The 72,089-nt window shown below is 39.0% G+C and overlaps 2 protein-coding genes across 5 annotated transcripts; both read left to right on the top strand.

Moving 5' to 3' along the window:
• Window positions 1–19,817: 19,817 nt before the first annotated feature.
• On the top strand, window positions 19,818–36,125 carry LOC104249557 (probable UDP-3-O-acyl-N-acetylglucosamine deacetylase 1, mitochondrial). Its single transcript, XM_070155696.1, has 5 exons — window positions 19,818–19,917; window positions 20,007–20,315; window positions 21,852–22,058; window positions 22,535–22,636; window positions 35,813–36,125. The coding sequence occupies exons 1-5, from the start codon at window positions 19,873–19,875 to the stop codon at window positions 35,957–35,959; spliced, it is 810 nt and encodes a 269-aa protein (XP_070011797.1). The 5' UTR covers window positions 19,818–19,872; the 3' UTR covers window positions 35,960–36,125.
• A 7,035-nt stretch (window positions 36,126–43,160) lies between these two features.
• On the top strand, window positions 43,161–67,982 carry LOC104225381 (probable UDP-3-O-acyl-N-acetylglucosamine deacetylase 1, mitochondrial). Of its 4 annotated transcripts, XM_070155693.1 has the most exons (9): window positions 43,163–43,260; window positions 43,350–43,661; window positions 45,206–45,412; window positions 45,889–45,990; window positions 60,418–60,482; window positions 60,778–60,922; window positions 61,895–63,521; window positions 66,787–66,854; window positions 67,741–67,982. In XM_070155693.1, the coding sequence occupies exons 1-7, from the start codon at window positions 43,216–43,218 to the stop codon at window positions 61,946–61,948; spliced, it is 930 nt and encodes a 309-aa protein (XP_070011794.1). In that variant the 5' UTR covers window positions 43,163–43,215; the 3' UTR covers window positions 61,949–63,521; window positions 66,787–66,854; window positions 67,741–67,982. The 4 variants fall into 4 exon arrangements, with proteins under 4 accessions (XP_070011795.1, XP_070011794.1, XP_070011793.1 ...); XM_070155692.1 differs by lacking the exon at window positions 66,787–66,854; XM_070155695.1 differs by lacking the exon at window positions 66,787–66,854 and having other exon boundaries at window positions 43,213–43,260; window positions 45,193–45,412.
• Window positions 67,983–72,089: the final 4,107 nt, after the last annotated feature.

Below are 72,089 nucleotides of genomic sequence, written 5' to 3'. Positions count from 1 at the left end.
GAGTCTGAAAGGAGATGCATTATCTTGGTACATCAACCAAGATCCCAAGAAGTGGTCAAGTTGGATAGGCATGGCATCTGACTTTATGGACAGATTCAGGTCTAATACAAAGAACGCACCAGACGTGTTCTATATCTAGAATTTTAAGAAGAAGCCCACGGAGACATTTCACGAGTATGCTACTAGCTGGAGGTCTGAAGCTGCTAAGGATAGACCTGCCTTAGAAGAGGAGCAAATGAACAAATTCTTTGTCCGAGCTTAGGACCCGTAGTACTATGAATGGCTGATAATGATTGAGAACCACAAGTACTCTGACATTATCAAATTAGGCGAAAGAATTGAAGAAGGTATTAAAAGTGGTATGGTTACAAATTTTGAAGCCTTGCAAGCTACGAATAAGGCTTTACAATCCGGTGGTGTATCCAAGAAAAGGGACGTAGGGGCCGTGATGGTTGCACAAAGGACCAAGTCTCCCCTTAAATACCAAGCTTACCCAACACCTCCACTCACATACAAGCCAACCCTAAATTACCAAGCACCCTCATACCAAGCTCCGCTACTAACTTATCAGTCATCTCCACCTCCTACATATCAACTTACTTCACCCAGATACTCCCAACCCGCTCATGTATACCAAACTTATAATGCTCAACCATCCCACAATCAATCACCCCCTGCACGCCAAAATTTCCCTAGACCCCAACCTTATTTTGATCGCAGACCTCCAAAACAATATACAGCCATTGCTGAACCCATCGACCAGCTGTATGAGAGGATCAAAGCTGCTGGTTATGTCACCTTCATCCCTGCTGCAACCCCTGAGAATCCTTCTCAGTGGGTTAACCCAAACAAGTCCTGTGCATACCACTCCAGCGTGAAAGGGCACACCATCGATGAATGTCGTTCCTTGAAAGACAAGATACAGTCTTTGATTGATAACAAAATCATGGTGGCAAAGGAACCCGCTCCAAACATCTGCAACAACCCTCTGCCAAACTATAAAGGTGGGGGTATCTACATGATTGAAGTAGAAGATGACTGGGATCCCGAGGGATCAATCGGGTAGATCGCAAAAGGTGATGACCTAAAGAAACCAACAATTACTCTCAATCCAATCATAGTCCAGATCCAACCGTCTAAGGACACTAAGGTGAATATGTCTATACCTCTTGAGTTTGAAGCAGCGCCATCCACAAAGACATCGGTACCAATTGAGGTTGAATTCGTGTCTCCGGCAAATGCACCAGCACCATTTGAGGTTGCAGTCTTGCCACCCAAGGCATATGTTCCATTCGAAGTAAGGATAGTCGCACCAGTCCTAGTGGCGATGTCAACCATGCCACCATTCTATACAAATGTTGTACCTTAGGACTATACAGCCGAGGCGAGAAGGAAAGGCAAGATCAAGATTGAAGAAACTGTCGCAGCACAAGGTATGACAAAAACTGGTAGAGTCTATACCCGTGAACATCTGGCTGAATCAAGCAAGCAGGCCTCCAACCGGCCGCCACTCATTTAGACATGTTTGGACGACCTTTGGAGGAAAATACAAGCCAAGGAATATTCGGTCATCGACCAGTTAAACAAGATGCCAGCACAAATATCCATTATCTCCTTGCTGCAAAATTCTGAGACGCACAAGAATTCTTTGTTAAAGGTGCTAAATGAAGCGTACGTACCAAGTAACATCACTAGCAGGGAAGTGGCTAATATGGTAGGACAAGTGCTGGAAAGCCATAAGATCACCTTTCATGAGGACGAACTGCCACCTGAAGGGCTGGGGCACAACAAAGCACTGCACATCATCGTGTAACGCGAAGATTATTTCATCACCAGAATCCTGATCGATGGAGGTTCCAGTCTTAACATTTGTTCGCTGATAACACTCAAGAAGTTGGGTAAAGGGATGCATGAGATAAAGGATGGAGCAATCAATGTGAAAGCCTTCGATGGTTCTTAGAGGTCCACCATTGGGGCGATTAGTCTATGCCTGCAAATGGGACCAACCTGGTTTGAAGTCAATTTCTAGGTGATAGATGTACCAACGTCTTACAACTTGCTGCTGGGACGGCCATGGATTCATGCTGCTGGGGCCATAGCATCAACGCTGCATCAGGCAGTAAAGTTCGAATGGAATCAACAAGAAGTGATCATTCACGACAACTGTAGCAACCCTATATACAGTCGCCAGAACATTCCGGCGATCGAGGGAAGAAGGAAGTTGGGTGGAGAAACTTACCACCACAATGAGCGGGTTAATGCTATCGACAAAGACAAATGGTGGGATAGCAAAATCGAGAGTATGCTGAGTTGGAATGGGTACAAGCCTGACAAAGGGCTCGGCAAGAACCTCCAAGGAATCTCTAAACTTATAAAACTCAAGAAACATGGAACTACCTTCGGCTTGGGATATGAATACACCTGGGAAGAATTCAATAACTGGTCTCCACCATGGCACGGTACTTACTAACCACTAGAGCAGCCAATACCGCATCTAGAGCAGACTTTCCAACAAGCTGACATTATTTATGGGTCAGATGAAGAAGAAGCACTTGCAGCAGTGAAGAACTTGTTTCTAGAGGACAGTGATATGGACTGTTGCGTTATTCTCGAGGAGGGAGAGGAAGGCCCTTCCATACAGGCTGTGAGCAGAGGGGCACATCTCAAGAATTGGACCATCAGGATAACCAAAGCCCGACGACCTTGGGGTAGCAAGGCTAAAACAAGCATTATTCACTATTTTATTTACTAAATGATTTTCTTTTCACATTTTTCAATTCCCGCAATAAGATCTTTGATGTTCAAACCAGTTATTCAATTCATCAAAAGCATTTCTGATTTTTCTTATGAATTAATATTTATTGCTATCATTTTCTCTCTTTGTTTTACCAATACAACATTACTATTACTTGTCTTGATGAACCAATAACTGTGACATGCAATGAGACAACGCAACAAACAGACATAGATTCAGAGAAAGATGACATAACTGACGAGATTGTCAAAAAAGTTGAGAACTTTGAGAACAGACCTAAGTCCAACCTGGATGAGACCGAAATTGTCAACCTGGGAGATGCAGAAAACATCAAGGAAACGCGAATCAGCATTCACCTATCGCCATTAGAGAAGGGAGAATACACAGAATTTCTAAAGGAGTATGAGGACATATTCGCCTGGTCATATGATGACATGACTAGTCTGAGTACGTCTATTGTGGCTCACAAACTGCCAACCGATCCAATGTGTCCACCGGTAAAGCAAAAGCTCAGAAAGTTCAAGCGTGATATGAGTTTGAAAATCAAGGAAGAAGTCACCAAACAGATCAACGCTAAGGTTCTCAGGGTAGTAGAATGCCCGACATGGTTAGCCAACATTATGCCAGTGCCAAAGAAGGATGGGAAGGTCAGAGTCTGTGTCAACTACCGGGATCTCAACCGGGCCAGTCCAAAAAATGACTTCCCTTTGCCAAATACACATCCTGATTGACAATTTCGCCAAGCATGAGCTACAGTCATTCATAGATTGCTTCACTGGATATCATCAAATATGGATGGATGAGGAAGATGCTAAGCAGACGACTTTCATTACACCGTGGGGAGTGTACTGTTACAAGATGATGCCATTCGGCCTGAAGAATGCAAGGGCCACCTACATGAGGGCCATGACTACCATTTTCCATTATATGATACACAAGGAGATAGAGGTATATGTGGATGATGTTATTATCAAATCCAAGAAGGCCACTGACCACATAGAATATCTGAGGAAGTTCTTCAATAGACTGCGGAGATACAACCTGAAACTAAACCCCGCAAAATGCGCATTTGGGGTTCCTGCTGGGAAATTGCTTGGGTTTATTGTGAGCCGTCGAGGAATAGAACTGGATCCATCGAAAGTCAAAGCCATTCAAGAACTACCACCGCCAAAGAACAAGAAGGATGTGATGAGTTTCTTAGGAAGGCTTAACTACATCAACTGATTCATAGCACAGTCTACAGTTATCTGTGAGCCAAACTTTAAGATGTTTAAGAAGGACGCCACCACCAAATGGACCAATGACTGCCAAAAGGCCTTCGACAGAATCAAAGAGTATCTGTCAATGCCACCGGTCTTAGTCCCGCCCGAGCCAGGTAGACCCTTATTACTCTACCTTGCAGTGTTGGATGGAGCTTTCGGCTGTGTTTTGGGGCAGCATGATGAAACAAGGAGGAAGGATCAAGCCATTTATTATCTCAATAAGAAGTTCACCCCGTACGAGTCCTGGTATTCTCTATTGGAACGCACCTATTATGCTTTGACTTGGGTAGCTCAGAGACTGAGACATTACTTCTACACCTATACTACATATCTCATATTGAGGATGTATCCCTTGAAGTACATCTTTCAGAAGCCCATGCCCACCGGCAAGCTAGCCAAGTGGCAAATCCTGTTGAGTGAGTTCGGCATAGTTTACGTAACTCAGAAAGTGGTCAAGGGACAAGCAATGGCAGACCACCTTGCTAAAAACCCCGTGGATGGAGGATACGAACCCCTAAAAATGTATTTTCCTAATGAAGAGGTATCATTCATAGGAGAAGACATTGCGGAATCCTATGACGGTTGGAGAATGTTCTTCGATGGAGCAGCAAACTTCAAAGGAGTTGGCATAGGAGCAGTTCTAATATCAGAAACCGGTCAGCATTATCTGATGTTTGCCAAACTCAGGTTCCCCTGCACCAATAATATGGCCGAGTATGAAGCCTGCATTCTAAGACTCAAAATGGCCATTGACATGAACGTTCAAGAGCTGCTAGTGATTGGAGATTCAGACTTACTTATATATCAGGTACGAGGAGAATGGACAACCAAGAACTCCAAGATACTCCTGTATCTGCATCACGTATAGGAATTGAGAAAGAGGTTCACGAAGGCGGAATTCTAGCATGTTCCTAGAATCCAGAATGAGTTTGCTGATGTATTGGCTACCCTATCATCCATGATACAGCATCCCGACAAGAATTTCATTGATCCTATTTCGGTGAAAATCCATAATTAGCCAGCTTATTGTGCCCATGTTGAAGAGGAAGCAGACGGAAAGGCTTGGTTTCATGATATCAAGGAATATTTGGCAAAAGGAAAGTACCCGGAGCTTGCTAATCCTACTCAGAAATGCACACTTCGGAGATTGTCCAACAACTTCTTTCACAGCGGAGGAATCCTGTATAGGAGGACTCCCGATTTAGGATTATTAAGATGTGTTGACGCAAAGGAAGCATCCAGGCTACTAGAGGAAATTCATGCTGGGACTTGTTGTCCACATATAAATGGTTTTGTCTTAGCAAAGAAGATAATTTGGGCTGGTTACTTTTGGATGACTATGGAAATAGACTGCATCCATTATGTCCGGAAATGCCACCGCTGTCAGATACATGCAGACATGATAAAGGTACCTCCAAGCGAGTTCAACACAACAAGCTCACTGTGGTCGTTCGCCGCCTGGGGATGGATGTTATTGGACCAATTGAGCCTGCTGCTTCCAACGGACACAGGTTTATCCTAGTAGCCATAGACTATTTCACCAAATGGGTCGAAGCAACATCTTACAAAGTAGTGACTAAGAAAGTCGTGGCAGACTTTGTCCGCAATCGCACTGTTTGCCGATTCGGGATTCCAGAGTCAATCATTACTGATAATGGCTCCAACCTCAACATCGACTTGATGAAAGCTATGTGCAAAACTTTCAAGATCAAACACAAGAATTCCACAGCATACAGACCTCATATGAGTGGAGCTGTAGAAGCCGCCAATAAGAATATCAAGAAGATATTGAGGAAGATGATAGAGAAGCACAGATAGTGGCACGCGAAGTTATTATTTGCTCTACTATGGTATCGTACCACAGTCCGCACATCAACCGGGGCAACCCCCTATATGCTACTATTTTATGGTACAGAGGCTATCGTTCCCGCTGAGGTAGAAATTCCTTCTCTAAGGATCATACAAGAAGCTAAGCTCGACGACGCGGAGTAGGTGAAAAGTCGTTATGAGCAACTAGCCCTTATAGGTGGAAAGAGAATGAATGCAGTCTGTCATGGTCAACTTTATCAGAACAGAATGTCCAGAGCCTTCAACAAAAGAGTCAAGCCAAGACAGTTCACACCGGGGCAGCTGGTGTTAAAGAAAATTTTCCCGCATCAAGATGAATCCAAAGGGAAGTTCTCTCCCAACTGGAAGGGCCCATACATGGTTCACTGGGTTTTGACAGGAGGAGCTCTCATACTTGCAGAAATGGATGGAGAAGTCTGGCCAAAGCCGATCAATTCAGATGCAGTCAAGCGTTATTATGTGTAATCTTTATGCTTTCCTTATATAATGTAAATTGAACTATGCCTGACCTGATTCCCGTTTAAGAGGGGATACGTAGGCAGCCCTATGGGTTCGGTTATAATGCAATAAAAATTTCATTCCCCCCCCCCTCCGCAATTGGAAATTGGGGTAGAATTTTGAGGAGGACCCTCAAAATTCCGAAGTAATTTCAGCCGATCGCTGCACGAGCAATAGTCAGAAACGTCAACCTATCAAACTGGGGCAAAATTTTGAGGAGGACCCTCAAAATTCTGTAACAGGAGAGATTGCAATGTCTTGAACTACGTCACAGTCATCGGTTCATCTAAAAGCTATTTTTAGTTATATATTTATGTCATACTTTTACAAAATCACGCATGTTTATTGAGACTGCTTTATTTAGAAATGCTACCCCAATGATACAATCGGTATTACCAGATCAAAGTCGAACGAGTCAAGCAAAGTCAGCAGGGATACGAGCTAACCTTCCCCTTACAAAACTCACGATTTTTCTTTAAATGCAGGCACTAGGATTGCGAAATCGTTACACGTACTATACGCCCATGGGATAAACATTGTTCAAGAATACGACTCTCCGAACCATTGCACTTGCCAACATTTGCTATCAGCGCACACCAGTGATGTCCAATATGTCACGATGCTCCCAGTAATCACAACGCCGCAATCTGCTATGAGCTAAGAAAACTCTACTGTCATTTGTTATTTTATTTCTTGCATAAGGCTACTATTCTGCCTTCCGAGACTAAACGTTGTCTCTATCTACATCTGTATTGCATAAGGCTACCATTCTGCCTTCCGAGACTAAACATTGTCTCCATCTGCATCTGCATTGCATAAGACTATTATTCTGCCTTCTGAGACTAAACATTGTCTCCATCTGCATTTGCATTGTATAAGGCTACCATTCTGCCTTCTGGGACTAAACATTGTCTCCATCTGCACCTACATTGCATAAGGCTACCATTCTGCCTTCTGAGACTAAACGTTGTCTCCATCTACATTTGCATTGCATAAGGCTACCATTCTGCCTTCTGAGACTAAACGTTGTCTCCATCTGCATCCGCATTGCATAAGGCTACCATTCTGCCTTCCGAGACTAAACGATGTCTCCATCTACATTCTTGCATAAGGATACCATGTTTGGCCAAATCGGACCCTAATTCCCAGCCCAATTTTATAATTAAAAAACCCGACCCACACCCTATTAACCCATACCCAAACCCAGAACCCACCTACCCCATTTAATCTCGACCGTTGATCTCCCAAATCAACGGTCCATGTTATCCCTTTCCCTTTTAATCAAATGACCCCCCCCCCCAAACCCTACCCCTATTCTCTCATTTGCACCGCCTCTGAATCCCTCCTCTCCCAAATTCTCTCTCAACTGACCCTAACCCTAATCACTATTATCGGCGAGAACCTCCTTCCTATGGTGTTTTCGTGCCTTCTCCGACCACCTCTGGTCTCATATACTTCATGGCTCTTCGACTTTATGAGTCCTTGAGAAGATCTCAAGTAAATCCAACCTGTTCCGGTTTGAAACTCGTTCACTGGCCTGTCCTCGGCCATTTTCGTTTGTAAGAAAGGATTTCCTCTTGTTTTTCGTTTGAATCCATGAGTTTTTAACTGATTTTCTTCGTCTCTACTATTTTCTGTAAACCCTATGTTCGCTACTGTTCGATTCTTCTTAGATCTTTATAGATTTGAGGTGATTCGAGTATTATTAAGCATTTTCCTTTAAAAATCTCCCATTTTAACTAACTATTTTGATTTTAGTCACTCTTTTCTAAACTAGGGTTTCTGAAAATCCTTTTCTTCAAAACGCTTTCTGGTTTTAAGTGTTTAGCCTCTATGTCTATGTGTTTTGATTGATTTTGTTGAGTTCTTCCTTAACCCTAACTAGCCTATGCTAAAACCCCCAATTTTTGACACTTAGTTTGGATTCTGCACTTGTCCGTGTTATTTGATGCATGCCAATGTTCTATGCTTTGATTTACATGATTACTTCTTCGTTTAATTAGAATATCTTGTGATTTTACCCTAGTATGCCTCTATTAGGGTTTCAAATTCGATTTTTTCCGTTTACACTTGGCTTAGTTGCTTATTCATGGAAAACCTACATTATTTTCCCTAAATTAGTATTATTTTGAATCCTTATTCACTGATTTGCTATGGTAATACCTATATACTGATTTTCGGTTATTTTCCTATTTCTACGACCTCTGATTATTTCTTGCCTTGTTTACGATTAACTATGGTACTTGCTAATTCTTATTGATTGTTCCCTTAATTGATTTTTTGTTCATTTACCCTTAATTGCCAACCACGTACTTATGTATTTAATTTTCTTTCCTTTATTATATGCCCTACTCTTTATCATTAACTGGTCACCCCTTTACTAGAAGAGAACCTTGCTGATTTTGTGTATGATTGATTATGTAATTTTTCCTAATTACTGAATGATTGATTTTTTACCTTATTTTACTCTACTCTCAACTACTATATATACTCCCCTCTATTCTCACTTCCAGACGAACAATCAGTTCAAAAAACAGACACACATAAAATTCTCTCTTCTCTCTCTGCTACTTGTGCTAACTGCTTGTCTAGCCGGTTGAAAGCCAAGGCTAGACCGTGGAACTCTACTTGCTTTACTTTCTGCATTTTGCTTCCTTAACTGGTATGTTCCTAGTTCAATTCTGAAACTCAACTCTATGTGCTTCATGTTTCTTAATCTATGTCTCGTTCTGCACTAATTTAATGGCTTACGTATTTAATTACTCTTCTTGTTTACTACGTTATACAACATGCTTAAGTTTTGCCCTCTCTTGTTCAAGTGTGTACTCAGCATGTCTGGGTATCACTTGTCTTGTTTGATACTCGGCCAGCAAATCTACTTGAGTTCTTGTTTATTTCCCTCAACTAGTATGCCATGTTAGTATCATAGACTCATAATGTACTTGATTAACACTAAACGGCATGACTAATCATGTGTAATAGACCTTTATCCTCAGCATTACTACTCCCATACCCTGTCTCTATGTCTTATTGCCTATTACTATTCTAATTTCGAGCATGATTCCTTGTTAACACTTTGAAGTAGTAGTTTTGTGTTCTGGAGGCCAATCAGTTGCTACTTGTTCTTTGTACCTGCTGGTCTATATACCTCTATTCTCATCCATGTTTACGTGTTTCTGATTTGGGCTCTCTATGTCCCCAACCCTTTACTTCCCTGCTTGTAAATGTTGAAGTGATACTATTCTTTGAACTTGTTCTGTGTGTGTTGGCTTGTTCCAAGTTGTTGTTGCTCCTATTCCCTTCTCCTTTCAAAAACTATTTTTCCCTAAGCAACCCTTCTGTTGTTTCGCAAACTTATTTCAAACATACTGTTTCAAAATTGTTTTTCCAATTCAACCTTTTCAAAACTATGCTAAGCACTCTCACCTTACTCTTAGACCACCAAGTTTTGCCCCTTTTGTGTGAGCCTTGCCTTGGGATCCTTGAGCTACTTCTGAACTTGGACACACAAAAGTTGGCCTTTCCACACTACACTTACTCTGTCTTGGCTATGAAATCTGGGTGTGAGCACTGTTCGGAATCCCTTGAGGTCCTTAAGGAACTCTGACACACCCGGATATGAGAAGGGCTATGAAACAATCTTAGCACTTGAGGTGATTTATTACATAACTCAGGGAGGAAATCCTAATCAGGATCTCTATAGTGTAATCTCTTATATTTCATTTCTACTTATGTAATTCATTTCAATGTTGGTCTGTAATAATCTGTTGTAAACAAGTATTGGGGCTGGCTAGTGAAAAGGGGAGGGTAGTTATGTATGTTATCAACATCAATGGGTAGAAACAATGTCTTAGGTTTACATTTCCTATATGTGCATTATCAACCCATTCAAAGCATGTCATGCATTAGATACCATGTTCTTAGGTTTACTGTGTCAGCATCTCATTTGGCATCACTTTATCACTTAGAAATCATGCTTTAGGCTAAATAACAACATTAATATAAAATGTTGCTCCTGCACATCTTGAAGTCATGATGTAACTCTTTGGGCATTTAGAAACCATGCTTTAGGAATTCTACATATTTTGCAATCATTCTGCATTTTTCATATGTTCACGTTAGATACCCTGTTTTTAGGATCTCACTCAGTTACACCTAGTTAAACTATTGATGCATGAAAAAAGGGCATAAAACAGTCTCATGTTTAATTATCTTGTTTAAGCGAAACTGGTCATAATCCTGCATGTATTTGCAACATTTAGAACAACATGCCTTTAGATAAAATAACTTTTAACTGTTTTCAATAATCTTGGTAACTGCTGCATATTATGTTATGCCTAGGCAAGCCTTAGGTAGTAAACTCAAATAAAACCAGAACCGTCTTTGTGATTAGTGTTTAACTGTCAACGTGTTAAAATCAGTAGGCAAGCTTGATTCGGACTTCTTTTCTGAGTCATGTAATAAATCTGGTTCTGCTGCTATCACTTAGATACCATGCTTTAGAATTCTGAGTTCAAATGTGGACCTTATCTATGTTTGAGTCGTGTTGTCTATATGCATTACTTATGGAGGTATATCTGAGCCTTCTATCTGTTTTCTGTGTTTTCCCCCTAAATGTAGTCCTATGTGTTCTTATTCGTCGCTTAGCATTTTGCCTTTAAACCTGAGGATCTGCCTAGAACCCCCCTATAGGATAGGAGTCCTAAATTCCTCCGGGATTGATAGGAAGGGATAGGTAACAGCATGCAATAGGGGTCGAGACCAACCCTCGCTTTAATTACCTTCATGGGGCGGGAAAGAGTAGATATAGACATGATGACCAGTGCATTAATACCACGTGTAGCCCCTCTTTGAGGAGTGTCATACCGGTATTGCATTGATGTGATCCATATTATAAACAAACCTAGGACACCCCTATTTACATTCACAAATGTGCTTAGATTGTAATTCTTTTAAACTCTTGCTATTCATTAATTGCTTTTCAAACATCTGTGTTCTTAAACTTTAATCCCCTACTATTTGAGCCATACTTGTTTATTTGCTAATTGTACAAATTCACAAAAATTGTTTGGCTGGGAACCATACTAGTGGATCTTGAGAGGTGCCTAACACCTGCCCTTTAGGATAATTTCAAGACCTTATCCAATCTCTCGTTACCAAACATAGTTATAAATGAACCCTATAGGTGCCCTAACGCACTTTAAATCGTTAGGTTGCGACTCTCTAATATGCAAAGCCCCTTTCCCAAAAGGAAAGAGTTATCCCAACCAAAATGTCATAAACCCGATTCCGTGAAGGAAAAAGGGGGTGCGACAGTGACGAGTGCGTACTTGTGCTAATTATTGAAAATCCGGTTTTCATTAAGTAATTACTAGTATGTTTCCTTTCCTGTTTATGTTACTTGCAATTTAAGTCTGTTGTTAGCTTAGGAAAGCATGTCTAATTGACTTATTTGCCTTACTTGTTCAAACTGCCTTATTTGGATTACGTGCAGCATGCTAGGTTAGAAATACCTGTTTTACCTTGGTATGGAATTGAATTGAATTGTGTACTCTTCTTGCTGTTGCTGTGCATTTACTTTGGGACTACGGGACGGTATCCCGAGAGATCCCCATGTATGTTTACTTTGGGACTACAGAACGGTATTCCGGGAGATCTCCCTACACATTTACATTGGAACTACAGGACTGCACTCGGTAGATTCCCTCTGTACAGAGTATTTAAATTTGGGACTACGGATCGGTATTCCGGGAGATCCCCTCGCATTATGAGTTGGACTACGGGACGGTAACCCGGGAGATCCACTAGTTATTTACATTTGGGACTACAGGACGATAGCCTGGGAGATCCCCGGTTGTTATCTTTGTGTTGAGTTGTATTTTCCTTCTGTGTTTACTTTGCCTTTGGAGTAGTTGTTGTTGTCCTTTATATCCTGTGTTACTTTTACTGTTGTACTCATTTATACTGCTTTATTTTACACTGTTGAACCTTATATTTTATTTAACCTCAGTAGGGCCCTGACCTTTCTCGTCACTACCCGACCGAGGTTAGGTTTGACACTTACTGAGTACCGCTGTGGTGTACTCATGCCCTTTCTGCGCATGTTTTTCATGTGCAGATCCAGGTACTTCTACTCAGACTTATCACGCTTGAGACGAGGTGCTTGAAGAGACTCCGAGGTATATCTACCGCGTCCGCAGACCGAAGAGTCCCTTTCTACTCTCCCTTTTGTATTAGCCCTTCTGTATTTTCATTTCTTTGTTAGACATTCTGGAGTTAGATGCTTGTAGACATTCAAAGGCTTGTGATCATGAGATTCCGGGTTTTGGAAAATGTATTAGTTTTTGAGAGTTGATATTGTGTATGCCGAGCGACACTTTTAAACATTGTTTTATTTTATTATTTTGGTTTTTAATTGCTTCTTCCGCAAATTGGTGTATTTTCCGCATTTTTAGGCTTACCTAGCCGTAGAGACTAGGTGCCGTCACGATGGTTCACGGAGGGCGAACCGGGGTCGTGACAGTCCAAATGCCCACTAACTAATAAAATAACATTATAATCCCGAGATAACTAATTCCGAAATTAGTTTTACTACAATTTTACCCCAACCAAACATGGAATAAACTAATCTCAAATTTAATCTCGGGATTAATTATCCCTTATCCGTCGTACCAAACGAGCCCTCAGTATCTTTACAATTTTAATTGCATAACTTTAATTGTGTCAAAACTTTATCAATGAATTAGTTTTATTTATATAATATATTCTTTCTTTTATTTTACGAAACATGTTATTGAATCTCATATACATTTAATAACAATTTAGAATATCTATGCAATTGCAAGTTTATTACTGTCAATATGCATTTCGTATAATTTGACACATATCTACATGCAATTATATTAATTATAATAATAAGTATTATTATAAAACATAAATCTTCAAGGCGAAATATTAATTATTGGCTGAATTTCTACGTGCAATTATTAAACAGATTGAATATCTACGTGCAACTATTAACGTGCAACGCACGTTCATAGAGACTAGTATAAACAAGTCCCTCGAGCTTTATCTCTGAATAGACTAATGCCAAAACATAATTTTAAATATCTAATTTTAGTTATCTACGTTAATTTGGTAGAAAATTATTAATTATTGAAAACAGTAATTTCATAAACAAGACCCTCGAGTAAAGTATCACTCATAAGTATAGCCCCTCGGGCAAGCCTCTCAGTCACTCATGACTCAGCTCTCTTCAATCAGTACTCACACTCAACACTCCCGCTCAATAAATATCTCATAACAATAATCGTTGCGGTGTGCAGCCCGATCCGTAAATATATATAGCCGACTGCGCTCACTAGGGGTGTACAGACTCCGTAGGGGCTCCTACAGCCTAAGCGTTATATCGCTGCGGCGTGCAGCCCGATATATATATATATATATATCGGATCCTCACGATAAGGTCCTTGACCTCTCTCAATCATCAACCTCACAGCCACTCGGACATTTTAGTGAAAAATCAGGGAACTCAGTCCAAACAGTTTTCATATATTTGAAAGTAGAGTAATGAAACTGAATCAAACAATTAACAGGTAAAAATCATGACTGAGAATATACTTTCAAATTGAAACAATGTGAGGATAGTAGTAAAAATACCCCTAAAGGTCCAAACAGTTCGACACAAGGACCCAAACATGGCATGCAGCCCAAGTTAACAAATTCATTTCTAAAACACATAGATATCATATAGAGTTTATCAAAATATGCAACTCTACAGTTGTCACGACCCGGATTTCCCACCCTCGGGAGTCGTAATGACGCCTACTAGTGAAAGCTAGGCAAGCCACTTATCTTACTCTTTTCATCTTTAATCCATTAACAATTATAATTTAACAAAAAACAATGGAAATTAATAGAGCAGAAAAATGAAAATTTAACAATTTAACTAATATCAATACGAATCCATAACATATACTACCCGGAACTGGTGTCACAATCTCACGGACTGTCTAAGAAAACTACAAAATAAAGTCTGAACAAGAAAGTACATGTCTGTCTCTGAAATAGTAAAGAACAGATGAAAACCAGATAGGGAGGGGATGCCAAGGCCGGCGGACGCCTGTAGAACTACCTCAGGTCTCAAGCACAGAGTGTAGTATCACCACAACCGGCTCCATGTGCTGGTAAGTGTCGGGCCTAACCTCGGAGAAGCAGTGACGAGGCTAGGACACAATAACCAATAACCTGTAGCTAAACAGTATCTAATAGGATAACAGTAATAAAAGTAATTCGGAAGTAATGGGGAAAGGGTAACATGCTATGGGTAAAAATACCAACATAATGAATCACAGTAATAGTAGAATAAGACAATTAAAGTACTTGAACCAAAGCAAGAAATCATAATAAACAGGCAATAAGTACACGGCATCACCCTTCGTACTTTTACTCTCATTCCTCACCAATGCAATCAAGTAATGAAAATGTGTACGACATATGCTTTATCTCTCTTCCTCACCATATACTATTAGAAATGTGCACGGCATCACCCTTCGTGCTTTATATCTCTTCCTCACCATATGCATCAATATTAATAAAATGTGCACGACATCACCCTTCGTGCTTTATCACTCTTTCCTCACCAAATGCATAAATATGAATGTGCACAACATCACCCTTCGTGCTTTATCACTCTTTCCTTACCCAAATAATAGCAACAACAATATCCCGACAAGGGAATCAACAATAAGTATAAATACATCCCGGCAAGGGAATCAACAATAAGAATTAAATATGTCCCGACAAGGGAATCAGCTATAACCAAACTTGTACCAATAATTAACCTCACAATTGAACCTCAACTAGAGCCAATGCTAAAAATAACGAAATACCAAGAAAATAATCATAAATTTTGCTCAACATGGATAATCAACAATTTAGACAATTTTAGTACTTATTAAGAAATATGACAATTACAATTTAAGACTCACGGCATGCTTGACACCGACGTATAGATACTCGTCACCACACCTATATGTCATATACTATACTAGCACATAGCAAATAAGGCACAATACCTATTCACTCAAGCTAAGGTTAGACCAAACACTTACCTCGATGCCACGAACACAATTCAAGCCTCAACTATCACTTTACCTCTTGTTTCCACCACCAATTCGCTTGTATCTATCCATAATTTACTTAACGATATTAATAAATGCTAAATGAATCAATTCTAATGCATGAAAATAGGTTTTATAAAAATTTCCCCAAAAAGTCAAAAATCGACCCCGGACCCACATGGGTCAAAACCCGAGGTTCGAACCAAAACCCGAATACTCATTCGTCCACGAACCCAAATATATAATTTGTTTTGAAATCGGACCTCAAGTCGAGGTTCAAATTCCCAAAAATTGAAAATCTTAAGTTCTACCCAAAACACCCAATTTCCCCCCTGAAAACCCTTGATTTTGAGTTGAAATCATGTGAAAAGATGTTATAGATTAAAGAAAATGGGTTAGAAATGACTTACAATCGATTTGGTGAAGAACTTTTCTTTAGAAAATCGCCCAAGAGAGCTTAGGTTTTGAGAAAGTTTGAAAAATGAAGAATTTTCGACTAAGTTATGATTTACACAGGCGCATATATCGCATTTGCGATGGGATGTTCGCAAATGCGAACTCGCAATTGCGGCCAAAGCTTAGCAATTGCGAAGGATGGCCTATCTTTGCTTTCTTCGCAAATGCGAACAATGTTCGCAATTGCGGTGCCTGTCAAGGTCGCATTTGCGACATAAGCTTCGCAAATGCGAAGGTTCCCTATCCAACCCAGTCTTCACAAATGCGATGGGTGTTCGCAAATGCGAGCTCGCAATTGCGAAGCCTGCAAGACCTGCAATATACCAACAGTTTTTCTAAGTTCAATTTCACTCCGCGGTCTATCCAAAACTCACCCGAGCCCTCGGGGCTCCAAACCAAACATGCACCCTAACCTAAAAACATCCTACGGACTTGCGCGCACGATCAAATGATCAAAATAACATCAATAACTATGAATTAAACCTCAAATTCATGAAATCTCTCAAGAACATCAAAATCTCCTAATTCTCAAATAAAGGTCCGATTTATACCAAACGAACTCTGATTCTTACCAAACTTCACATATTCAACTTAATTATTATTTCAAACTTGTACCGAGCTCCGGAACCAAGATACGAGCCTGATAACATCAAGAATTACATCAATTCACTTCTAAAAACCTTTATAATTTCCAGAAAATAATTTTTCTTAAAAATTCATTTCTCGGGCTTGGGACCTCGGAATTCGATTTCGGGCATATGCCCAAGTCCCAAATTTTACTACGGACCCTACGAGACCGTCGGATCACGGGTCCGGGTCCGCTTGCCAAGAATGTTGGCCAAAGTCAACTCTAATCAATTTTAAAAGCCAATTCCCTTATTTTTCTTAGATTTCACATAAAAACTTTCCGAAAACGCGTCCGGACTGCACACACATATCGAGGTGAGACAAAAAGAGACTTTTAGGGGCTCGAAACACAAAATTGACTCAAAAATCAACACAACAGTTGTCACGGGACGGACCAAGTCACAATCCCTACGGGTGCACGCCCACATGCCCGTCACCTTGCATGTGCGTCACCTTATTTATCAAAATAGTACGAAATTCCGGGGTTTCATACCCTCAGATCTAGATTTACAATCGTTACTTACCTCGAACCAGAAGAAAATCTACTCCGCAATGCCCTTGCCTCTCGACTCGGCCTCAAATCATTCCGAATCTATCCAAAATAAGAATCATAACATCAATACAAGACAAAGGGACAAATCCCACACGAAAATTATCAAATTAAACTCAAAATTCCCAAATTGGTCAAACTCGACCCCCGGCCCATGTCTCGAAATTCGATAAAAATCACAAATCCTTATCCTCCCACGAGTCTATACATACCAAAATCATCAGAATCGGACCCCAAATGGCCTCTCAAATCCCCAATTTAAACTCTCTAATTTCAAGCCCTAATTTCCCAAATTTTCACCCCTAATCTCTTCAATTTCCATGTTAATCAACTAAAATTCACCATAGATATGTGTATTAAGTTCAAAAATCTTACCTCAACAAGAACTCCTTGATTTCCTCTTCAAAACCCTCTAAAAGCTCCAATCTCGTCTCAAAAATGGTGGAAATAGGTAAAAAATTTGCGAAGGGATGCTTATATAGTTTCTGCCCAGGCATTTCCGCACCTGCGGTCAACTTAACCGCATATGCGATTTTTCATTAATTCCTCAAAAGCCGCACCTGCGACCCATGTCGCGCACCTACGGGCTCGTAGATGCGGTCCAGCCTTCCGCTCCGGCAATCACTGCCGCTCCTGCGATCTCCTTTCGCTTCTGCGGCTCGCACCTGCGGTCTCTAATCCGCAAGTGCGGTTATGACAGAAGCAACAACTGAAGCTGCTTAATTTCAAGACCAAACTTTCCAACAAACTTCCGAATTCATCCAGATGCCCCCGAGACCTCAACCAAAAATACGAACAAGTCACATATCATTATTCAAACTCATACCAACCCTCGGAATACTCAAAACAATATCGAAACACCAAATCACCCTCGGATTCAAGCTTAAGGATTTCAAAACTTCCCAATTCCGCAACCGATCCAAAAACCTATCAAACCTCATCCGAATGACCTGAAATTTTGCACACACGTCACAAATGACACAACAGACCTACTTCAATTTTGTAATTCTATTCCGACCCCGATATCAAAATTTTCACTGCCGACCAAAAAATGCCAAATATCTAATTTCGCCTTTCAAGCCTAAATCTACCATGGACATCCAAATTGCATTCCGAACACGCTCCTAAGTCCAAAATCACCTAACGAAGCTATCCGAACCATCAGAATTCACATCCGAGAACTTCTACACATAAGTCAACATCCGGTTGGCTTTTCCAACCTAAGCTTTCAAATATTAGACTAAGTGTCTCATTTCACTCCATGACCGTTTTGAACATAGAACAACCAACACGATACGATGAAATACAGCTGAACAACATATAAAGAAGCAGAAACAGGGAGAACGGGACTGTAACTCATGAAACGACCGACCGGACCGTTACAAAAATATTATTTGAGTAGAAAAGCAGTTCAAAAATAATATAATAATATATTATTGTGGGGATTTTTTTTCAATTTCAACGCTTTATTCAGTCCGTTTAACATTACTTTTATTTTTTTGGTATTGAATATTATATGGAGGATTCTTGTGAAATTGATTTTTATTAAACCTTCCTATATATTTTTAATAAGAATTTAATAGACAATATTGTATTAATTTTAAAATCTTAAATATTAAAAAATTAATATAGAAGTTATTGTCGTCCAAAAAATAAGTTATTACAAGTATGTCCTTTCCATATGGGTTCTTATGTTTAATATTTTTGGGTTATTTTCGTCCATCAATATTATATTCTTGCTTTTATGATAATATACTCTTCTTTTTCTAAATGAATTTGGACAATATAATACGTTTTCAAATTAAATTAATAATAGAAATTTTTTAAGAAGTATATCCTAAAAGTAATAGGATTACATGACCAAAAATATGTCATCCCGGAAGTAACTATACTAATAGAAAATCTAAGATGTTCCTAAAGGTATTAGGTTTACATGCTAATAAAGGTATTAGGTTTAGATGCTAACATGTAGTATTATATATATATGCCGATAAGTAATTATACTAATAGGATTCTTAAAGGTATTCATGTAAGATTCTTAACATGTAGTATTATGTCATAAAACTAATAGGATTACAATGCGAATGTCTAGAATTCCGATTATGTCATTTTATTGTGAGTTATTATGCTTAATATTAAAAGGTTATATTTGTAATCCAACATTTTTATTCATGTTTTTATAATAATATAGATATAGATATAGATAGATAAATAGCTAGATAGCTAGATATAGATAGATAGATTAGGTCGGACTCGCTTTTGGACTACCATCATAATTGGGTCAAATTCTTGCTGTTTAGATTGCCGCTGCCGTTTAGACTGAATACAAAAAGAAGCGAATCAAATACGCCGTGCCTATACTAATAGAAAATCTAATATGTTCCTAAAGGTATTAGATTTACATGCTAACATGTAGTATTATATATTTATACCCAAAAATAATTATACTAATAAGATTCCTAAAGATAATTTATGTAGGATTCCTAATGTGTAGTATTATGTCCTAAAACTAATATGATTACAAGATTAATGTGTAGAATTCCAATTATGTCCTTTAATATGAGTTATTATACTTAATATTAAAATATTATTTTTGTAATCCAATATTTTATTCATGCTTTTATAATAATAAAAATAAATAATAATAATAATGTAGAATATAGATAAATATAGATTCTCTTTGAAGACATTTAAGGTTTGACTGGTTTATTCCCTTCGCTTGAAGAAGACATTTCCTTGACCTAACAATCTGTAATGACATTCGTTCGCAACTCGTCAACCCTCATCTCTTGGATTTCCGTACACACACTAATTCACTCTCTTTTTCTCTCTACATAGACACACACACACAAGACTGTTAACTGACAAATTAAATTCATTTTTTACAGACTGGTAAGCTCCAGCAAACAGTAGCCAACTGTGTAGAAGTCACCGGAATCGGTCTCCACTCCGGCAAAGTATCCACCGTTAGAATCTGCCCGGAGCTTGCCGGCGAGGGTAGGTACTTTGAACTCGGTTCAAAGGTCATTCAGGCATCCATTGACTTCGCCAAGGAGTCTCCACTGTGCACCACGCTGTGTAAAGATGGCCACTCTATTAGTACCGTTGAGCACTTGCTTTCCGCTTTGGAAGCCACCGGCGTCGATAATTGCCGTCTCGAAGTGGAAACCTCTGATCCTCATCATCCCTCCTTTGAGGTACTCCCATTCCATTCTTATCGCACTTTCAAGTGTAGTCCTAATTTGACTCAGTACTCACAATCAGGGTGGCTCAACGGAATTGGTGGCCTAAAGCCAGATTAGAGACCTTTTTTTTTCTTTAAAACAAAAACTTCCTATATATTTTTCTTTGAAGTTTATTTATCTAGCTTTTTGAAATATAAAATTATTAAGTAATAATTTTGTTTATAATTAACTTTTTGTGATAATTTTTTCAATTAGTAATATGTATAGATAATCCATTTAATTTATCTTGAGATATTGTTGATCTTAATTAAGATTTTATTAATTTTAATTTAAAAAAAGAATTCCGTATATGCAACTAGTATAAAAATTATTAATATTATTCTTTTGAAAAGAATCAAGTCCTCTTATATGATTAAGTATATCGTTTAGAGTATTACCTTCTGATTATACTATTTTTCTTAACAGTTTTAGTTTGAAATATAAGTCTAAATCGTCAATATCAATGGACTATTTTTGGGGCCTAAAGCCTTTGCTTTACTTGCCTTACCCTAAGCCGGTACTGCACATAAGGCTAGTTCAACAAGCAATATTTGTGGAATCCCTTACTCATATCAGTACATAAATTCCTCCAATTTCAACTGTGTCAAGTCAAAATAGAACTATAACATTTGGAATTAACGAAGTAATAATTAATTAGGATAATAATGCATTCTCCCTTTAGGGTGGAGTCTCCAATTTGTTTAACTTGGCTACCAAATTTGAGGCAAAGATCTCTGAAAGGAGAGGAGAAATAGGTGCTTCCAAACAAGTAGCTTCATAACCCTAAAATACACAATGTCTACATCTATTAGATTTTGTGTGCAAAGTGAAAGATGTATATATATATACATACTTTTTTTTGGTCTTCCTTGACTTCCTCCTAAGCTCATCGGGGCCTCGTATATTTTTTTGTAACCTCACTGTACATAGTCTGCACTTTTATGGTGCTTCTTCTATTTTAATGAGATTCTTGATTTACTTATAAGAATATTGAGTTCAGTTGTTTAAGTCTAAGTACATTAACAATGGTTTGATGATCAGCTTTCCTAATTTTGACCACCAAAGTCAATGTGGATAGTACTACAACAACAACAACAACTACCCAGTATAATCCCATATGTGGGGTCTGGGGAGGGTAGGATGTACACAGCCTTACCCCTACCCTTACCCCTACCCTTACCCCTACCCTGAAAGGGCAGAGAGACGGTTTCGGATAGACCCTCGGCTAAAGAAGGTGAGAGAAGCCCTGATAGCAAGTAATAGCAAGACAAAATAATTAGAAAACTAAATCGAAGATAGCAACAAAGAATATGAAAGGGATACCGATAACAAAGAATAATTTGTGCTTTTGACTTATTCATTTTTTTTTCTTTGGTGGTAATTTTAGCAATTAATTATGGAAATTATGGTGTTCAAAAATCTTTATTTGACTAGATGAATGGCAGTGTCAAAAACAATATTGGATTAGCAGTAAAATAATTAATTGTTGAACTAAACAAACTGAGACAGGTTCCTATTCTGGATGGGTCAGCAAGAGAATGGGTAGAAGCAATTGAAGAAGCTGGGCTGAAGGCATCTTTAGATCGTAGTGGTAAAAGCCGTGAGAAATTGGCTCGTGTTCTTACAGAACCTATTACTGCATGGAGGAACGATTCTTTTATAGCTGCATTCCCTTATTCAAAGGTCAAGATTACCTATGGCATTGACTTTCTACAGGTAATTTCATTAGATTGTCTGCTGTGCTATTCTTCTTCTCAGTTAGGTAAAATAAGGAAAAAGTTAAGTGTAACGGATGGTAATGAAGTAAATGACATTGTTTTTGTGCACATCAATAGACCATGGTATGGATACTTCATGCATCTAACTGATAGCAGTGATTGCCTGACATAGGGCAAGTTTTTTTTTGTTGCTAAAATCCCTTAATTGAATTCGTACTCTTGGCTGTCATATCTGTGCTAAACTTGTTTATCTGATGAGCGGCAATTGATTGTGTAGCAAATAGCTTGATGGTCAAAACCACTATAAATTAGCTCTGGGGCATGGGTGATGTAGTATTTTGTTTCAAAAATCAAAATTTGAAAGGAGATATGAGGCTTTTTTTTTTCTGGCTAAGAAATATGACATGTTGAGCTACCAAGATTAGGCAAATGTTTTTGATAGAAAGGTCTACTAAATGAATGCATTTGGCGTAGGCACCTGAAATTGGCTGCCAGTGGTTCTCTTCAACCTGTCCGGATAAAGATTTCTTTGCCAAAGAACTAGCTTCTGCTAGAACCTTTTGCATTTATGAGCAGGTAACTTCCAATCTTCTGATTCAAAATGTTATTTCAGCTCTCCTTTTTGCTTTTCTGAATTAGAACATTAATATGATATTACAATCTAGCTTTGGCAACAAGCACTTTCTTATACTTTATCCACCATGAACCTATTTTGATATGCCATCTTTGGACTAGGCGAACAAATGGAATGTTTGCTCAGCGCGTAATTTTACATTAGTACTTAGTCAAGGAAATTACCAAAGTAGTCATGAAAGATTATTTTTGATAAATATGTTCCATCATGGTTTAAATCTGAACTTTTAAATGAATTTGAATCTGTTAAATATGTGATAGCACTGATGGTAACACAATGGTTGGGAATCCTGACGAGCGCAAAACTGGCGCATATAAATTGAAACTCATTAGTCAAAGATAGTATAGTGAAATATCGCCTCCATAGGGGTTGGATTTAGATAATTCAAATAATTTCTGGGTTAATGCTATTTAGGATGTTCAACACTTTGATTTGGGATGATTATGAACTATAATTAACTAGCTAAAATTAAAGCATTAATAATTGATCACAGAGAACTAGAGAGTAGTAAACTTGGGTTGTCATCACTGCGAGAAATAAGGGTCATGACATGATATGTGTACGATTGCTGTCCTAGATTTGACACAGTTAAAGGTTTTATTGATTCTCACGCATTCAACATGTTATTATCTTATTATTCTGATTCAGACTCCTCTATTGATTAAATTTGAACCGCTCAAATAAGCTAATGTGAAGTGCGGTGAAACTTGCAAGAATCTATTGGTAGGAATGGTGTAAGAGAAACTTCTCGCGAATATTTCTCAATCTTGTTGTTGTTGTAATTCAAACGGTAGATCACGAAGCTCTTTCGATTAGGTTAAAGAACTATGGACTACCAAAACAAATTAAAGCATATGCTGCAAAAAATATTCAATAAAGTGTTCCTCTTTATGTTAAACAAGATAACGAATAAAATCACAACTAAGATTAAAGCTCCACCATCATATTCAAGCAATTAAATAATAATCAAACCCATAAACAACAACCAAATTACCAAATCATGTCAAACCCTTAGGTAATCTACTCCATAGATATGGAGAAAGTCATCACAATAGAGTTAAAGAATAAGAAAATATTAATCCAATGCTACAATCCAAACTCGCGTATTGAATTGGTGGAAGGATGATGAAATCTTGTGTTTGAAGCCTCCGATGCTCTCCAATAGCTCCCTAGGTCAAAATTCCCTTAAAAATGTGGTTCTAGTGTATTTATACTGTGTAGAGATAACCTACGACCGAAATCTATATCTATATATGTTATATTAAAAGCACGAAGGCCCTTAACACAATGTCGTTCGCCTTTTTTTTACCCCTTAAACATATTTTTCATTGGATAAAAGTGTAAAATAAAAAACTTTCCTACTATTTAGGAGTTCAAAATCATCTAAGTTTTGTCTAATATAAATTCGGTGTTCAATATTTTTCTAGGTTTTATTAGTGAAACGGCTGAAAATAACATCTAAAAGTGCAAAAGAAAATATGGAAAAGAATAGTGAATGATATTTGTACTCAATAATAGTGTAATACACATGGGGAGCATATTTACAATAGCGGGGTTCTCATGAGTTAATATACGCCACATGGGCAATCAAAATGGTATTAATTTTATTTTGAACAAAAATAGAAAGAATAATAGGACCTTTGCGAAGTTTAGGTGTAAAACATAAGTAGGAGAATCCTTCTTTAATTAATATTCCTAATAACAAGAGTGTAAAAACGGCCTGTTCATATCCCAGTTTGTTGGGGAAGTCAAAACTCTTGTAGGTTAAAAAGGAAAAAAGAATACGACAATTAATAGAAAACTTATTATTTAATATCCCTATTAAAGAGGTCAAAATTTCCATAGTTAAAAATGGAAAAAACCTAGTTTTCATATACAACGTTGATTTTGGGAATCATACCAGTTGAATCAAATGGAAACCAAAATTTGATTAACGTTCGTTTTGGGAATCATACCAGTTGAAAAAGGAAGTTGAAGATGAAACCCAGTTTTCGTATACAACGTTGTACATCATTATACAATATCATACAACATTATAATATGTATATAATTTTGTACATTTGGTATGAAAATACTATTATACAACATTGATCTTTCTGTTCACGATTTTTGTTCCACTCCCTCGTTTGAAGTAATTTCCTATTTCGCCATAGTAATTCTAGTTTTGTTGCATGTTTTTGGTTTTTTGTTTTGTTGTGTTTCCGTTTTGCTTTTGTTTTGCATACATTTTATTTAGAGTTTTCTTTTTTCTTTTACTTTGTATCCTATATGCTTTTTGTTAACACTAGTTTTACTTTTTTGTGTCAGTGAAATACTGGTATACATCATTATACATTCCATATACAAATTTATACAAAGTTATACATGTATTGCTCATGTCCAGCTAAAACTGAAATTTAAAATTTTTGTGCGTTTTCTTACTTTCTTGAACAATCTATGTAGAAATTGACTTTCCTTGTTGATTTTTCTGCCAAATTACGAACTTGCAGCAATTTTTTTAATATTTGCGTTTGATTTATGCTATTTGGAACTTGGGAAAGTAGAGAATTTAAGGTGTTCGAGTTGTATGATGTATGATTTTGCATTTTTGTAGTTGGAATAGTGATGTATATGAACTTTGGGAAGAATAATGGAATTTTCACGCTTAAAGATATATGCAGAATAAATAAAAAGAAACATGCTCTTTTTGTAGCCGTGGGCTATTATCTTTGGGCTATAGATTTGCAAAATTATGATTGGGTTATTATGTTGCAATGTATGTGTATGAGTTGTGCTTATGTTTAATTCTCTCTAAAATAAACGTAAAAGTGAAAATTCAGTTAAATATATGTATATATAATAGTAGTAGTAATAATAATGAAAGTAGTAGTAGTAATAATAATAATAATAATAATAATAATAATAAGTCTAAATCTTCTTCACAACTAGTTCAAGTAACTGATTCTACAATTAAATTTTAAGCTAATACGCGAAATTATGTAAAATGACCAAAATGCCCCTCGGTCCCACGTCTCGGAATCGGGTGAAATTTACATTTTCAGAAACTTCGTACTCTCACGAGTCTACATAACAAGAATACTGAAATCGGAGTCCAAATGACCCCTCAAATCCTCAATTAAAGGCCTATTAAACTCAAGCCCTAATTACCCATTTTTCCCAGATTTCTCACCACTAATTAGGTCTTTAATCACATAAAAACGAGTTATGAAGTCAAGGATGTTACCTCCAAGCGATTCACCTTTGTTTTCCTTAAAATCTCTCTCAAAAGCTTCAAATCCGGATGAAAATGGTGAAAGAATCCCTTAAATTCGCGAAGGCAACTATTTATATGTTCTGCGCAGCGATTTCCGCATTTGCGGCCCTGGGACCGCATCTGCGGACACAACGTCGCATCTGCGACTTTCATTAAAATGCCAGCTTCCGCATCTGCGGACCTCTAACTGCAAGAGCGGTTCCGCTTCTGCGAGCCCTTCACCACATCTGCGGTTCCTGAGGAATTGACACAAAGCCGCTTCTGCGGCGCCGCATATGCGGTCCCCAAATCGCAGATGCGAAAATACCAGAAGACCAGCTGTTGCAGCAACTTCAACTCCAAAATTTCCTCCGTTAACCATCCGAATTCATTCCGAGGTCCCCGGGACCTCAAATAAAGGCATCAACATATCCTAAAACCTTATTCAAACTTGTACAAATCTTCAAAACACCTCAAACAACATCAAAACAACCAAAACACATCGGATTCAAGCCTAAGTTTCTAAAATCTTCCGAATTCCGCTTTCAATCAAAAACCCAATCAAAACACGTCCGAATGACCTGAAATTTTGCACACACATTCCAAATGACACAACGAAACTACTGCAACTCTCGGAATTCCATTCTGGCCCTCGGATCATAATCTCAACGAAACTAGGGCCAGGTCTGCTAGACCGGCCTTTGAAAGCGACCCGCGCAGGAGGCGCGCTAGAAACCGGTGGTGCATAATAGGGCTCTTGCGGTCTAGGAGGAGCTGGAGCACTACTAGCTACTTGAAGAGCTGAATGAACAGGGCGACTCATATAACCCCTACCATGACTACCTGCAGCTGGGGTACGAGCACCAGAATAATGGCCCAACTCTCGAGACCTCTTGGCCTCCCTCTCCTCTCTCTCCCTAGCATGCATACCCTCGATCCTCCCGGCAATGCTCACCACTTGTTGATAAGAAATATCCATCTCTAACTCACGAGCCATGGTAGATCTGATGTTGGGAATAAGGCCCCCAATAAACCGGCGAACCCTCTCGCTGATAGTAGAAACAAGGCTAGCGCATGCCTAGCCAAACTGGTGTAACGGACAGCATACTCTGAGACAGTCATAGCGCCATGGTGCAAATGCTCAAACTCTGCGCGCCATGCGTCCCTGAGGCTCTGAGGAACATACTCTCTCAGGAACAGATCTGAAAACTGAGTCCAAGTCAGTGAAGCAGCCTCATCTGGACTATCTAACTCATAGGTGCGCCACCACTCATAGGCGGCTCCTCAAAGCTGGATGGTAGTGAAAGAAACCCCGCTCGATCCTGAGATGCCCATGGTACGGAGAATGCGGTAACATTCATCAAGAAATCCCAGAGCATCCTCCGACGCTAGACCACTAAATACAGGGGGCTTGTACTTCTTGAACCTCTCAAGCCTCAACTGCTCATCCTCGGAAGCCGCTGCCCTGTACTCAGGCTGAACTGGCACCGCAGGCGGCACAGGAATAATCTCAGGGACCTTCTCAACATGCACTCGTTGCTCAGGAGTGCGGGCGGCGGGAGTCTGTGCTCCTCCCCCGGCCTGAGACGTAGCTGCAGCAAGGGGAAGCAACCCTGCCTGAGCCAATGTGGTGTACATGCTCATGAACTGTGCCAAAGTCTCCTGAAGAGCTGGAGTGGTAGTAGCAGTGGGCGTGTCAGGTGCTTGGACTCCGGTTGGATCCGCTGGTGGTACCTCGGCGGCAGCTCGCACAGGTGCTCTGGCTGCACCACGTGCTCGTCCTCGGCCTCTACACCGGCCCCGGCCTCTGACGGCTGCAGTAGGGGGCGCGGGTGCCTGATCGTCTCGGGTAGCACGTGTCCTCACCATATGTGAGAGAATGGAAGACAGAAGTTTAGAATTGTGATGTCAAAATACCGCACGATAAGGAAATCAAATGAAGTGGAAATTATTCCTAACAGTTACATAGCCTCTCGTAGATAAGTACAGACGTCTCCGTACCGATCAGCGAGACTCTAATAAACCGGCTTGTGATCCGTGACTCCTATGAACCTAGAGCTCTGATACCAACTTGTCACGACCCCGGTTCGCTCTTCGTGAACCATCGTGACGGCACCTAGTCTCTAAGACTAGGTAAGCCTAAACTTGCGGAAGTAAAACAATTTTAAAACAGAAGTAAGGCAATAACAGTGTTAAATGTGCCGCTCGGCATACACCATAATTATATAGATCTCAAAACCAATATCTAAATCCACGACCCGGAAACCCACGAATCACAAGCTAAGATAAGGAAATACTACATAGCTCTTACTCCGGAATTTGTCTTATAAGAACAGAAAGTACAGAAGGGATAAATACGAAAAGCAGGAATAGAAAGGGACTTCTCGGTCTGCGGACGCGGCAGATGTACCTTGAAGTCTCTAGGGCAGTCGCCTCCCTCAAGGATAGTAGGCCTGATCAGCGGTACCTGGATCTGCACATGAAAAACATGCGCAGAAGGGGTATGAGTACACCATAGCGGTACTCAGTAAGTGCCAAGCCTAACCTCGGTTGGGTAGTGACGAGGAAGGTCAGTGCCCTACTGAGGTTAAACAAATATAAAGGTCTAACAGTATAGGACAGAACAATATAAATAAGTACGACTGTAAAATAAGACATGATATACAGAACAGCAACAATTATACAGAACACGGTAAACATGGAAAGGAAATTCAGCTCAGTACCAATAGTAACAATCGGGGATCTCCCAAGATACCGTCCTGTAGTCCCATCTTTACATATCCAGTGAATCTCCCGGGATACCGTCCCGTAGTCCATCATATATATGTTCGAAGGATCTCCCGGGATCCCGTCCCGTAGTCCAACTCATAGTGCACGGGGATCTACTGGAATCCCGTGCCGTAGTCCCAAATGTAAATACCCAGTACTGGGAGAATCTACCGGGTGCATTCCCGTATTTCCTTATAACTGTGCAAGGGGATCTACCGGGAATCTAACCCGTAGTCCCAAAGTAAATGTGCAGGGAGATATACCAGGAATCTAACCCGTAGTCCCAAAGTAAACAGACAAGGGGGAGCTACCGGAATCCCACATCCGTTGTCCCAAAATAAATATACAGCAACAACAAGAAGATAAACAAAAATAGCAAAATTCAAGGCAATAAGTGATTCTAGCCTAGCATGTTGCACAGAATTCAAGTAACGCGGTTAAATCAAATGAAGCAATTAAGTCACTTAGACATGCTTTCCTAAGCTAACAACAGGCTTAATAGTGCAAGTAATAGAAACAGGAAAGGAAACATACTAGTAAGTACTTAAAGAAAACCAGATTTCCAACAATTAGCACAAGTACGCACTTGTCACCTCACGTACAAGGCATTTCAATTACCAAATATACCAATCCTAAGGGGAAGGTCTCCCACATAAGGTTAGATAAGCCACTTACCTCGAACCGACTTAAAATCAACCCAATACCACGTCTTTGCCACTAGTACTTGACTCCAAATGGCCCAAATCTATTCAATTCAATTGCATAATGTAAATAACACTTTAAATAACTGATTCTACAATTAAATTCTAAGCTAATACTCGAAATTATGTAAAATGACCAAAACGCCCCTCGGCCCACGTCTCGGAATCGGGTGAAATTTACATTTTTAGAAACCTTGTACTCTCACGAGTCTATACATAATAAGAACACTGAAATCGGAGTCCAAATGACCCCTCAAATCCTCAATTAAAAGCCTATTAAACTCAAGCCCTAATTACCCATTTTTCCTAGATTTCTCACCACTAATTAGGTCTTTAATCATATAAAAACGAGTTATGAAGTCAAGGATGTTACCTCCAAGCGATTCCCCTTTGTTTTCCTCAAAAATCTCTCTCAAAAGTTTCAAACCCAGATGAAAATGGTGAAAGAATCTCTTAAATTCGCGAAGGCAACTATTTATATGTTCTGCCCAGCGATTTCCGCATTTGCGGCCCTGGGACCGCATCTGCGGACACAACGTCGCATCTGCGACTTTCATTAAAATGCCAGCTTCCGCATCTGCGGACCTCTAACTGCAGGAGCTGTTCCGCTTCTGGGAGCCCTTCACCGCATCTGCGGTTCCTGAGGAATTGACACAAAGCCGCTTCTGCGGCGCCGCATCTGCGGTCCCCAAACCGCAGATGCAAAAATACCAGAAGACCAGCTGTTGCAGCAACTTCAACTCTAAAATTTCCTCCGTTAACCATCCGAATTCATCCCGAAGATATGAGACTGAGTGTTGGTCAGTCAAAACTTCCATGTCCAGAAGATGAAGGTGGCAGAAATGAGAATGTTAAGATGGATGTACGAGCATATCAGGATAGATAAAATTAGGAATGAAGTTATTCGGGACAAGGTGTGTGTGGCCCCTGTGTGAGCACCTAATTTTTGATCATATTTTTATTTTCACCATTTTTAATAGGTAAATATTTTTTAAGTTTAATCTAAATATTTTAGCTTTTGTTTCATCTATTATAGGTTTTACTTAAGAAAATAAAAAAAAATTAAATCACATTTCTTGTATAAGTTTTATCTTCATTTACAAAGAATATATATATGTATATGTATAGTTTAGTGCAATTTTTAAGTTAGAGACTTTCAATAAATAAATATTAAGTATGTACTAATATTTTTAGGAGTAGATTTTATTTTGTTTACTTATTTTCAAGAAAAGAAAATTAACAAAAAGAGAGCCAATAATAAATGGCCACATGGAAGATTACCTCATATCTCCTCTAACTAATTTACCCATAGAAAAGACCTCCCCAAGTCGGCACCTGCAGATAACCAACCACACACAAAAAAAGGGGGAACCCGTGAAAACAGGGGAAAAAGAACAGAGGCAGGGAAAAACCCTTCTGATGCGTTTCATAGCAAAAGCTCAGAAGCAAAAATCATAAAAAACCCATGAAAACTTCAATCTTCCCCGTAAAAATCAGCCACTGTCTGTATCACTTAAGACCCAATTAAAACAAACATAAAAAAACTCCTCCATATCCACCAACAATCCAGCCAACAACGCAACCAACAAAGCAGCAAAAAGCTAGCTACAATTAGTCTCAAAACCATCCAAAAGCATCTGAAAATACTTTCAAAATGACCCCAAAACCAGCCTCAAAACCACCCAAAACTCCAAATGCAGCAGTAAGAGAGTGAGACCCAAAGAGCTGAAACCTCTACTATAAAATCATTGGAAATGTTCAGTCCGTCAGGGTCGTCGAGGTTGCCGTTCGAATGCTCCTATCGCGGGTCTCGTTCTAGTTCTTTATCTGGGTTGTAATCGCTGGGATTCATGTATTTTGATGACGTTGGGAGCTTTATGTTTTGATATATTGAAGAAGTTTATTTGCTGAGTATAAAGGTTCACTCTCACCTTTCCTATTCGAATTTCTTAATTGCCTTTTTTTTCTAAATTCTTGTTTGTTCACGAATCTTTTCCATGTGTTTTGTTTGGGTTCTGTTAATGCATCTTTGATGAGGAATTTTTGAATGCTTCATTGTGAATGAACTTGGACAACAATAAGTTTTGGGTTTAGTTAGAATCAAAAGTTTTGGTTTTCAACTGTCCCTTTTCAGTATATTAACTATTTTTTTTGAACATAAAAGCACGGTAATATAATTATCGTGCTTTTATGTTAAAAAAATAGTTAATATACTGAAAAGGGATTTTGGCCCGGTAAGGAAATAGTTGGGGTTTGAAATTAGTTATAAACTTATTTTTATCATTTAGTTCCTCATGTGAATAATCAATGCGCTAGTGATTCAAATATCCTGTTCTTAAGTTAATTATCATTTACTTGAAGCATAAATTTTGGTTGTTAAACAAAGTGATTAAAAATAATTGTTGGTAAACATCTGTTGAATTCTTGGTACGAAATAGGCGCATAGGCCACCTGAAAGAGGCGAGCAGTGGTGTCTTGTTTGTTTGGAATTGAGAAGAATTGGGTGGACAAATTTTTTGGTTTTTGGATTAGTTTATCCCTGAATAAGCTAGCCCTCTTTCCCTAATTAATCTACTTTATCCCTTTCACAATAACTTCCATAACTCATTTGCCCTACAACAAATCTCAAAATAGTTTAAGAAAATAATTCAAAACATGCTAATTGCTTTAGGCGCGATTAATAATAAATTATTGTGACTATGGATGCGGTTCCCGCGGCATAGTCATGATACGTAACTCCAAATTCGAGTGCAAGTTTGTGTGACTTGACCGCAACTTCAATGTAATTTTAAAAATAAACATGTTGTAAATTGCAGGTGCGTTTCACGTGGCGCAATTTACGGTATATACAAGACGAGAAGTGTACGACATCGTAACTTGTTTTCTAAATAAATTCCATAATTACTTAAAAATAGATGAAAGCGGTATAAAAGCGACAAGCAGAAAAGGTTTCAAAACATGTAATAATTCAGATAATTAGGCCAATTATTAATTGTTAAGCGATCGGATAAACCCCCGAAACTCGAGAGTGCCTCTCACCTTCTTCCGGATTAACAGAATTTCTTACCTGACCTTCTATGTTCGCGGACCATAAATAGAGTCCATTTTCCTCGATTGGGATTTTAAAGTAAATCGGTGATTTGGGACACCATAACAATTATTCCAAGTGGCGACTCTAATTTAAATAAATTGTCACGACCCTAAACTAGGACCCGGTCGTGATGGCGCCTCTCGTGAAGACAAGGCTATCTGAAACTTCCGATTTTCCAATTTATTAGCAATTAAGCATTACGAAACAGTCGAAACATGATAAAATAATCCAAAGTAGCAGATAATATCATAAATATGCGGAAGAACAACCCAACATAGCCCGATACCGGGGTGTCACTAGTCACGAGCATCTATAAAACCTAATACAAGTCTGAAAAATCCACAAACTATTACAAATGTCTGCTAAGAGATGGAAATGATAAAGAGGGAGAAACACGGGACTGTGGATGACGAACAGCTACCTCGTGGACTCCGATATCTGCCGGGAGCTCTTAACTCGCACTGGCAGGATCAACAACGTCTGAATCTGCATACAGGGGTGCAGGGAGTAAAGTGAGTACTCCAACTCAGTGAGTAACAAATGTAAATAAAGACTGAAAGCAAGAAATCACATAAGGCACAAAGCATTCTATAATGAAGCAGTAATGTGACGACCCGGCCCGTCGTCACGTGATTTACTGCCCCGTTTCCCCCATTTTTATGCTTCTTCATGTTTCGTTATCGGTATTCGGTGTGTAGAGTTAAATCGGATTGGTTTTGATAGGAAATGAGATACTTAGTCTCTTTAAGGAAGACTTATTTTGGAAAAGTCAACCGCATGTTGACTATTGAGTTAGAGGGCTCGGATGTGATTTCCGGTGATTCGGTTAGCTTCGGGGGTTGATATGTGGCTTAGGAGTGTGATCGGAATTGATTTTGGAGGTCCGGAGTGGAATTAGGCTTAAATTTGCGAAGTTAGTATTTTGACGAATTCCGGTTGGTAGGTGAGATTTTGATATGGGGGGGCGAAATGGAATTCCGAGAGTTGCAGTAGCTTCGTTAGGTGATTTTGGATGTGTATGCAAAATTTCAGATCATTCGGAGGTGTTTTGGTCGGGTTTTTGATCAAATGCGTATTTCGGAAGTTTTTAAGAAATTTAGGCTTGAATCCGATGTAATTTGATGGTTTTGGTGTTGTTTGTGGTGTTTTGATGATTGGAACAAGTTTGAATGATGTTTTAGGATGGGTTGACACTTTTGGTTGAGGTCCCAGGGGCCTCGGGGTGATTTCGGATGGTCAATCGGACCAATCTTGGTTTTTGAAGTTGCAGATTTCTGCTGAGTGTTGCAGAACATTTTTGTTCTCTGCGATCGTAGGAGTGCAATTGCGATCGCATAGAAGGTTTGGGGAAGGCCGTTCTGACCTAGTTAAACTATTGATGCATGAAAAAAGGGCATAAAACAGTCTCATGTTTAATTATCTTGTTTAAGCGAAACTGGTCATAATCCTGCATGTATTTGCAACATTTAGAACAACATGCCTTTAGGTAAAATAACTTTTAACTGTTTTCAATAATCCTGGTGACTGCTGCATATTATGTTATGCCTAGGCAAGCCTTAGGTAGTAAACTTAAATAAAACCAGAACCGTCTTTGTGATTAGTGTTTAACTGTCAACGTGTTAAAATCAGTAGGCAAGCTTGATTCGGACTTCTTTTCTGAGTCATGTAATAAATCTGGTTCTGCTGCTATCACTTAGATACCATGCTTTAGAATTCTGAGTTCAAATGTGGACCTTATCTATGTTTGAGTCGTGTTGTCTATGTGCATTACTTATGGAGGTATATCTGAGCCTTCTATCTGTTTTCTGTGTTTTCCCCCTAAATGTAGTCCTATGTGTTCTTATTCGTCGCTTAGCATTTTGCCTTTAAACCTGAGGATCTGCCTAGAACCCCCCTATAGGATAGGAGTCCTAAATTCCTCCGGGATCGATAGGAAGGGATAGGTAACAGCATGCAATAGGGGTCGAGACCAACCCTCGCTTTAATTACCTTCATGGGGCGGGAAAGAGTAGATATGGACATGATGACCGGTGCATTAATACCACGTGTAGCCCCTCTTTGAGGAGTGTCATACCGGTATTGCATTGATGTGATCCATATTATAAACAAACCTAGGACACCCCTATTTACATTCACAAATGTGCTTAGATTGTAATTCTTTTAAACTCTTGCTATTCATTAATTGCTTTTCAAGCATCTGTGTTCTTAAACTTTAATCCCCTACTATTTGAGCCATACTTGTTTATTTGCTAATTGTACAAATTCACAAAAACTGTTTGGCTGGGAACCATACTAGTGGATCTTGAGAGGTGCCTAACACCTGCCCCTTAGGATAATTTCAAGCCCTTACCCAATCTCTCGTTACCAAACATAGTTATAAATGAACCCTATAGGTACCCTAGCGCACTTTAAATCGTTAGGTGGCGACTCTCTAATATGCAAAGCCCCTTTCCCAAAAGGAAAGAGTTATCCCAACCAAAATGTCATAAACCCGATTCCGTGAAGGAAAAAGGGGTGCGACAGTGACGAGTGCGTACTTGTGCTAATTATTGAAAATCCGGTTTTCATTAAGTAATTACTAGTATGTTTCCTTTCCTGTTTATGTTACTTGCAATTTAAGTCTGTTGTTAGCTTAGGAAAGCATGTCTAATTGACTTATTTGCCTTACTTGTTCAAACTGCCTTATTTGGATTACGTGCAGCATGCTAGGTTAGAAATACCTGTTTTACCTTGGTATGGAATTGAATTGAATTGTGTACTCTTCTTGTTGTTGCTGTGCATTTACTTTGGGACTACGGGACGGTATCCCGAGAGATCCCCATGTATGTTTACTTTGGGACTACGGAACGGTATTCCGGGAGATCTCCCTGCACATTTACATTGGAACTACAGGACTGCACTCGGTAGATTCCCTCTGTACAGAGTATTTAAATTTGGGACTACGGATCGGTATTCCGGGAGATCCCCTCGCATTATGAGTTGGACTACGGGACGGTAACCCGGGAGATCCACTAGTTATTTACATTTGGGACTACAGGACGATAGCCTGGGAGATCCCCGGTTGTTATCTTTGTGTTGAGTTGTATTTTCCTTCTGTGTTTACTTTGCCTTTGGAGTAGTTGTTGTTGTCCTTTATATCCTGTGTTACTTTTACTGTTGTACTCATTTATACTGCTTTATTTTATACTGTTGAACCTTATATTTTATTTAACCTCAGTAGGGCCCTGACCTTTCTCGTCACTACCCGACCGAGGTTAGGTTTGACACTTACTGAGTACCGCTGTGGTGTACTCATGCCCTTTCTGCGCATGTTTTTCATGTGCAGATCCAGGTACTTCTACTCAGACTTATCACGCTTGAGACGAGGCGCTTGAAGAGACTCCGAGGTATATCTACCGCGTCCGCAGACCGAAGAGTCCCTTTCTACTCTCCCTTTTGTATTAGCCCTTCTGTATTTTCATTTCTTTGTTAGACATTCTGGAGTTAGATGCTTGTAGACATTCAAAGGCTTGTGATCATGAGATTCCGGGTTTTGGGAAATGTATTTGTTTTTTAGAGTTGATATTGTGTATGCCGAGCGACACTTTTAAACGTTGTTTTATTTCATTATTTTGGTTTTTAATTGCTTCTTCCGCAAATTGGTGTATTTTCCGCATTTTTAGGCTTACCTAGTCGTAGAGACTAGGTGCCGTCACGATGGTTCACGGAGGGCGAACCGGGGTCGTGACAGTCCAAATGCCCACTAATTAATAAAATAACATTATAATCCCGAGATAACTAATTCCGAAATTAGTTTTACTACAATTTTACCCCAACCAAACATGGAATAAACTAATCTCAAATTTAATCTCGGGATTAATTATCCCTTATCCGTCGTACCAAACGAGCCCTCAGTATCTTTACAATTTTAATTGCATAACTTTAATTGTGTCAAAACTTTATCAATGAACTAGTTTTATTTATATAATATATTCTTTCTTTTATTTTACGAAACATGTTGTTGAATCTCATATACATTTAATAACAATTTAGAATATCTATGCAATTGCAAGTTTATTACTGTCAATATGCATTTCGTATAATTTGACACATATCTGCAATTATATTAATTATAATAATAAGTATTATTATAAAACATAAATCTTCAAGGCGAAATATTAATTATTGGCTGAATTTCTACGTGCAATTATTAAACAGATTGAATATCTACGTGCAACTATTAACGTGCAACGCACGTTCATAGAGACTAGTATAAACAAGTCCCTCGAGCTTTATCTCTGAATAGACTAATGCCAAAACATAATTTTAAATATCTAATTTTAGTTATCTACGTTAATTTGGTAGACAATTATTAATTATTGAAAACAGTAATTTCATAAACAAGACCCTCGAGTAAAGTATCACTCATAAGTATAGCCCCTCGGGCAACCCTCTCAGTCACTCATGACTCATCTCTCTTCAATCAGTACTCACACTCAACACTCCCGCTCAATAAATATCTCATTACAATAACCGTTGCGGTGTGCAGCCCGATTCGTAAATATATATAGCCGACTGCGCTCACTAGGGGTGTACAGACTCCGTAGGGGCTCCTATAGCCTAAGCGCTATATCGCTGCGGCGTGCAGCCCGATATATATATATATATATATATCGGATCCTCACCATAAGGTCCTGACCTCTCTCAATCATCAACCTCACAGCCACTCGGACATTTTAGTGAAAAATCAGGGAACTCAGTCCAAACAGTTTTCATATATTTGAAAGTAGAGTAATGAAACTGAATCAAACAATTAACAGGTAAAAATCATGACGGAGAATATACTTTCAAATTGAAACAGTGTGAGGATAGTAGTAAAAATACCCCTAAAGGTCCAAACAGTTCGACACAAGGACCCAAACATGGCATGCAGCCCAAGTTAACAAATTCATTTCTAAAACACATAGATATCATATAGAGTTTATCAAAATATGCAACTCTACAGTTGTCACGACCCGGACTTCCCACCCTCGGGAGTCGTGATGACGCCTACTAGTGAAAGCTAGGCAAGCCACTTATCTTACTCTTTTCATCTTTAATCCATTAATAATTATAATTTAACAATTATAAACAATGGAAATTAATAAGAGCAGAAGAATGAAAATTTAACAATTTAACTAATATCAATACTAATCCTTAACATATACTACCCAGAACTGGTGTCACAATCTCACGGACTGTCTAAGAAAACTACAAAATAAAGTCTGAACAAGAAAGTACATGTCTGTCTCTGAAATAGTAAAGAACAGATGAAAACCAGATAGGGAGGGGATGTCAAGGCCGGCGGACGCCTGTAGAACTACCTCAGGTCTCAAGCGCAGAGTGTAGTATCACCACAACCGGCTCCATGTGCTGGTAAGTGTCGGGCCTAACCTCAGCAAAGTAGCGACGAGGCTAGGACACAATAACCAATAACCTGTAGCTAAACAGTATCTAACAGGATAACAGTAATAAAAGTAATTCGGAAGTAATGGGGAAAGGGTAACATGCTATGGGGAAAAATACCAACATAATAAATCACAGTAATAGTAGAATAAGACAATTAAAGTACTTGAACCAAAGCAAGAAATCATAATAAACCGGCAATAAGTACACGGAATCACCCTTCGTACTTTTACTCTCATTCCTCACCAATGCAATCAAGTAATGAAAATGTGTACGACATCACCCTTCATGCTTTATCTCTCTTCCTCACCATATACTATTAGAAATGTGCACGGCATCACCTTTCGTGCTTTATCTCTCTTCCTCACCATATGCATCAATATTAATAAAATGTGCACGACATCACCTTTCGTGCTTTATCACTCTTTCCTCACCAAATGCATAAATATGAATGTGCACAACATCACCCTTCGTGCTTTATCACTCTTTCCTTATCCAAATAATAGCAACAACAATATCCCGACAAGGGAATCAACAATAAGTATAAATACATCCCGGCAAGGGAATCAACAATAAGAATTAAATATGTCCCGACAAGGGAATCAGCTATAACCAAACTTGTACCAATAATTAACCTCACAATTGAACCTCAACTAGAGCCAATGCTCAAAATAACGAAATACCAAGAAAATAATCATAAATTTTGCTCAACATGGATAATCAACAATTTAGACAATTTTAGTACTTATTAAGAAATATGACAATTACAATTTAAGACTCACGGGCATGCTTGACACCGACGTATAGATACTCGTCACCACCCCTATATGTCATATACTATACTAGCACATAGCAAATAAGGCACAATATCTATTCACTCAAGCTAAGGTTAGACCAAACACTTACCTCGATGCCACGAACACAATTCAAGCCTCAACTATCGCTTTACCTCTTGTTTCCACCACCAATTCGCTTGTATCTATCCATAATTTACTTAACGATATTAATAAATGCTAAATGAATCAATTCTAATGCATGAAAATAGGTTTTATAAAGATTTCCCCAAAAGTCAAAAATCGACCCCGGGCCCACATGGGTCAAAACCCGAGGTTCGAACCAAAACCCGAATACTCATTCGTCCAAGAACCCAAATATATAATTTGTTTTGAAATCGGACCTCAAGTCGAGGTTCAAATTCCCAAAAATTGAAAATCTTAAGTTCTACCCAAAACACCCAATTTCCCCCCTGAAAACCCTTGATTTTGAGTTGAAATCATGTGAAAAGATGTTATAGATTAAAGAAAATGGGTTAGAAATGACTTACAATCGATTTGGAGAAGAACTTTTCTTTAGAAAATCGCCCAAGAGAGTTTAGGTTTTGAGAAAGTTTGAAAAATGAAGAATTTTCGACTAAGTTATGATTTACACAGGCGCATATATCGCATTTGCGATGGGATGTTCGCAAATGCGAACTCGCAATTGCGGCCAAAGCTTAGCAATTGCGAAGGATGGCCTATCTTTGCTTTCTTCGCAAATGCGAACAATGTTCGCAATTGCGGTGCCTATCAAGGTCGCATTTGCGACATAAACTTCGCAAATGCGAAGGTTCCCTATCCAACCCAGTCTTCACAAATGCGATGGGTGTTCGCAAATGCAAGCTCGCAATTGCGAAGCCTGCAAGACCTGCAATATACCAACAGTTTTTCTAAGTTCAATTTCACTCTGCGGTCTATCCAAAACTCACCCGAGCCCTCGGGGCTCCAAACCAAACATGCACCCTAACCTAAAAACATCCTACGGACTTGCGCGCACGATCAAATGATCAAAATAACATCAATAACTATGAATTAAACCTCAAATTCATGAAATCTCTCAAGAACATCAAAATCTCCTAATTCTCAAATAAAGGTCCGATTTATACCAAACGAACTCTGATTCTTACCAAACTTCACATATTCAACTTAATTATTATTTCAAACTTGTACCGAGCTCCAGAACCAAGATACGAGCCTGATAACATCAAGATTTACATCAATTCACTTCTAAAAACCTTTATAATTTCCAGAAAATAATTTTTCTTAAAAATTCATTTCTCGGGCTTGGGACCTCGGAATTCGATTTCGGGCATATGCCCAAGTACCAAATTTTACTACGGACCCTACGAGACCGTCAGATCACGGGTCCGGGTCCGCTTGCCAAGAATGTTGGCCAAAGTCAACTCTAATCAATTTTAAAAGCCAATTCCCTTATTTTTCTTAGATTTCACATAAAAACTTTCCGAAAACGCGTCCGGACTGCACACACATATCGAGGTGAGACAAAAAGAGACTTTTAGGGGCTCGAAACACAAAATTGACTCAAAAATCAACACAACAGTTGTCACGGGACGGACCAAGTCACAATCCCTACGGGTGCACGCCCACATGCCCGTCACCTTGCATGTGCGTCACCTCATTTATCAAAATAGTACGAAATTCCGGGGTTTCATACCCTCAGATCTAGATTTACAATCGTTACTTACCTCGAACCAGAAGAAAATCTACTCCGCAATGCCCTTGCCTCTCGACTCGGCCTCAAATCATTCTGAATCTATCCAAAATAAGAATCATAACATCAATACAAGACAAAGGGACAAAGCCCACGCGAAAATTATCAAATTAAACTCAAAATTCCCAAATTGGTCAAACTCGAACCCCGGGCCCATGTCTCGAAATTCGATAAAAATCACAAATCCTTATCCTCCCACGAGTCTATACATACCAAAATCATCAGAATCGGACCCCAAATGGCCTCTCAAATCCCCAATTTAAACTTTCCAATTTCAAGCCCTAATTTCCCAAATTTTCACCCCTAATCTCTTCAATTTCCATGTTAATCAACTGAAATTCACCATAGATATGTGTATTAAGTTCAAAAATCTTACCTCAACAAGAACTCCTTGATTTCCTCTTCAAAACCCTCTAAAAGCTCCAATCCCGTCTCAAAAATGGTGGAAATAGGCAAAAATTTGCGAAGGGATGCTTATATAGTTTCTGCCCAGGCATTTCCGCACCTGCGGTCAACTTAACCGCATCTGCGATTTTTCATTAATTCCTCAAAAGCCGCACCTGCGACCCATGTCGCGCACCTATGGACTCGCAGATGCGGTCCAGCCTTCCGCTCCGGCAATCACTGCCGCTCCTGCGATCTCCTTTCGCTTCCGCGGCTCGCACCTGTGGTCTCTAATCCGCAAGTGCGGTTATGACAGAAGCAACAACTGAAGCTGCTTAATTTCAAGACCAAACTTTCCAACAAACTTCCGAATTCATCCAGATGCCCCCGAGACCTCAACCAAAAATACGAACAAGTCACATATCATTATTCAAACTCATACCAACCCTCGGAATACTCAAAACAACATCGAAACACCAAATCACCCTCGGATTCAAGCCTAAGGATTTCAAAACTTCCCAATTCCGCAACCGATCCAAAAACCTATCAAACCTCATCCGAATGACCTGAAATTTTGCACACACGTCACAAATGACACAACAGACCTACTTCAATTTTTGTAATGCTATTCCGACCCCGATATCAAAATTTTCACTGCCGACCAAAAAATGCCAAATATCTAATTTCGCCTTTCAAGCCTAAATCTACCATGGACATCCAAATTGCATTCCGAACACGCTCCTAAGTCCAAAATCACCTAACGAAGCTATCCGAACCATCAGAATTCACATCCGAGAACTTCTACACATAAGTCAACATCTGATTGGCTTTTCCAACCTAAGCTTTCAAATATTAGACTAAGTGTCTCATTTCACTCCATGACCGTTTCGAACATAGAACAACCAACACGATACGATGAAATACAGCTGAACAACATATAAAGAAGCAGAAACGGGGAGAACGGGACTGTAACTCATGAAACGACTGACCGGACCATTACAAAAATATTATTTGAGTAGAAAAGCAGTTCAAAAATAATATAATAATATATTATTGTGGGGATTTTTTTTCAATTTCAACGCTTTATTCAGTCCGTTTAACATTACTTTTATTTTTTTGGTATTGAATATTATATGGAGGATTCTTGTGAAATTGATTTTATTAAACCTTCCTATATATTTTTAATAAGAATTTAATAGACAATATTGTATTAATTTTAAAATCTTAAATATTAAAAAAATTAATATAGAAGTTATTGTCGTCCAAAAAATAAGTTATTACAAGTATGTCCTTTCCATATGGGTTCTTATGTTTAATATTTTTGGGTTATTTTCGTCCATCAATATTATATTCTTGCTTTTATGATAATATACTCTTCTTTTTCTAAATGAATTTGGACAATATAATACGTTTTCAAATTAAATTAATAATAGAAATTTTTTAAGAAGTATATCCTAAAAGTAATAGGATTACATGACCAAAAATATGTCATCCCGGAAGTAACTATACTAATAGAAAATCTAAGATGTTCCTAAAGGTATTAGGTTTACATGCTAATAAAGGTATTAGGTTTAGATGCTAACATGTAGTATTATATATATATATGCCGATAAGTAATTATACTAATAGGATTCTTAAAGGTATTCATGTAAGATTCTTAACATGTAGTATTATGTCATAAAACTAATAGGATTACAATGCGAATGTCTAGAATTCCGATTATGTCATTTTATTGTGAGTTATTATGCTTAATATTAAAAGGTTATATTTGTAATCCAACAATTTTATTCATGTTTTTATAATAATATAGATATAGATATAGATGGATAAATAGCTAGATAGCTAGATATAGATAGATACATTAGGTCGGACTCGCTTTTGGACTACCATCATAATTGGGTCAAATTCTTGCTGTTTAGATTGCCGCTGCCGTTTAGACTGAATACAAAAAGAAGCGAATCCAATACGCCGTGCCTATACTAATAGAAAATCTAATATGTTCCTAAAGGTATTAGATTTACATGCTAACATGTAGTATTATATATTTATACCCAAAAATAATTATACTAATAAGATTCCTAAAGATAATTTATGTAGGATTCCTAATGTGTAGTATTATGTCCTAAAACTAATATGATTACAAGATTAATGTGTAGAATTCCAATTATGTCCTTTAATATGAGTTATTATACTTAATATTAAAATATTATTTTTGTAATCCAATATTTTATTCATGCTTTTATAATAATAAAAATAAATAATAATAATAATGTAGAATATAGATAAATATAGATTCTCTTTGAAGACATTTAAGGTTTGACTGGTTTATTCCCTTCGCTTGAAGAAGACATTTCCTTGACCTAACAATCTGTAATGACATTCGTTCGCAGCTCGTCAACCCTCATCTCTTGGATTTCCGTACACACACTAATTCACTCTCTTTTTCTCTCTACATAGACACACACACACAAGACTGTTAACTGACAAATTAAATTCATTTTTTACAGACTGGTAAGCTCCAGCAAACAGTAGCCAACTGTGTAGAAGTCACCGGAATCGGTCTCCACTCCGGCAAAGTATCCACCGTTAGAATCTGCCCGGAGCTTGCCGGCGAGGGTAGGTACTTTGAACTCGGTTCAAAGGTCATTCAGGCATCCATTGACTTCGCCAAGGAGTCTCCACTGTGCACCACGCTGTGTAAAGATGGCCACTCTATTAGTACCGTTGAGCACTTGCTTTCCGCTTTGGAAGCCACCGGCGTCGATAATTGCCGTCTCGAAGTGGAAACCTCTGATCCTCATCATCCCTTCTCCTTTGAGGTACTCCCATTCCATTCTTATCGCACTTTCAAGTGTAGTCCTAATTTGACTCAGTACTCACAATCAGGGTGGCTCAACGGAATTGGTGGCCTAAAGCCAGATTAGAGACCTTTTTTTTTTTTTTTAAAACAAAAACTTCCTATATATTTTTCTTTGAAGTTTATTTATCTAGCTTTTTGAAATATAAAATTATTAAGTAATAATTTTGTTTATAATTAACTTTTTGTGATAATTTTTTCAATTAGTAATATGTATAGATAATCCATTTAATTTATCTTGAGATATTGTTGATCTTAATTAAGATTTTATTAATTTTAATTTAAAAAAAGAATTCCGTATATGCAACTAGTATAAAATTATTAATATTATTCTTTTGAAAAGAATCAAGTCCTCTTATATGATTAAGTATATCGTTTAGAGTATTACCTTCTGATTATACTATTTTTCTTAACAGTTTTAGTTTGAAATATAAGTCTAAATCGTCAATATCAATGGACTATTTTTGGGGCCTAAAGCCTTTGCTTTACTTGCCTTACCCTAAGCCGGCACTGCACATAAGGCTAGTTCAACAAGCAATATTTGTGGAATCCCTTACTCATATCAGTACATAAATTCCTCCAATTTCAACTGTGTCAAGTCAAAATAGAACTATAACATTTGGAATTAACGAAGTAATAATTAATTAGGATATTAATGCATTCTCCCTTTAGGGTGGAGTCTCCAATTTGTTTAACTTGGCTACCAAATTTGAGGCAAAGATCTCTGAAAGGAGAGGAGAAATAGGTGCTTCCAAACAAGTAGCTTAATAACCCTAAAATACACAATGTCTACATCTATTAGATTTTGTGTGCAAAGTGAAAGATGTATATATATATACATACTTTTTTTTGGTCTTCCTTGACTTCCTCCAAAGCTCATCGGGGTCTCGTATATTTTTTTGTAACCTCACTGTACATGGTCTGCACTTTTATGGTGCTTCTTCTATTTTAATGAGATTCTTGATTTACTTATAAGAATATTGAGTTCAGTTGTTTAAGTCTAAGTACATTAACAATGGTTTGATGATCAGCTTTCCTAATTTTGACCACCAAAGTCAATGTGGGATAGTACTACAACAACAACAACAACCACCCAGTATAATCCCATAAGTGGGGTCTGGGGAGGGTAGGATGTACACAGCCTTACCCCTACCCTTACCCCTACCCCTACCCTTACCCCTACCCTGAAAGGGCAGAGAGACGGTTTCGGATAGACCCTCGGCTAAAGAAGGTGGGAGAAGCCCTGATAGCAAGTAATAGCAAGACAAAATAATTAGAAAACTAAATCGAAGATAGCAACAAAGAATATGAAAGGGATACCGATAACAAAGAATAATTTGTGCTTTTGACTTATTCATTTTTTTTTCTTTGGTGGTAATTTTAGCAATTAATTATGGAAATTATGGTGTTCAAAAATCTTTATTTGACTAGATGAATGGCAGTGTCAAAAACAATATTGGATTAGCAGTAAAATAATTAATTGTTGAACTAAGCAAACTGAGACAGGTTCCTATTCTGGATGGGTCAGCAAGAGAATGGGTAGAAGCAATTGAAGAAGCTGGGCTGAAGGCATCTTTAGATCGTAGTGGTAAAAGCCGTGAGAAATTGGCTCGTGTTCTTACAGAACCTATTACTGCATGGAGGAACGATTCTTTTATAGCTGCATTCCCTTATTCAAAGGTCAAGATTACCTATGGCATTGACTTTCTACAGGTAATTTCATTAGATTGTCTGCTGTGCTATTCTTCTTCTCAGTTAGGTAAAATAAGGAAAAAGTTAAGTGTAACGGATGGTAATGAAGTAAATGACATTGTTTTTGTGCACATCAATAGACCATGGTATGGATACTTCATGCATCTAACTGATAGCAGTGATTGCCTGACATAGGGCAAGTTTTTTTTTGTTGCTAAAATCCCTTAATTGAATTCGTACTCTTGGCTGTCATATCTGTGCTAAACTTGTTTATCTGATGAGCGGCAATTGATTGTGTAGCAAACAGCTTGATGGTCAAAACCACTATAAATTAGCTCTGGGGCATGGGTGATGTAGTATTTTGTTTCAAAAATCAAAATTTGAAAGGAGATATGAGGCTTTTTTTTTTCTGGCTAAGAAATATGACATGTTGAGCTACCAAGATTAGGCAAATGTTTTTGATAGAAAGGTCTACTAAATGAATGCATTTGGCGTAGGCACCTGAAATTGGTTGCCAGTGGTTCTCTTCAACCTGTTCGGATAAAGATTTCTTTGCCAAAGAACTAGCTTCTGCTAGAACCTTTTGCATTTATGAGCAGGTAACTTCCAATCTTCTGATTCAAAATGTTATTTCAGCTCTCCTTTTTGCTTTTCTGAATTAGAACATTAATATGATATTACAATCTAGCTTTGGCAACAAGAAGCACTTTCTTATGCTTTATCCACCATGAACCTATTTTGATATGCCATCTTTGGACTAGGCGAACAAATGGAATGTTTGCTCAGCGCGTAATTTTACATTAGTACTTAGTCAAGGAAATTACCAAAGTAGTCATGAAAGATTATTTTTGATAAATATGTTCCATCATGGTTTAAATCTGAACTTTTAAATGAATTTGAATCTGTTAAATATGTGATAGCAGTGATGGTAACACAATGGTTGGGAATCCTGACGAGCGCAAAACTGGCGCATATAAATTGAAACTCATTAGTCAAAGATAGTATAGTGAAATATCGCCTCCATAGGGGTTGGATTTAGATAATTCAAATAATTTCTGGGTTAATGCTATTTAGGATGTTCAACACTTTGATTTGGGATGATTATGAACTATAATTAACTAGCTAAAATTAAAGCATTAATAATTGATCACAGAGAACTAGAGAGTAGTAAACTTGGGTTGTCATCACTGCGAGAAATAAGGGTCATGACATGATATGTGTACGATTGCTGTCCTAGATTTGACACAGTTAAAGGTTTTATTGATTCTCACGCATTCAACATGTTATTATCTTATTATTCTGATTCAGACTCCTCTATTGATTAAATTTGAACCGCTCAAATAAGCTAATGTGAAGTGCGGTGAAACTTGCAAGAATCTATTGGTAGGAATGGTCTAAGAGAAACTTCTCGCGAATATTTCTCAATCTTGTTGTTGTTGTAATTCAAACGGTAGATCACGAAGCTCATTCGATTAGGTTAAAGAACTATGGACTACCAAAACAAATTAAAGCATATGCTGCAAAAAATATTCAATAAAGTGTTCCTCTTTATGTTAAACAAGATAACGAATAAAATCACAACTAAGATTAAAGCTCCACCATCATATTCAAGCAATTAAATAATAATCAAACCCATAAACAACAACCAAATTACCAAATCATGTCAAACCCTTAGGTAATCTACTCCATAGATATGGAGAAAGTCATCACAATAGAGTTAAAGAATAAGAAAATATTAATCCAATGCTACAATCCAAACTCGCGTATTGAGTTGGTGGAAGGATGATGAAATCTTGTGTTTGAAGCCTCCAATGCTCTCCAATAGCTCCCTAGGTCAAAATTCCCTTAAAAATGTGGTTCTAGTGTATTTATACTGTGTAGAGATAACCTACGACCGAAATCTATATCTATATATGTTATATTAAAAGCACGAAGGCCCTTAACACAATGTCGTTCGCCTTTTATTACCCCTTAAACATATTTTTCATTGGATAAAAGTGTAAAATAAAAAACTTTCCTACTATTTAGGAGTTCAAAATCATCTAAGTTTTGTCTAATATAAATTCGGTGATCAATATTTTTCTAGGTTTTATTAGTGAAACGGCTGAAAATAACATCTAAAAGTGCAAAAGAAAATATGGAAAAGAATAGTGAATGATATTTGTACTCAATAATAGTGTAATACACATGGGGAGCATATTTACAATAGCGGGGTTCTCATGAGTTAATATACGCCACATGGGCAATCAAAATGGTATTAATTTTATTTTGAACAAAAATAGAAAGAATAATAGGACCTTTGCGAAGTTTAGGTGTAAAACATAAGTAGGAGAATCCTTCTTTAATTAATATTCCTAATAACAAGAGTGTAAAAACGGCCCGTTCATATCCCAGTTTGTTGGGGAAGTCAAAACTCTTGTAGGTTAAAAAGGAAAAAAGAATACGACAATTAATAGAAAACTTATTATTTAATATCCCTATTAAAGAGGTCAAAATTTCCATAGTTAAAAATGGAAAAAACCTAGTTTTCATATACAACGTTGATTTTGGGAATCATACCAGTTGAATCAAATGGAAACCAAAATTTGATTAACGTTCGTTTTGGGAATCATACCAGTTGAAAAAGGAAGTTGAAGATGAAACCCAGTTTTCGTATACAACGTTGTACATCATTATACAATATCATACAACATTATAATATGTATATAATTTTGTACATTTGGTATGAAAATACTATTATACAACATTGATCTTTCTGTTCACGATTTTTGTTCCACTCCCTCGTTTGAAGTAATTTCCTATTTCGCCATAGTAATTCTAGTTTTGTTGCATGTTTTTGGTTTTTTGTTTTGCTGTGTTTCCGTTTTGCTTTTGTTTTGCATACATTTTATTTAGAGTTTTCTTTTTTCTTTTACTTTGTATCCTATATGCTTTTTGTTAACACTAGTTTTACTTTTTTGTGTCAGTGAAATACTGGTATACATCATTATACATTCCATATACAAATTTATACAAAGTTATACATGTATTGCTCATGTCCAGCTAAAACTGAAATTTAAAATTTTTGTGCGTTTTCTTACTTTTCTTGAACAATCTATGTAGAAATTGACTTTCCTTGTTGATTTTTCTGCCAAATTACGAACTTGCAGCAATTTTTTTAATATTTGCGTTTGATTTATGCTATTTGGAACTTGGGAAAGTAGAGAATTTAAGGTGTTCGAGTTGTATGATGTATGATTTTGCATTTTTGTAGTTGGAATAGTGATGTATATGAACTTTGGGAAGAATAATGGAATTTTCACGCTTAAAGATATATGCAGAATAAATAAACAGAAACATGCTCTTTTTGTAGCCGTGGGCTATTATCTTTGGGCTATAGATTTGCAAAATTATGATTGGGTTATTATGTTGCAATGTATGTGTATGAGTTGTACTTATGTTTAATTCTCTCTAAAATAAACGTAAAAGTGAAAATTCAGTTAAATATATGTATATATAATAGTAGTAGTAATAATAATGAAAGTAGTAGTAGTAATAATAATAATAATAATAATAATAATAATAATAATAATAATAATAATAATAATAATAAGTCTAAATCTTCTTCACAACTAGTTCAAGTAACTGATTCTACAATTAAATTTTAAGCTAATACACGAAATTATGTAAAATGACCAAAATGCCCCTCGGTCCCACGTCTCGGAATCGGGTGAAATTTACATTTTCAGAAACCTCGTACTCTCACGAGTCTACATAACAAAAATACTGAAATCGGAGTCCAAATGACCCCTCAAATCCTCAATTAAAGGCCTATTAAACTCAAGCCCTAATTACCCATTTTTCCCAGATTTCTCACCACTAATTAGGTCTTTAATCACATAAAAACGAGTTATGAAGTCAAGGATGTTACCTCCAAGCGATTCACCTTTGTTTTCCTCAAAATATCTCTCAAAAGCTTCAAATCCGGATGAAAATGGTGAAAGAATCCCTTAAATTCGCGAAGGCAACTATTTATATGTTCTGCCCAGCGATTTCCGCATTTGCGGCCTTGGGACCGCATCTGCGGACACAACGTCGCATCTGCGGACCTCTAACTGCAGGAGCGGTTCCGCTTCTGCGAGCCCTTCACCACATCTGCGGTTCCTGAGGAATTGACACAAAGCCGCTTCTGCGGCGCCGCATATGCGGTCCCCAAACCGCAGATGCGAAAATACCAGAAGACCAGCTGTTGCAGCAACTTCAACTCCAAAATTTCCTCCGTTAACCATCCGAATTCATTCCGAGGTCCCCGGGACCTCAAATAAAGGCATCAACATATCCTAAAACCTTATTCAAACTTGTACAAATCTTCAAAACACCTCAAACAACATCAAAACAACCAAAACACATCGGATTCAAGCCTAAGTTTCTAAAATCTTCCGAATTCCGCTTTCAATCAAAAACCCAATCAAAACACGTCCGAATGACCTGAAATTTTGCACACACATTCCAAATGACACAACGAAACTACTGCAACTCTCGAAATTCCATTCTGGCCCTCGGATCATAATCTCAACGAAACTAGGGCCAGGTCTGCTGGACGGCCTTTGAAAGCAACCCGCGCAGGAGGCGCGCTAGAAACTGGTGGTGCATAATAGGGCTCTTGCGGTCTAGGAGGAGCTGGAGCACTACTGGCTGCTTGAAGAGCTGAATGAACAGGGCGACTCATATAACCCCTACCATGACTACCTGCAGCTGGGGTACGAGCACCAGAATAATGGCCCAACTCTCGAGACCTCTTGGCCTCCCTCTCCTCTCTCCCCCTAGCATGCATACCCTCGATCCTCCCGGCAATGCTCACCACTTGTTGATAAGAAATATCCATCTCCAACTCACGAGCCATGCTAGATCTGATGCTGGGAATAAGGCCCCCAATAAACCGGCGAACCCTCTCGCTGATAGTAGAAACAAGGCTAGCGCATGCCTAGCCAAACTGGTGTAACGGACAACATACTCTGAGACAGTCATAGCGCCATGGTGCAAATGCTCAAACTCTGCGCGCCATTCGTCCCTGATGCTCTGAGGAACATACTCTCTCAGGAACAGATCTAAAAACTGAGTCCAAGTCAGTGAAGCAGCCTCATCTGGACTATCTAACTCATAGGTGCGCCACCACTCATAGGCGGCTCCTCGAAGCTGGAAGGTAGTGAAAGAAACCCCGCTCGATCCTGAGATGCCCATGGTACGGAGAATGCGGTAACATTCATCAAGAAATCCCAGAGCATCCTCCGACGCTAGACCACTAAATACAGGGGGCTTGTACTTCTTGAACCTCTCAAGCCTCAACTGCTCATCCTCGGAAGCCGCTGCCCTGTACTCGGGCTGAACTGGCACCGCAGGCGGCACAGGAATAATCTCAGGGACCTTCTCAACATGCACTCGTTGCTCAGGAGTGCGGGCGGCGGGAGTCTGTGCTCCTCCCCCGGCCTGAGACGTAGCTGCAGCAAGGGGAAGCAACCCTGCCTGAGCCAAGGTGGTGTACATGCTCACGAACTGTGCCAAAGTCTCCTGAAGAGCTGGAGTGGTAGTAGCAGTGGGCGTGTCAGGTGCTTGGACTCCGGTTGGATCCGCTGGTGGTACCTCGGCGGCAGCTCGCGCAGGTGCTCTGGCTGCACCACGTGCGCGTCTTCGGCCTCTACACCGGCCCCGGCCTCTGACGGCTGCAGTAGGGGGCACGAGTGCCTGATCGTCTCGGGTAGCACGTGTCCTCACCATATGTGAGAGAATGGAAGACAGAAGTTTAGAATTGTGATGTCAAAATACCGCACGACAAGGAAATCAAATGAAGTGGAAATTTTTCCTAACAGTTACATAGCCTCTCGTAGATAAGTACAGACGTCTCCGTACCGATCAGCGAGACTCTAATAAACCGGCTTGTGATCCGTGACTCCTATGAACCTAGAGCTCTGATACCAACTTGTCACGACCCCGGTTCGCTCTTCGTGAACCATCGTGACGGCACCTAGTCTCTAAGACTAGGTAAGCCTAAACTTGCGGAAGATAACGAAAACTTGCGGAAGTAAAACAATTTTAAAACAGAAGTAAGGCAATAACAGTGTTAAATGTGCCGCTCGGCATACACCATAATTATATAGATCTCAAAACCAATATCTAAATCCACGACCCGGAAACCCACGAATCACAAGCTAAGAAATGAAATACTACATAGCTCTTACTCCGGAATTTGTCTTATAAGAACAGAAAGTACAGAAGGGCTAAATACTAAAAGCAGGAATAGAAAGGGACTTCTCGGTCTGCGGACGCGGCAGATGTACCTTGAAGTCTCCAGGGCAGTCACCTCCCTCAAGGATAGTAGGCCTGATCAGCGGTACCTGGATCTGCACATGAAAAACATGCGCAGAAGGGGTATGAGTACACCACAGCAGTACTCAGTAAGTGCCAAGCCTAACTTCGGTTGGGTAGTGACGAAGAGGGTCAAGGCCCTACTGAAGTTAAACAAATATAAAGGTCAACAGTATAGGACATAACAATATAAATAAGTATGGCAGTAAAATAACACAGGATATACAAAACAACAACAATTATACAGAACACGGTAAACATGGAACGGAAATACAGCTCAGCACCAATAGTAACAATCGGGATCTCCCAGGATACCGTCCTGTAGTCCCATCTTTACATATCTAGTGAATCTCCCGGGATACTGTCCCGTAGTCCATCATATATATGTCCGAAGGATCTTCCGGGATCTCGTCCCGTAGTCCAACTCATAGTGCACGGGGATCTACTGGAATCCCGTTCCGTAATCCCAAATGTAAATACCCAGTACTGGGAGAATCTACCGGGTGCATTCCCGTAGTTCCATATAACTGTGCAGGGGGATCTACCGAGAATCTAACCCGTAGTCCCAAAGTAAATGTGTAGGGTGATCTACCGGGAATCTAACCCGTATTCCGCTTGCGATCAAACACCCAACCAAAACACGTCCGAATGACCTGAAATTTTGCACACACATCCTAAATGATACAACGAAACTACTGCAACTCTCGGAATTCCATTCCGGCTCTCGGATCATAATCTTACTATCTAATGGCCCGACTCTCGAGACCTCTTGGCCTCCCTCTCCTCTCTCTCCCCAGCATGCATACCCTCGATCCTCCTAGCAATGCTCACCACCTGCTGATAAGAAATATCCATCTCCAACTCACGAGCCATGCTAGATCTGATGCTGGGAATAAGGCCCTCAATAAACCGGTGAACCCTCTCGTGGACAGTAGAAACCAAGGCTGGCGCATGCCTAGCCAAACTGGTGTAACGGACAATATACTCTGAGACAGTCATAACGCCCTGGCGCAAATGCTCAAACTCTGCGCGCCATGCGTCCCTGAGGCTCTGAGGAACATACTCTCTCAAGAACAGATCTGAAAACTAAGTCCAAGTCAGTGAAGCGGCCTCATCTGGACTATCTAACTCATAGGTGCGTCACCACTCATAGGCGGCTCCTCGAAGCTGGAAGATAGAGAAAGAAACCCCGCTCGATCCTGAGATACCCATGGTACGGAGAATGCGGTAACACTCATCAAGAAATCGCAGAGCATCCTCCGATGCTAGACCACTAAATACAGGGGGCTTGTACTTCTTGAACCTCTCAAGCCTCAACTGCTCATCCTCGGAAGCCGCTGCCCTGTACTCGGGCTGAACTAGCACTGCAGGCGGCACAGGAATAATCTCAGGGACCTACTCAACATGCAGTCCTTGCTCAGGAGTGCGGACGGCGAAAGTTTGTGCTCCTCCCCCGGTCTGAGACGTAGCTGCAGCAAGGGGAAACAACCCTGCCTGAGCCAAGGTGGTGTACATGCTCATGAACTGTGCCAAAGTCTCCTGAAGAGCTGGAGTGGTAGTAGCAGTAGGCGTGTCAGGTGCTTGGACTCCGGCTCGATCCGCTAGTGATACTTTGGCGGCAGCTCGCGCAGGTGCTCTTGCTGCACCACGTGCGCGTCCTCGGCCTCTACCCCCCCTTGCCTCTGACGGCTGCAGTAGGGGCGCGGGTGCCTGATCGTCTCGGGTAGCACGTGTCCTCACCATCTGTGAGAGAATGGAAGACAAAAGTTTAGAATTGTGATGTCAAAATACCGCACGACAAGGAAATCAAATTAAGTGAAAATTTTCCTAACAGTTACATAGCCTCTCGTAGATAAGTACAGACGTCTCTGTTCCGATCTGCGAGACTCTAATAAATCGGGTTGTGATCCGTGACTCCTATGAACCTAGAGCTCTGATACCAACTTGTCACGACCCCGGTTCGGCCTCTGTGAACCATCGTGACGGCACCTAGTCTCTACGGCTAGGTAAGCCTAAACTTGCGGAAGATAACCAAAACTTGCGGATGATAACCAAAACTTGCGGAAGTAAAACAATTTAAAAACAGAAGTAAGGCAATAACAGTGTTAAATGTGCCGCTCGGCATACACCATAATTATATAGATCTCAAAACCAATATCTAAATCCACGACCCGGAAACCCACGAATCACAAGCTAAGAAAAGGAAATACTACATAGCTCTAACTCCGGAATTTGTCTAATAAGAATAGAAAGTATAGAAGGGCTAAATACTAAAAGCAGGAATAGAGAGGGAATTCTTGGTCTGCGGACGTGGCAGATGTACCTCGAAGTCTCTAGGGCAGTCGCCTCCCTCAAGGATAGTAAGCCTGATCAGCGGTACCTGGATGTGCACATGAAAAACATGCGCAGAAGGGGCATGAGTACACCACAGCGGTACTCAGTAAGTGCCAAGCCTAACCTCGGTTGGGTAGTGACGAGGAAGGTCAGGGCCCTACTGAGGTTAACCAAATATAAAGGTCAACAGTATAGGACAAAACAATATAAATAAGTACGGCTGTAAAATAAGACATGATATACAAAACAACAACAATTATACAGAACACGGTAAACATGGAAAGAAATTCAGCTCAGTACCAATAGTAACAATCGGGGATCTCCCAGGATACCGTCCTGTAGTCCCATCTTTACATATCTAGTGAATCTCCCGGGATACCGTCCCGTAGTCCATCATATATATGTTCGAAGGATCTCCCGGGATCCCGTCCCGTAGTCCAACTCATAGTGCACGGGGATCTACTGGAATCCCGTTCCGTAGTCCCAAATGTAAATACCCAGTACTGGGAGAATCTACCGGGTGCATTCCCGTAGTTCCTTATAACTGTGCAAGGGGATCTACCAGGAATCTAACCCGTAGTCCCAAAGTAAATGTGCAGGGGGATCTACCGGGAATCTAACCCGTAGTCCTAAAGTAAATGTGCAGGGAGATCTACCAGGAATCTAACCCGTAGTCCCAAAGTAAACAGACAAGGGGGAGCTACCGGAATCCCACATCCGTAGTCCCAAAATAAATATACAGCAACAACAGGAAGATAAACAGAAATAGCAAAATTCAAGGCAATAAGTGATTCTAGCCTAGCATGTTGCACATAATTCAAGTAAGGCGGTTAAATCAAATGAAGCAATTAAGTCACTTAGACATGCTTTCCTAAGCTAACAACAGGCTTAATAGTGCAAGTAATAGAAACAAGAAAGGAAACATACTAGTAAGTACTTAAAGAAAACCAGATTTCCAACAATTAGCACAAGTACGCACTCGTCACCTCACGTACAAGGCATTTCAATTACCAAATATACCAATCCTAAGGGGAAGGTCTCCCACATAAGGTTAGACAAGCCACTTACCTCGAACCGGCTTAAAATCAACCCAATACCACGTCTTTGCCACGAGTACTCGACTCCAAATGGCCCAAATCTATTCAATTCAATTGCATAATGTAAATAACACTTTAAATAACTGATTCTACAATTAAATTCTAAGCTAATACTCGAAATTATGTAAAATGACCAAAACGCCCCTCGGCCCATGTCTCGGAATCGGGTGAAATTTACATTTTTAGAAACCTTGTACTCTCACGAGTCTATACATAATAAGAACACTGAAATCGGAGTCCAAATGACCCCTCAAATCCTCAATTAAAAGCCTATTAAACTCAAGCCCTAATTACCCATTTTCCTAGATTTCTCACCACTAATTAGGTCTTTAATCATATAAAAACGAGTTATGAAGTCAAGGATGTTACCTCCAAGCGATTCCCCTTTGTTTTCCTCAAAAATCTCTCTCAAAAGTTTCAAACCCAGATGAAAATGGTGAAAGAATCTCTTAAATTCGCGAAGGCAACTATTTATATGTTCTGCCCAGCGATTTCCGCATTTGCGGCCCTGAGACCGCATCTGCGGTCCCGCTTCTGCGGACACAACGTCGCATCTGCGACTTTCATTAAAATGCCAGCTTCCGCATCTGCGGACCTCTAACTGCAGGAGCGGTTCCGCTTCTGGGAGCCCTTCACCGCATCTGCGGTTCCTGAGGAATTGACACAAAGCCGCTTCTGCGGCGCCGCATCTGCGGTCCCCAAACCGCAGATGCAAAAATACCAGAAGACCAGCTGTTGCAACAACTTCAACTCTAAAATTTCCTCCGTTAACCATCCGAATTCATCCCGAGGTCCCCGAGACCTCAACCAAAGGCGTCAACATATCCTAAAACCTTATTCAAATTTGTACAAATCTTCAAAACACCTTAAACAACATCAAAACAACTAAAACACATCGGATTCAAGCCTAAGTTTCTAAAATCTTCTGAATTCCGCTTTCGATCAAAAACCCAACCAAAACATGTCTGAATGACCTGAAATTTTGCACACACATCCCAAATGACACAACGGAACTGCTGCAACTCTCGGAATTCCATTCCGGTCCGCGGATCATAATCTCACTATCAAACCGGAAACTTCCAAAATTCAACTTTCGGCATTTCAAGCCTAAATTAGCTACGGACCTCCAAAACACAATCCGAACACGCTCCTAACCCCGAAATCGCCCAACGGAGCTAACGGAACCATCGGATTTCCGTTCCGAGGCCGTCTCCACACTGTTTCGACTACAGTCACTTTTCCAACACTTAAGCTCTCATTTAGGGACTAAGTGTCCCAAAACTCTCCGAAACTCATAATCGAACATCCCGACAATTTAAAATAGCAGAATAAACTTGGGGAAAGCAGTTAATAGGGGATCAGGGCGTTAATTCTTAAGATGACCGTCCGGGTCGTCACAATTTCCCCCTTCTCTCTCTTTTCATCCCTATATTTCCCTCTTTTCTAAAAGGAATATTTTTTCTATTTGGACATTCATGCATCATATGCCCTCTTCTATGACATTTGTGATATTGAATAGACTTAGATGGTTTGGAAGATTTAGGATTAAAAGTTTTACCTTCCTCTTTTTCATCATCTTTCCTCTTGTCTTCTTGAGCTGTAGCAGTCACTTCTTGTTTTGGCCATGACTTCTTGAAATTGATGTTTGGCCAACTTCTCCGTGAGCTAGCTTGTTGCTTTCTTTTTATTTTGCTTTTCTCTCTTTACAACCAATCTACTAACTCATCTGAAGTTATATATTATTGTGTCTCTACTGCATCGGCTATTTCTTTATCTAAATCATTAAGAGATCTAGCCATATTAGCATATTCTTTTTCCATACAATTAGTTTGGATCCTAGCCATATCTGTAGCTTTAAAGTATTCATCAATAGTCATGGTTCCTTGATTCAAGGTCCGAAGACATTGTAGGTCTCTTTGAAAGTGGGAATGCACAAACCTTTGCTGCTTCATCTCGACCCAAATAGCAATGAGTGGTTCTCCATCTTGTTGTTTGTCCCTTGTCAGCCTTTTCTACCAAATAGCAACATAGTTAAGAAAATTCAACAATAGCAAGTTTAACCTTCTTACCTTTAGAGTAGTTATGACAATCAAAGATGCCTTCGACTTTCCTCTCCCGATCAAGGTGCAAGTAAGGATATCTTGTGCCTTTGGAAGATGACACTTTTATCTTTATGCTACTAATATATCTTCTTCTTTCTTACCTCGTTGTCGCCTACTGGTTTTTCTTACCCTATCAAGATTTATATTAACATCATCAACAATATCATCTATAGGGCTTCTTGATTTACAATGAGGGTATGGGATACATACCTTATATTCTGTAGCCTAGAATTATTTCGGGGTTGTACAACATGTTGATTTCCCCTGCTAAGTCCGTCTTGTCTCTCTTTGTTGAACAATGGTGTCCCTCATCTTATGGAATTGTAAAGTCCATCTTTAGTTGTTGCTACATAGCTTGCAGAGTAAATTTCTTTCTTGCTTGGCGCTCGGCCTCTTGAAGAGTCCTCCCTTCATTATCACTAAAGTTGGATAGGATGTGGCCCTTACGTTAGGATTATATTTCCCCCAATTTTTATGAAATACAAGGTGCTCATTGAATGATAGAAAGCTATTTCCACTTGGTATTCAAGGATTGCATGTTCCGTACTAGATTAAACAGGTCTAATTGGAACCAAGACAAAAAAAGTTCTTGTGAAGAAGCCCATGTTTCTTTTGTTGAAATAAGGGCAAATGGGTTGATTCGACATTTACACTATGGGATTAATTGGTTTGAGCCTTTGTATCGAAACTTACTAAGTGATCACTTTCAAATTTAGAGAAACCTTGGAGTTAACAAAAAAATCCTATTTTCTGAAAACAAACAAAAGGTTCAGAAAAAAAGGATAGGTGCAGAGACTTAGTGGAAGCTATTCTAACAAATGGAGTTAATGTGTTGGTAGAGGAATCTTTACATCGAAACTTTTTTATCCTTAAAGATCTAGGATTCCCGTTTCTTGTTTCCGTTTTTGATTAGGAAGCAAAGTAATAAAATTTGATTTCTTGAAGAGCAATATGATTCTCTTTGTTTTTTTGATTGAATTTCGTTTTTTTGACTTTCTTTTTAACTGTTCATGTTGTTGCAATAACTTTTTTTTTTGTTTTTGTTTTTTTGTTTTTTTGTGTTGCTGTTGTGTTCATAATTCGAAAGATTAACAAGAACCGAATCTTGATAGAACAACTCTGATATTACTTTGTAACATAATGGTTGGGAATCTCAAGCTAGAGTATGGTTTGAGAATAAATGTGGAAGCAAAACTAGAAAAGAAATTGAAAAACACTGAAGTAAGAATTAAAGGATATGGGAAAACTCAAGTAAATAGTTCCTAGAATTTCCAAGTACTCAAGTTCTAATGATTTGACAAGATCCAGGTAACAACAAATTAGTTATTGGATGAACTAAACGCCTATACTTGATAAACAAATCAAAACTTAGAATCAAATCTTTACCGCTTTGTGAGCGACGTTAGGCAACAATTAGTACTCGGTTACTAATCGTCTTCTAAGAATACCAAGAAAAAATCGGAGATATCAAAGAAGAAATTACCTTACAATCTGGAACTATGAACTTGTTTAGATTGAAAGATAAAATCCGGAGTAAGATGCCTCAAAGGTTTAAAAGAACTCTCAAATAATAGTATTCATCAAAATTTAAGTTATAATCAAGAACAAAGCACCCCTTTATATAGGAGCATAAAAGGGGGCTGCCAACCCCTTGAAATTACTTTCGGGGTGGTCAAACTAAACTAAATAAGTTGAAATTTCCAGGGGGAGGGGGCGTACAAGGCTCAACTATTTAAGCCTAAAAGGCAGATTCTATAAAGCTAGAGTTAAGCATTAGTTTGGGCTGCTGGACTTGTTCCTTTTTGGATTGGCTTTGGGCCCTAGTCCACCTTCTCTTGGACTTCAATTTGAGCCTCCACATTGTTGTAAGATTTGGCCAAAAGATCCTCCTTGGGCTTGAACTCTTCTTCCACTAGTTTGAAATTTCTTTGTTTGGGATCTTGTTATGGGTTTGTTGGTACTTCCAAATATTCATCTTTGTCATTAATGCCATTGAGCTTTCCATCAGCAATAACAACAATAACAACCCATTAAAATCCCACAAGTGGGGTTTGGTGTGGGCAGAATGTACGCAGACTTTACCCCTACCCCGGAGAGGTAGAAAGACTGTTTCCGAAAGACCCTTGGCTCAAGAAGAATAAAATAAACAATAGACAATAGGTCATTAACAACAACAGAAGCCAGAAAAAAAAGATCAGCGTCGTAAGAAACAAAAAATAGATATAATAGCAATAACAATAACCAGTAATAATGCCATAGAAAATAGTGTAGAAGCTATGTAAACCCCTAACAACCCAAGGCGAAACATTATCAGCCTAGCCCCGCCCCCGGAACAACATAGAAAAACGCTCCTCCCTCATAACCTACAATTCTAATGCTCGACTTTCACACCTTCCAATCCAGAGCCATGACCTCGGAGATCTGAAGTTGCGACATGTCCTGCCTGATCATCTCACCCCAATACTCCTTAAGCCGCCCTCGACCTCTCCTCATACCTTCCAGTGTCAACTGCTCACACCTCCTAACCAGGGCATCTATGCTTCTCCTCCGCACGTGCCCGAATTATCTAAGCCGTGCTTCCCGGATCTTGTCGTCCATGGGAGCCACGCCCACCTTCTCCCAAATATGTTCATTCCTAATCTTATCCAGCCTAGTGTGTCTGCACATCCATCTCAACATCCTCATTTCTACCACTTTCATCTTCTGGGTATGAGAATTCTTGGCTGCCTAACATTCAGCCCAGACAGCATTGCCGGCCGGTCATTGAGCTTTCCATCAATGCTATCAATTGATAGTCAGGTATTGCTCTTGTTTGTAGAAGAGTGTCATCATTGAGCATCTTGTGACATTCTTTTTCAGTACTTGAGCTATCTTGGAGGTGTTAAAAAATAACTAAAATCTGTCCCCAAAAAATAAACTTGACATTCTTGATTTGTGTTTCATGGTGCGAAATCTTTGTGAATTGACTTAGCTCAATTCATGCTTTCTTCTTCACATTTATTGCTTTCATCACCTGTCTTCTAGTTGGTTATCATGAAAAGGTAGTCCTCTTTCATCAGTAGTTATGGAGTCAAAGCATAGCTGATGGTTCATCATTCATGTTGTTATGTTTATGGCATTTACATGGTTTCTATGCTGAATAACTGTCCAGGTTGAACAACTACGCAAATCAGGACTTATCAAAGGGGGTAGCACTGAAAACGCCATTGTTTGTAGGTAAGAGATACTTTCTTTTTCAGTTGTATTTGGAAAAATGCTGGAAAATGTAATTAGGTAACACTTACACTTCATCCAACTTTCAGAAAATTTAAGCAATAATTGATCAAGAGTAAGTAGTGTCAGCTAATGATGCATGGTATGTCTCGTTCTATATTTAATCAGATATAACATGTCTGCTACGATGATACATCCTTATGAAAAATTACCACCACTGTCAACCGGAGGCCATTATGCTTTCTACTAGGTGTATTTTCTTGATTTAACCTCACATATGATATCTCCTCTTCTGCAGTGAAAGTAGAGGCTGGCTGAATCCACCACTGCGTTTCAGTGATGAACCTTGCAGACACAAGGTTTTAGATCTTATGGGTGATCTTTCCCTTTTGGCGCAGGGTGGTAACCAAGGGCTTCCAGTGGCACACATTATTGTCTATAAGGTTTGTTTCTTTGCCTTCCAATTATTTCGTTTTGGTGTTTAATGGTGATGGACCATGGAAAGGATTGTCTAGCAGAAAATGTGACCTTTTCTTAGCCTCTGCCTGATCTGTTGTTTAATCCTTGTTCTCACATCTGCTTTATATGGAGCTTTCAAATCTGGCTGAAACTCTGATTGGCATGGGAGCTTTCTAAAGCCACTGCTTACTACGATGTAGTATGCTGCCTTCTTTAGCAAAGGTTCTTATATGTTCTGCTTCTGTGAAGAGAGGTGAAAGAGAAACTGAATTAAATTCTACTCAGTAAAAACTTTTTCTGCATCTTATTTCTACAATGGTGTTGTATCTGTCCTGAACCTCATTGTTGGGCATCATGAACTTGGTTACCTTCTCGTCATAGTCATAGTAATGCAGGTCCCTACACTACTATAGGCATATGCATAATTGCATATTGTGAGCACTGTCCCAGTCTTTTTGTGTTTCGATTTTGCATTCTCAGCTTTCCTTCCTCTTTTTATTTTTTTAATAGTTTCTGAATAACTTTGCTATTTGGATTAAGTGCGAAGGTTTAAAATGTCTTTGTGCATGTGCTCATGAAGTCATTGGTGAGCTTTGTTGTACGTGTTTTCACAAACGACGTTGACTGGTACTGGAAGTGCAAAAATTTATTATTGATAGAGGGCACTAATCTTGCCATTATGCCCCCGACGTATTGTGGCTGAGACAAGGACATAATCTGGTAACCTCATTTCCGGAGAAAAGTAAAAACAAGACTTTCTTTTTAAGAAAAAGTACATGATATGAGTGATGTCGAAGGCATTGTATTTACAAGGCGGTAATGATGAAATATACTTTTGGATTGCTCAACATTAGATTGATGGTAAACATCTCCTAATATTTGTTGGAGATAGAACAATTTGCTAATAATTTTTCAATTGATTAATTTCAGCTGCTTAAGTAACTTCATATATGCAGGGTGGACATGCACTGCATACGGATTTTGCTCGCTGCTTATCGAGAGTCAAATGAGCTGGTGTGTTGGAAATTTACTAGTTTTGGCGCTCAGTTCTTGTTGTTGGTAGAAGCCTAGTTTTTCCTGACTCCCTGCTGGTCCAGAAGCCGTTAAGACTGCACTTGATTATTTGCTGGACGTTGTCAAATAGTAAGCGAAGTGTTAAGAGTAGGAAGCATGAGTTACATGACCGAACTCGTGACGACATTATCACTTGGATGGTGTAATTGGTAAGACGAGCACTTACGCCTATTCTATTACCCCGACTTTGAGGCATGGTTGGTATCATGACTTGGAGAATGCCGAAGGTGAGGGTCTAAAGAGCCCGTTTCAGCACAACTTTTCAGATATTAAGGTCATTTGTTTACACAAATCATATTAGTTAAAAATCATTGCATTATTATTCTTGTTATTGGATGAGTATGGGGCGGGGTGGATGAAATGGAGGCTTGCTTTTGGTGTTTTGTATGATAAGACTGTGCCACCAAACCTTAAAGGTCAGACTGACTATATTATATGAGACTGAGTGTTGGTCAGTCAAAACTTCCATGTCCAGAAGATGAAGGTGGCAGAAATGAGAATGTTAAGATGGATGTACGAGCATATCAGGATAGATAAAATTAGGAATGAAGTTATTCGGGACAAGGTGTGTGTGGCCCCTGTGTGAGCACCTAATTTTTGATCATATTTTTATTTTCACCATTTTTAATAGGTAAATATTTTTTAAGTTTAATCTAAATATTTTAGCTTTTGTTTCATCTATTATAGGTTTTACTTAAGAAAATAAAAAAAAATTAAATCACATTTCTTGTATAAGTTTTATCTTCATTTACAAAGAATATATATATGTATATGTATAGTTTAGTGCAATTTTTAAGTTAGAGACTTTCAATAAATAAATATTAAGTATGTACTAATATTTTTAGGAGTAGATTTTATTTTGTTTACTTATTTTCAAGAAAAGAAAATTAACAAAAAGAGAGCCAATAATAAATGGCCACATGGAAGATTACCTCATATCTCCTCTAACTAATTTACCCATAGAAAAGACCTCCCCAAGTCGGCACTTGCAGATAACCAACCACACACAAAAAAAGGGGGAACCCGTACTCAGAAGCAAAAATCATAAAAAACCCATGAAAACTTCAATCTTCTCCCTAAAAATCAGCTACTGTCTCTATCACTTAAGACCCAATTAAAACAAACATAAAAAAACTCCTCCATATCCACCAACAATCCAGCCAACAACGCAACCAACAAAGCAGCAAAAAGCTAGCTACAATTAGTCTCAAAACCATCCAAAAGCATCTGAAAATACTTTCAAAATGACCCCAAAACCAGCCTCAAAACCACCCAAAACTCCAAATGCAGCAGTAAGAGAGTGAGACCCAAAGAGCTGAAACCTCTACTATAAAATCATTGGAAATGTTCAGTCCGTCAGGGTCGTCGAGGTCGCCGTTCGAGTGCTCCTGTCGCGGGTCTCGTTCTAGTTCTTTATCTGGGTAGTAATCGCTGGGATTCATGTATTTTGATGACGTTGGGAGCTTTATGTTTTGATATATTGAAGAAGTTTATTTGCTGAGTATAAAGGTTCATTCTCACCTTTCCTATTCGAATTTCTTAATTGCCTTTTTTTTCTAAATTCTTGTTTGTTCACGAATCTTTTCCATGTGTTTTGTTTGGGTTCTGGTAATGCATCTTTGATGAGGAATTTTTGAATGCTTCATTGTGAATGAACTTGGACAACAATAAGTTTTGGGTTTAGTTAGAATCAAAAGTTTTGGTTTTCAACTGTCCCTTTTCAGTATATTAACTATTTTTTTTGAACATAAAAGCACGGTAATATAATTATCGTGCTTTTATGTTAAAAAAATAGTTAATATACTGAAAAGGGATTTTGGCCCGGTAAGGAAATAGTTGGGGTTTGAAATTAGTTATAAACTTATTTTTATCATTTAGTTCCTCATGTGAATAATCAATGCGCTAGTGATTCAAATATCCTGTAAGTTAATTATCATTTATTTGAAGCATAAATTTTGGTTGTTAAACAAAGTGATTAAAAATAATTGTTGGTAAACATCTGTTGAATTCTTGGTACGAAATAGGCGCATAGGCCACCTGAAAGAAGCGAGCAGTGGTGTCTTGTTTGTTTGGAATTGAGAAGAATTGGGTGGACAAATTTTTTGGTTTTTGGATTAGTTTATCCCTGAATAAGCTAGCCCTCTTTCCCTAATTAATCTACTTTATCCCTTTCACAATAACTTCCATAACTCATTTGTCCTACAACAAATCTCAAAATAGTTTAAGAAAATAATTCAAAACATGCTAATTGCTTTAGGCGAGATTAATAATAAATTATCGTGACTATGGGTGCGGTTCCCGCGGCATAGTCATGATACGTAACTCCAAATTCGAGTGCAAGTTTGTGTGACTTGGCCGCAACTTCAATGTAATTTTAAAAATAAACATGTTGTAAATTGCGGGTGCGTTTCACGTGGCGCAATTTACGGTATATACAAGACGAGAAGTGTACGACATCGTAACTTGTTTTCTAAATAAATTCCATAATTACTTAAAAATAGATGAAAGCGGTATAAAAGCGACAAGCAGAAAAGGTTTCAAAACATGTAATAATTCAGATAATTAGGCCAATTATTAATTGTTAAGCGATCAGATAAACCCCCGAAACTCGAGAGTGCCTCTCACCTTCTTCCGGATTAACAGAATTTCTTACCTGACCTTCTATGTTCGCGGACCATAAATAGAGTTCATTTTCCTCGATTGGGATTTTAAAGTAAATCGGTGACTTGGGACACCATAACAATTATTCCAAGTGGCGACTCTAATTTAAATAAATTGTCACGACCCTAAACTAGGACCCGGTCGTGATGGCGCCTCTCGTGAAGACAAGGCTATCCGAAACTTCCGATTTTCCAATTTATTAGCAATTAAGCATTACGAAACAGTCAAAACATGATAAAATAATCCAAAGTAGCAGATAATATCATAAATATGCGGAAGAACAACCCAACATAGCCCGATACCGGGGTGTCACTAGTCACGAGCATCTATAAAACCTAATACAAGTCTGAAAAATCCACAAACTATTACAAATGTCTGCTAAGAGATGGAAATGATAAAGAGGGAGAAACACGGGACTGCGAACGACGAACAGCTACCTCGTGGACTCCGATATCTGCCGGGAGCTCTTAACTCGCACTGGCAGGATCAACAACGTCTGAATCTGCATACAGGGGTGCATGGAGTAAAGTGAGTACTCCAACTCAGTGAGTAACAAATGTAAATAAAGACTGAAAGCAAGAAATCACATAAGGCACAAAGCATTCTATAATGAAGCAGTAATGTGACGACCCGGCCCGTCGTCACGTGAGTTACTGCCCCGTTTCCCCCATTTTTATGCTTCTTCATGTTTCGTTATCGGTATTCGGTGTGTAGAGTTAAATCGGATTGGTTTTGATAAGAAATGAGACACTTAGTCTCTTTAAGGAAAACTTATTTTGGAAAAGTCAACCGCATGTTGACTATTGAGTTAGAGGGCTCGGATGTGATTTTCGGTGATTCGGTTAGCTTCGGGGGTTGATATGTGGCTTAGGAGTGTGATCGGAATTGATTTTGGAGGTCCGGAGTGGAATTAGGCTTGAATTGGCGAAGTTAGTATTTTGGCGAATTCCGGTTGGTAGGTGAGATTTTGATATGGGGGGTCGAAATGGAATTCCGAGAGTTGCAGTAGCTTCGTAGGTGATTTTGGATGTGTGTGCAAAATTTCAGATCATTCAGAGGTGTTTTGGTCGGGTTTTTGATCAAATGCGTATTTCAGAAGTTTTTAAGAAATTTAGGCTTGAATCCGATGTAATTTGATGGTTTTGGTGTTGTTTGTGCTGTTTTGATGATTGGAACAAGTTTGAATGATGTTTTAGGATGGGTTGACACTTTTGGTTGAGGTCCCAGGGGCCTCGGGGTGATTTCGGATGGTCAATCGGACCAATCTTGGTTTTTGAAGTTGCAGATTTCTGCTGAGTGTTGCAGAACATTTTTGTTCTCTGCGATCGTAGGAGTGCAATTGCGATCGCATAGAAGGTTTAGGGAAGGCCGTTCTGATTGCTCAATGCGATCACGGAATAGGGTATGCGATCGCATAGGTTGAGGAGGTTGTTCATTGCGATCGCATGCGACCGCACAGTGTTAAATAGACCAGAGGTTCTGAGGGGTACTTTGTTCAATGCGATCGCGGAGTAGTGTATGCGATCGCGTAGGTTTGATTGGTGAAGCAGTGTGATCGCAGTTAAGGGGTCGCGTTCGCATAGGACATTTTGGAGGCCTGGGAAAGTTGAGCTATGCGATCGGCGAGGCTTGGATGCGATCGCATAGAGTAAAATCTGGGCTGACAGAAGGGTTTTAATAAACATTTCACCTGCGAACCAAGTCCCATTTCCTCCATTGTTGAGTAACCTTGGGAGCTTTTGATGAGTATTAAAGATGGTTTTGACTGGGAATCGATTGGAGGTGAGTCCTATGGCCTAGAAACGTCATTTAATTGTAGATTCAACATCTAAATTCATGGAAATTTGATTAAAAAGGGAAGGCTTAGGGCTTGACTTTTGAAATAGAAATTTGGGGGTTTGAGGGAGCATTTGAGCTCGGATTTTGGTAAATTTGATATGTATAGACTCGTGGCGAGATAAGGAATCCGGCGATGTCAATTTTCTGATTTTTCGAGAAGTGGGCCCGGGGCTCGGATTTTGCCAACTTCGTGATTTTCGATATTTTTTGAGTCTTTTCGATTGGGTTGTATTCCCTTAGCCTATTGTAACGTATTACTTGTGGTTTTGATCAGATTCGACGCTCGAGGAGGTTGATTTGCGAGGCAAGGGAGTAGCGAGCTAGGATTTCGGCCTGCTTCAGGTTAGTAATGAATGTAAATGATGTCCTGAGGGTTTGAAACCCCGGATTTGCACATCGTAGTGCTATATTGAGGTGAGACACGAGCTTGATGATGAGCGCGGGTCGTTTACTATTGTGGATTGTGACTTGGTCCGTCCCGAGTGATGCTTCTACTGCGTATTTGATTAAAGCTTATTTGTTATCATCATTATTTGGATTGATTGTCATATTTGGGCTTCTTGCCAATTCTTTGAACCCTCCGGGGAGTTTATTTACTATTTCCTCACTGTTTGACTTGCTACTTGAACTCAGTCGTACCGTTTTCTATTGTCTTACAACTCAGCCACTTTTACTCGATTTTCAAAACTAAAAGATATATTAAATGATGTTTTGGGCTGAGGACTACTATTTTACTATTGCCTGAGGAGCTTATACGATTTTTGGACTGAGTACGGCCAAGGGCCAGATGTGAGGATACTATGGGATCGGGCTGCGCGCCGCAACAGTGTTATACTGATATTGATATGAGGCTGATGGCCTAGATTTGATGCCATGAGATGACTTGATATTGCGCTTGGGCTACAAGGGGCCCCTCTCAGAGTCTGCACACCCCCAGTGAGCGCCGTCGACGATAAATAAATGGAGCGGGCTGCATGCCGCAGCGGGTACTATAGGGTACCGTTCTATGTGTTGATTTCTCTTTATATGTCTGTCACTTAACTGCTTATTTGTTGTAGTATTTCTACATTTCACTTCCATTGGTTTATTACTCTCATATTACTTGTTTTTAAACTGCCGCAGTGTAGATTACTCTGTGTTTTCCGTGATTTCTTATTCTCAGTCGTTATTTATGCTTATTACTCACTGGGTCGGAGTACTCACATTACTTCCTGCACCTTGCGTGCAGATCCAGGTGCATCTGAGGTTGAGTGAGGATTATTTCAGTTGAGCAGCGCATATCCGGGAGCATCGAGGTAGCTGCATGGCGTCCGCAGCCCTGATCTCTCCCTTCTATCCTTGTTATTAATTAGTATTTCGTAGATGGACATGTATTAGGTTGTTAAACTTGTACTAGAGGCTCGAGACTTGTGACACCAGATCTGTATGGGCTATGTAGTGGTATTATCATCTGACTTTCCGCATATTTAACTCGTTGTCTTAAACTCTTATTGGAGTAATTTAGCAATTTAACTATGTTAACTGATAATGATTTTCATAAGAAAATAGAAAGGGTTGTCAGTGGGCCAGGCTTGCCTAGCAATGTGTTGGGCGCCATCACAACTGGGGTTGGGGTCGTGACAAGTAAACAATTAAAATAGTAAACCAGTGAAAGATGGTAAAATTCTTTAACTCAAACGTAGTTTCATGAAAAGACTTTTTCAATAATTAAGCAGGAAATTGATAGTAAATTATGAAAAGTAAACACATATAGGCTCGCCCTCCGGGCACAGTATCAACAAATCCGCCCTTAGGGCAACATCTCAGAACAGTAGCAGCCCCTCAGGCAATCATATAGAATAATACCAGCCCCTCGGGCTCAATCTCACATCACAATGGGTATCCGCGCTCACTGGCGGTGTACAAACTCATAGAGGGGCCCCTTACGACCCAAACGCATTATCAAGACACCTCGTGGCATCATCACTAGGCCCTCGGCCTCATATCAAAACAAGCCACCTCGTGGCGTACATATCTCAGGCCCTCGGCCTCATAATCAGTATCAAATATTTCCTCACAACATAGGCCCTCGACCTTACTCAGTCAAAAATCCTCATAAGCCCCTCGGGCAACAGTAAAACAGTGATTCCCAGCCCAATTATCATTAAAAAAATCATTTAAGTATTTAAAACATAGTAAACATGGCTGAATACGAAAATAGTGAAATATAACATGATTGAGTTCAAGTATAAAGTCAAAACAGTGAGGAAAATACCAGTAAAAATCCCCGAAGGGTTACTCACCTCGAACCGGTCAAATCTCTAGCTCGCGACGCCTTTGCCCCCGAGTCGGCCTCCACTCACGTCGAATCTATCCAAAATCAGAACGAGGACGTCAAAATATGCTAAGGGAACGAAGCCCAAGCGAAAATAATCAATTTACAACGTAAATCCCGAAATTACCAAAACCCGACCCCGGGCCCACAACTAGGAATTCAATAATTTTTACATCAATAGATTCCTTATCTCCCCACGAATTTATACATATCAAAAGTTCTGAAATTCGACCTCAAATGGTCCACCAAATCCTCAATCAAAGGCCTAAGTTCACAAGCCCTAGTTTCCCCAATTTTCACCCTTAATTTTCATAATTTCTAGCTCTAATCCGTGAAATAATAGCATATGAATGAGTTTTAGGTCCAAATTCCTTACCTCAATGAAGTTCCCTTGAAATCCCTCTTTCAAATCGTCCAAAAAGCTCCAAAGCCGAGATAAAAATGGTGAAATAGCTCAATTTCGCGAATGCCACAATTTATACCTTCTGCCCAGTCATTTCCGCATCTGAGGTCCCATACCCGCTTCTGCAGTACCGCATTTGCAGTCACTTACCCGCTTCTGCGAAAATCACTTAAATTCCCATTTCCGCATCTGCGATACTTTTCCCGCATCTGCGCCTTCACAGGTGCGGCTCCTAACCGCATCTGCGGTTCCTGACAACTCCTCAAAAATCCGCTTCTGCGACTCGTCTCCCGCATATGCGGCGTCGCACCTGCGGTCCCTAATCCGCATGTGCGGAAATACTAGAAGCAGCAAAGTTCAGCAGCTGCAACAAGTCTCAAACCTTTCCGTCAACCATCCGAAATCACCCAGAGGCCCCCGAGACCTCAACCAAGAACACAAACATAACCTAATACCTTATTCAAACTTGTACCAATCTTCAAAACACCTCAATCAACATTAAATCAACCAAAACACATCGGATTCAAGCCAAACTTTCTAAATCTTCCGAATTCCGCTTTTGATCAAAAACCCAACCAAACCACGCCCGCATGACCTGAAATTTTGCAAACACATCCCAAATGACACCACGTAACTACTGCAACTCTCGGAATTTCATTCCGACCCCTATATCAAAATCTCACCTATCAACCGGAAATCGCCAAAATATCAACTTCGCCAACTCAAGCCTAAATCTACTCCGAACCTCCAAAACTCATTCCGACCACACTCCTAAGTCACAAATCACCTCCCGAAGCTTTCGAACCATCAGAACTCACATCAAATCACTCTAACACATAAGTCAACATCCGGTTGACTTTTCCAACTTAAACTCACTCTAAAGAGACTAAGTGTCTCAAACCTTACCAAATCTTTTTCGAACTCGATCCGACCAACCTGATACCACAAACACGGATAAAAAAAGCATAAAGAAGTAGAAATAGGGAAAACAGAGCGGTAACTCATAAGACGACTGGCCAGGTCGTCACATAAATAATTCCATTTCGATTAATGTTACTTTAATTGGAAAAACTCCTTATTCCTCGGAAAAAGGAGGTGTGACAACTCTGGCGACTCTGCTGGGGAATCGAACCCAAAATCTCTGGTTCAGGGTTCAAAATTCGAGTTTAGAATACTTTTATACCTGACTTTTATTTATTATCTAATTTTTAACGTGTTTGAGCGTAATGTCTAAATGCTGCTTTTTACCGCTTTGATATTGTTTGAACTGTATATAAAATTGTTACGATACCCTCCTTCTCTCTGAGTCTTCTAAATCTTCTAGGAAGCGTGCGGTTCGCGTGTCTTCTTTTATGTTAGAGTCATATCCCTAATTTTAGAACGAGGATCGGACAAGTTGCAAAGCCGAAGCTTCTGTATTCTCGATATGCTGCTCCCATCGGCTCGAGTTGTCCGCTCGGGTAAGTCAGGTCTTGAACAATACATCTAGGATTTAAACTTATAATGACATAGTCTCATGCCAGATTCCTAGTAGGTACGTTTGTTTGCATCATGTGCATTTGACTTTGGGGACTCAACACAGGGGTAGGATCCGTCTAAGACAAGTGTACCAAAATTAAAGACCATCCTAATGCATTTTACGTGCTACTTGTGCATTTGTTTGATCTAGTTTGCATGTTTATTGGCTTCTAAAATAGGGAAAGAAATCAAGAAAAACCAAGAGAAAAAGAGTAAGAGAGTGAAATTCACTGGTTCTCATAAAATCTTTGTGTTCGAACTGTGTCAAATTTTACTCAAATGTTGTTGAAAATAGACTGCGATTTTGAAATATTCCCTACTTCTGACCGAACTACGCGGGTTTGATTATCACCGGAACCTCATCGGTTCCGGCCCGCAATTGTTTTTTAAAAAAAATCCATAATATTTTCCTTTACTTCCTTCTTTAGAAAAGTCTTTCTTTGAGACCCCAATTTTAAAAAAATCCAAATATATATATTTTTTAATTTCTTCTCAAAATCCAAAAATATTTTTATTCTTCTTCAGAAGTTTTTCTTTCGAATATTTGAAAAGAAAATGCAAGTTCTGTAGAAGTCTTTATTTCATAAATTCAAAATAAAAGTCCAAAAATATTTCCTTTCTTCTTTAGAAGTTTTTCTTTCGAAATCCCCCCAATAAAAAAATTTCTTGCTTCTTAGAAGTCTTTCTTTTAAAAAATTCTCAAAAAAATAAAATAAATCGTAATCCAAAAATATTTTCTTTCTTCCTTATAAGTTCTTTTTTCGGAAATTAAAAAAAAATTCAAAATAAAAAAAGAGTTAGTTTATTTACTTTATTCCTAATTTTCCTGAACTTCGTAAGATCTGATTCATGTTCCCACATGATATGTGGGCAACTGTTCGATCAACCATTAAAAAAATGATAATGATAATATAATAATAATAATAATAATAATAATAATAATAATAATAATAATAATGATGATGATGATAATAATAACAATAACAATACTAACAATAATAACAATAATAACAACAATAATAACAATAATAACAATAACAATAATAATAACAATAATAACAATAACAATAACAATAACAATAACAATAACAATAACAATAACAATAACAATAACAATAACAATAACAATAACAATAACAATAACAATAACAATAACAATAATAACAATAATAACAATAATAACAGAACAATAGTAATACTGAGGTAACAGAAATAGAACAAACCTCGGATGGGACTATTAAGATCAGGTTCAATGAACCCGTTCAAACTTATAATATCAGTTTATCATCTAGATTAATTAGATCAAACTTGTCACGCCCCAAAAATCCCTCCAAAGAAGTCG

This window comes from Nicotiana sylvestris, chromosome 8, assembly GCF_000393655.2.
Source record: "Nicotiana sylvestris chromosome 8, ASM39365v2, whole genome shotgun sequence".
NCBI classification, from domain to species: domain Eukaryota; kingdom Viridiplantae; phylum Streptophyta; class Magnoliopsida; order Solanales; family Solanaceae; genus Nicotiana; species Nicotiana sylvestris.
This window is presented reverse-complemented; position numbering and strand designations above follow the sequence as displayed.

What these genes read in the sequence shown, in the direction of transcription:
- LOC104225381 (XM_070155692.1), top strand. Translation starts at nt 43,216, where the DNA reads ATGACATTCGTTCGCAGCTCGTCAACCCTCATCTCTTGGATTTCC. An exon ending in CCCTCATCTCTTGGATTTCC is followed by an intron (nt 43,261 to 43,349) that starts GTACACACACTA and finishes CATTTTTTACAG; the next exon opens with ACTGGTAAGCTCCAGCAAAC. An exon ending in CCTTTTGCATTTATGAGCAG is followed by an intron (nt 45,991 to 60,417) that starts GTAACTTCCAAT and finishes ATAACTGTCCAG; the next exon opens with GTTGAACAACTACGCAAATC.
- LOC104249557 (XM_070155696.1), top strand. Translation starts at nt 19,873, where the DNA reads ATGACATTCGTTCGCAACTCGTCAACCCTCATCTCTTGGATTTCC. An exon ending in CCCTCATCTCTTGGATTTCC is followed by an intron (nt 19,918 to 20,006) that starts GTACACACACTA and finishes CATTTTTTACAG; the next exon opens with ACTGGTAAGCTCCAGCAAAC. An exon ending in ATGGCATTGACTTTCTACAG is followed by an intron (nt 22,059 to 22,534) that starts GTAATTTCATTA and finishes CATTTGGCGTAG; the next exon opens with GCACCTGAAATTGGCTGCCA.